At 35.0% G+C, this 72,089-nt stretch overlaps 2 protein-coding genes across 4 annotated transcripts; both read left to right on the top strand.

The window, feature by feature from the left end:
* The first annotated feature begins 10,914 nt into the window (after nt 1-10,914).
* Nucleotides 10,915-13,875, top strand: LOC127097101 (probable protein phosphatase 2C 38). Of its 3 annotated transcripts, none has more exons than XM_051035612.1 (5): nt 10,915-11,076; nt 11,555-11,919; nt 12,416-12,783; nt 12,874-13,110; nt 13,347-13,875. In XM_051035612.1, the coding sequence occupies exons 2-5, from the start codon at nt 11,616-11,618 to the stop codon at nt 13,563-13,565; spliced, it is 1,128 nt and encodes a 375-aa protein (XP_050891569.1). In that variant the 5' UTR covers nt 10,915-11,076; nt 11,555-11,615; the 3' UTR covers nt 13,566-13,875. The 3 variants fall into 3 exon arrangements, with proteins under 3 accessions (XP_050891569.1, XP_050891570.1, XP_050891568.1); XM_051035613.1 differs by lacking the exon at nt 10,915-11,076 and adding an exon at nt 11,142-11,157; XM_051035611.1 differs by lacking the exon at nt 10,915-11,076 and adding an exon at nt 11,190-11,462.
* Nucleotides 13,876-22,646: 8,771 nt separating this feature from the next.
* Nucleotides 22,647-27,029, top strand: LOC127092474 (thylakoid membrane protein TERC, chloroplastic). The gene is made up of 14 exons (XM_051031353.1): nt 22,647-22,932; nt 23,016-23,096; nt 23,181-23,269; nt 23,359-23,435; nt 24,308-24,395; nt 24,543-24,623; nt 24,742-24,798; nt 25,252-25,333; nt 25,445-25,494; nt 25,686-25,742; nt 25,825-25,903; nt 26,333-26,391; nt 26,608-26,665; nt 26,750-27,029. Exons 1-14 carry the CDS (start codon nt 22,821-22,823, stop codon nt 26,839-26,841), a joined length of 1,062 nt encoding a protein of 353 aa, XP_050887310.1. The 5' UTR covers nt 22,647-22,820; the 3' UTR covers nt 26,842-27,029.
* Nucleotides 27,030-72,089: the final 45,060 nt, after the last annotated feature.

The raw sequence follows: 72,089 nt of genomic DNA on the forward strand, positions 1-72,089 counted from the left end.
GATTCAGAAAGGTGGAACCCTCTCCACTGGCTGACCGGACAAAAGATCTTGGGCTTTTGTTCTGAAGCATCGACACATAGTGTGAGCATAAAGAACGACACACTGAATAACGGGGGATTGACTACTAATCCCTTTTATCCGTCAATTGCCTCTTCGTGGAGGTCTTTAGCACTGGTGCCTCTTCTTGGAGGTCTTTGGGCACAAAAGTAAATACACAAAAAACATCGCCTCCTATCGAGGTCTTCCAGCTAAGAAAGCGGTAAAATGCGGGAAAGATAAAGGGATCAAGAGATCTACCACACGGATAAAAATCCAAAGTAATAACAACTAAAGAAGCAAGAAACCCGGTGATCTCTCAAGCTAGCACCATCAAAGAAAGCAAGTCAGCAAAGTAATCGGAATAAATCTCCAAATGGTATCCCACAAATAAAATGGAATATCAAGCAAGCTATCTCTTCAAGAGGCATGTGAGCCCTCACAAAAACTCAACAAACAAGTTAGAATAACAAGATGGGGTGCAATCAAGAGTTGCACCAAACAGAAGGACCATAACCACAACAGCGTCAGGTAAATAGTGCACGGATGCAATAGAAACAGAAAAACCAACAAACACAAGACGGATTAGAGAGCAAACAAAAAAAGCAGCTACTGTCGTGATCGCTACTGTTTCGCTTAGCGAAGGCTTAGCGAAGCTTCGCTGCAGGCTCGCTTAACGATGGGCTAGGGAATGCCTACGGGTTATGGGTTCTTCATTGATAACAGTACGATTTCAGAAACCCCAAATCCGATGGTGCTCATTTCGGAAACTGAATGATCAAACATTCAAGGTATTGTTCTACACATTCATGCACATCTAAACCCACATGCAAAACCTAACGATACCCACTCTCCAAATTCAACCATAATACCTCATACATTCATAAATTTCAAATTGAAAGCATAAAGTAATGGAAATAGGGAAAACCTGATAGGAGAGATCGATTGAAATTGAATTGCACGGTTCGGTTTGCAGAGCAATCTCAGGGTTTATACGAGATGGAATTGATAGAGGTGATCCTGTGCAAAGGAGTTTTTTTTCTTCAGTGTCTATGGAGGCTGCTCTGAATTCTGTTAGCTCTTCTAGGGTTTTTCCACTGAATTTTTAGAATTTATAACCTGATTTTCGTGGCTTGGTGGGCTCAAATGAGAGAGGTCCAAGTCCAAGATTTTTCTGTTATATATTTTTTATTTTTAAAACGCGTGCGCTTCACCTAGCGAAGAATTTGCTCGCCTAGCAAGCATGACAGTTCAGGAACAGATTTTGCTCCTTCAAGATTAGCGTTTTGAATGATGAATAGACCCCATTTGAACATGTTGGAAGTAACTCAAGTCATTCCCTTGTGTTGACTGATCACCCAGATAGAACCCACAAAGTGTCTTGGATGATATTCAAGCTTCTTGGATCTAATTCTGATTGACATGATGAAATGCAATATGAAATGTTAAATTACCTAAAAATGAATGCATGAATGAGGGGGCAAATTTGAGGTGCTACACCATGTATCAGACTTTTTATTTTATCATTTACTAACCAAAATACCAAAATTATGTCTTTGCATTTGTCTATTTCTTTTGTAGGTAAGGCACATGATCACCTTTGATCCATCAAGTTTACATCTAGGGTTTAAGACCCTCATTGCTAAGAGCTCAACCAAGGAATGCTCCACAATGGCTCTAGGCATCATATATGAGTCCCCATGATCTTTACATGTTATTTTGATCAAGATTTCTTCAAGAGTTTGGAATTGGTTTGCCTTGGAAACCCTAGTTCATCTAGGTATCTTGTGTAACTTCTTCAATAAGCTTCTTCACCAATTGATCAAATATTTCAAGGGGCATCTCACATTTCATCATCCTACGCATATATGCCCTCCCAAGAGTCCCAAAAGTCAAGAGAATTGCAAGCTAGCAAGTTGGTTGATGGTGGTTTACCAGAGCAAGTCAATTGGTCAAAACTGGGGTTCCCTAGACCCTATCTCCTACAATTTTCATCATATGAAAATGATTCCAAGAGAAAAGCTACTATAAATGGCATTCCAAACAACTTTCATATCGAGTTCTAGAGCTAGTTTTGCTTTTAAAGTCATTTTTTATGTTGAAAGATTATAGGTCATTTTGTCTAAACCCTAATTTGAAAGTCAACTTCTCAATGCCATAACTTGCTCAATTTTTATGAGATGAAATATTTCCAAGTTGCACAATCAAATTCAAGGTGTCGACTTCAACTTTGATGTTTGGAGGAAGATCTAATTCAACTTTTATGAGCATGTGATATGAGGATACATTATAGGTCATTTTGAACCAATACCATTGAACAAGTGATTTTCCTCAACTTCAAAAATGCATAACTCATTCATACCAAATCCAAATAAGGTCAAATTTGTGACCATTTTGAAGGATTTTGAAAGAGCTGCAACTTTGATGAAGACACCTTTCTCATTTGAAGCTCACATAAAAATTTAGCCAAGGTGGAATAATTGAACATATGGCTTGACACTTAGAAAAATTCTTAACATATTGAAATTTCCAAACTTCCACCTCAAAATTCATCATGATACAAGCTCCAAATAGAAAAGTGTTCAACATAAGAGTTGTTCCTCTTAATCTAACCTTTCCAAAGAGTCTAAATTCATTCATTTTGGATAATGTTTGAGGGGTTTGCGTATGGTCTGGACATGGTTGCATCAATTGGAAAGGATCAATCTTCAAACATCAATACACTTTTGCCTTGCATCACAATCCACATTCAGACTCAACCTCACTTGCATTTGGACTTAATTGAGTTACTTCATGGTCATGTACACGCCCATGCAAGCATGCACTTCACTTTGCCAAATTTGGAAGTATTTTGAGAGGTGCAAATATCACTTGCATTTGCACTTTAATTATATGTCCCATTAACCATCATATCATTTCATACTTTATTCATCTTGCTATATTCATCTGTTGCTCTTATCTTGTTTGATTGCTTGCTTATTAATCTTAATGAATCAAAACATGATAAAGTAACTTATACCTAATCTTAATCATATGATTGATCTGGAGTATTAAAGACCCCTTGGACTATATACTTTGACTTAGGTTTATGCCCTTTTCTTGACTCGGAGTGATCTTGGACCCTATGGACCTTATGGGCACTTGAAATTGATTTGCTCCTGTTGAAATTTCGAGGGTGTTCTTGTTCATATATGCCTCTTACTTATTGCATTCATCTTCTTATGTTTAGCACACTCTTACACACACATGGCTTTCTCGTGGGCTACCTAACAATGAGACCTTAGGCTAGTGTTGTATGTTCATGCATCTTTTTTTGTTCATCAATACCTTTCCTTTGATTAGGCTTGATCAAATTCCATTTGATCAACTAGATCCTTTCATCTGTTACATTTCCTCTTTGTCTTTGTTAAGATACCATAAGTCCCGTGGTCACTTTATAAGTGTCACTTTGGAGCTTCAACCTCCCAGCAAGTTCAAGACCCTCAGTGGACTACATCTTTCCTCAACAATCAGTCATCTGACTCAACCCCGCAAGCATCTTTGGGAACCTGCTTCAACAATTTGTCAGTTATTGACTAGGCTTGCATGCCATGAGCCTTAAGCAATAGAGAACGATGAAAGGGGATTTTCCATACACTTTTCTAGAATATATTTGATTACGGGGCGAATAACCTAGTTTCTCATAGTATTTTTCTATATTCATGAACTTTAGTGCAAATTCTAGTCAATTCACTGTCAAGTCTCCCCCTAGCCTCTGTGGCTCCTCTCTTCATATCCTTTTGGTTTAAACATTGTTGCAATTTCCTATTAGGGTTGACACCTTCATGGTTATTCCCTGGGTTGACACCTTCATGGTTATTATCTCCTTTTGGTTTAAACAACATTGCAATTTCCTTTTAGGTTTGCCACCTTCATGGTTATTCTTTGGGTTGACACCTTCATGGTTATCCCTTACTTTTGGTTTAAACACCATTTCAATTTCCTTTTAGGGTTGACACCTTCATGGTTATTCCCTCCTTTTGTTTAAACACCATTGCAATTTCCTTTCAGGGTTGACACCTTCATGGTTATTCCCTGAGTTGACACCTTCATGGTTATTCCCCTTTCCTAGTTTTAACACATTGACCTTACCATGTTAGACTCAATGCTTTAGTAAGACCCTTGTCATGTGAGTCATCGGCTTTGACAAGTTCCTATTTTTCTTCCTTACTATGTTAGACCCAGTGCTTTGGTAAGACCTTTGTCCTGTGAGTCTCCGACTTTGACAAGTTCCTACTTTTCTTCCTTACCATGTTAGACCCAGTGCTTTGGTAAGACCCTTATCATGTGAGTCTTCGGCTTTGACAAGTTCCTAATTTTCTTCCTTACCATGTTAGACCTAGTGCTTTCGTAAGACCCTTGTCATGTGAGTCTCTAGATTTGATAAGTTTCCTTTATGTTGGTTTAAACACCATTGCAATTCCTTTTATTTTGGGACACACCTTTACGGTTAACCCCCATATCCTTTCTTGGTTTAAACACCACCCTCAATCATTATCTTTTTCTCAATCTTTGTCCTCCAAATGACGAGACTCTGTCTCTCTCATTGCACTATGAGGATACATAGGCACGAGGATGCGAATCCTTGGCGAGCACATTTCTCCACCCTTCTTTCCTCTCCCCCGTTTTTTCGGTCTTTGTTCTCTGAACTACGAGGCTCTAACTTTATCATTGCACCATGAGAATATCTAGGCATGAGGGCCCCAATCCTCCTCGAGCATTCTTTTCTAACCCTTTTTCTATTTTGCAAGTACATGAAGATAGTAACACTCATCCAACCAAGATCATTTAAGATGGTTCCCATGGAGTACCATGGATGTGAGGGATGCTAATACCTTCCCCTCGCATAACCGATTCCCTTACCCATTTCTCTATTTCTTTTCCCTTGGGTTTTCTCGATGTTTTCCCTTCCCTCTTTTGGGATAAATAAAGTTCGATGGTGACTCGGTTGTACCTTCGAGTGTATGATGCGTTCGGTGGCGACTCTGTTGTACCTTCGATCGTGCAATGCGTTTGTGGGTATATTTCAGCTAGCTTCAAAAGGTGTATGATTGGATCCATTAACAATTCTAACATGACCTTGAAACAACTTATTTAAAAATATTGATTATCAGTTCTTAAGGATGTTTACTCTTAAGTCCTTAGTGAGTAAACCTTTAAACATTCAAATTAATGTCTATGTTCATAGTGAATTATAGATGAATTTAAGAATTTATGTATCAATAACAATCCGGTTTCCATAGGGTATCCCTAGTCCTAGGTGATATCTACTACATAATACTTTTAATTAAGCGTTAACAATGACAGTCCTGCCTAAATATTAACCGTAAATAAAATCTCAATTTTTCTGAAAGAGAAAGAATTAAGCACAAATCCTAAGTGAATAAAATATAATAGAAATTGGTTTTATCACAAGGCTCAAGTAGAAATCATCAACAAATTCAAACTAGGGACACCCCCTAGCATTAGGGGGTTTAGCTACTCATAGAATTAAAGAAAAAAAATCATAGAAGTTGTAGACATTACAGATTGATAGATGAAAATAGGTCTTCAATCACTTAGGGTTCATGAAAATCTTGATCCACCTTGAAAATATGAGTTTTCCAGCCTTCAGAACGTGTTTATGCAGTCAAAAACCGTCCAACCCTTGAAAATTTGTGTTCTCTAGCTAAATAGGTTAATTCTGGGATTTTTGCAGATTTGGGTCGTTCCATATGTGTATGGTCTTCTCTCATACGCGTATGGGTTGTTTTTCTTTTTCACCATACGCATATGGTCCAAGGTGAAGCGTATGGCCTGCCTAGTCCCATACGCGTAAGGGACAAACCTAGTCGCTGGTGACTGAAGTTGTGGCCTCATACATGTATGTGCTACCTCATACGCATATAGGCAGAGACCTTATTTTTCTGCCCCCTCTGTTGTTACGCGTATCATGTAAGGTTAGGATGAATGGCCATACACATATGGGCTACCTCATACGTGTATGGGCAGTAAGTATTCAATTTTCTCTTTTTTCCTTTTGTTCATGCATTCTGGCCCGGATTTCGCTCTGATAATTTTTTCTTTGTCTCTTCATACCTGTAAACATATAAACAATACCCCAAGCGCGTAAAATAACCTAGAAACAATCAAAACACGACAAATAAAGACATGATTGAAATTAACTAAAAATAGACCTAAACTACCACACAACTAACAACAATTCACATGTTTTTGACATCTAAGTGATGATAATTCTAACACAAATGGTGATTGATCACCATTGCTCCCCTTTCAACCACCGAGACCAATGTCGCTACCCTCGGGGACGAATAACTCGTCAATATTGCGGTCATGTTGAGTGTGGAGGATACACCCTCATCCACAATATCAATAAAGAGGGGTTGATATGTAGAACAACACTCCTCCCTAGAATAGGGTTATCCCAGACGGACCTGTATATCCGTGAATGATGATATATGGACAATGACCGCCTCCCTACGGATGCCAAACATTTTTTTCTTCCCGGCTTGCTCGCACTGGTGAGGAGGTTATTGTTATTGTATCAACGAATGACATATCCTTCGTCCAAAACCTCTCTATGGGAAACGATGGATCTCACTTATGAGACCACCCACAACATGTATCAGGCCTCTTATATATTTTCTCTAGTCTCTTTTGGCAGAGGATATGTCTTGGTTGCTAATAATCGCTCTAAGTAAATGGACACTTGGAAGGTGAAATGCAAAACTATTGAGCAAAGGTGCTTTGATTTTTAGAAGGAGTTTGCTGAGTTGCGGGAAAAGGTCAAACTTGCTGGCTCTTTACAAGAGGAGGCGAAGACCCACGACACTCCTTCTACTATGGTTAAACAGGTAACTGAGTTGGAGAATACTCTTGAGGCGGAGTGGAAGCAGCGGCAAAAGGCCTCTGATTCTGCCATTGAGATGATCTGTCGGGCGGAGGAGAAATAGGAAACACTTCAATGGGAGGCCGAGGCTCATGTCAAGGCTCTGAAGGCTCTTGAGGACGAGGTATTCGGTGTAAGGGTAACGTTCCACAAATTCCCTTTCGTAAACCATGCAAGTCGTGCACGAGGTTCATGAACAAGTTGTTGAACACACGAGGAAGTTTTGTCCTACTGCTCGAATTCTTGTTGAAGAATTAAATCCCTTCCAAACTACTCCTGAGGGGACTCTAGAGGGTGACCAGGATACTTCGGTTTTGGACACCGTAACTTTGTCGTTCCTCTTCTTCTTTTTGTTGTTTTCGTTTTTCCTATAACATTTCCCAGAGTTTGTACCTTGGGCGTAATGACAATTAATATATAATTTTTTTTTACCACAGTGAGTTGCACATTATTGAATATTGAATCATGTATTTGGCTCCCTTTATTTGTTGTTATATTGCACTTTTGATCGTTTGCGAAGTGAAATAGCATTTGAAAGTTAAGTTATAAACTAATAAAATAAGTTATAAACTCAAGATGAAAAGACCGTTATCAAACAAATATTTTCTTGTCATATGAGTTAATATGAGTTTATAAACTATAATCTATAAGTTTAAAAATATTCATATGAAATAGAGTATTAATATGCTTTATTAATTTAAAAGAAAATCAATTTTTTAATAAAGTATTATACTTTGTTAATTGTGTTTAAAAAACATAGCATGTTTCTTATGAATTATATATATAGAAGAAGAAAAATTGATCATGTAGTTCATTGAGAATTCACCCTTTAAAGATGAACAAATAGGATGTATTGTTAGTTGTTCTTTAGAGAAAATAAATAAATCTTTGAAATATGTTTAATAGCTAAAAAATATCTAATTTTTTGATCAATTAGTATAATTAATTATATTTTTTAATATATATATATATATATATATATATATATATATATATATATATATATATATATATATATATATATATATATATATATATATATATATATATATATATATATATATATATATATATATATAATCAACTTCCTTCAAAAACAAGTGTTTTTAGTTTACTACAAATCATCGCATTTAAATTTAATTTAATTTAATAGTTAATTAAATAAAAATACTAATTAACCATTAGATTATATTCAATTTAAAAGTTATAATTTGAAGTAAGATAAAAAAATTTACTTTTGAAATAAGTTGATCACCACTCTCACACATTAATTAATATTATTAAATGTTTTTTAGAGAAAATAATAAGGACAGTTTGATTTAACTTTTAAAAAAAAATCAAAAATTTAGAAAGCAAAAACATGTTTGGATTGCTTTAAAAAAAACTATTTTCAAAAACTATTTCTAATTTAATAATTTTAAAAATAGAAAAACAGAAACATGTTAAACATGTTTTTGGCTTTTTAATTTTTCTCTTGACACGGAAAACACCCTATTTTTATTAACGGAATTTCCGCAATTAATTTGTTACATTTATAAACTTTTATTTCACTTTTATTGTTGTGTGTTAAATGATGAACTTCAACGCCTATTTTTTTATATGTTAAATTTTATTATATTTTATTTATAGAAAATGAAATTTTATTTTATTTGATAATTATTTTATAAAAATCATTAGTAGTTTATCCTAAGTAAATTAATTTGTTTGAATAAAAATTTATTAATAAAATAATATTTAATCAAATAAATATAATATTTAGTTTATAGAATAATATTTAATGTAATTAAAAATATTCAATTAAATTGTTTATATTATATTTAAAAAAAAGGGGGGAAGTTATTATGAACTAAGTATCACTGATGATAATTTTATAACTGTTTTTAACAAGTTCAAAAAAAAAAAATATATATATATATATATATATATATATATATATATATATATATATATATATATATATATATATATATATATATATATATATATATATATATATATATATATATATATATATATATATATATATATATATATATATATATATATATATATATATATATATATATATATAATCTAAACTAACTTACTTAAAAAAAAAATTTATTTTTGATTTTTAAAATCATTTTCGAAAATAGAATTACCAAAATAATTTTATATTTTCTCTTTTCTAAAATCATTTTAAAAAATTAGATTATCTAACAAATTCTATTCTTAATAAGAGTCTTTAAAAATTAATTTGCAATAGAATTTTCAAAAACTAAAAAGCAAAACACAATCAAATAATTCCTAGATTTTTGAGTATGATTTATATATAGAAAGAAAATCAAAATTTTAATCAATTAATTTACTTACTTGTGTTTAAAAAATAGATTATTTCTTAAGATTTACATTTATCGATAAAATAATCAAATATTTAATCAATTAATTTATATATAAAAATATTTTTCCTTTTTCCAAATAGTTTGTTCCAATATGTTTTTCTTAACATTCGCACTTTTGTTATTTCACCACTCGATAAATTAAATGGTTAAAATGTAAAATTGAGGGAAATTGAAAAAATATAGATGGAGATGATCCAAATCCGAATATAACATTAGAGATTTTAAATATGTTAAAGTGTTTTTGATTTATTTCTTAGATGGAAAACCTCTAAACTATTGTTAAAGTTGAAATAATAATTTATTACATTGTGCAAAATATGTAAAAAAATATCTTTTATTTCTCTTTTAGACAATTACTAAATGACCATTGAAGCCGACACAAAAATTTGGTTGGTCACAAAATATGTAATTGTTTATTTTGTTCGTATGCTGAAAAATCACTAAACGATAGATGAATCTGACACAAGAAATTACTTCACCGCGTAGATTACGTAAGTGTGCTTTTGTTTTTCTATTGAATAAATATTAAAATAAACAATTGTTGAACCTGGATAATCGCTAAACGACGGTCAAAGCTGATATGAGAAATCCCTATTTGTAAATTATATAAGCATCTATTTTAAAAGAAAATTGAGCAATCGCTAAACGACAGTCAAAGCTTACATGAGAAACCCCTATTTACAAAATATATAAACCTCTATATTAAAAGAAAAAATTGATAATCGCTAAACCACAGTCAAAGCTGACATGAGAAATCCCTATTTACAAAATATATAAACATCTATTCAAAAGAAAAATTGAACAATCGCTAAACAACACATGAGAAATCTTAATTTGCAAAATATATAAACATCTATTTAAAATAAAAATTGGACAATCGCTAAACGACAGTCAAAGCTGACACAAGAAATCCTTACTTTGCGCAAAATATATAAACATCTAATTTTGAAAAAGATATTGAACAATCGCTAAACGACAGTCAAAGCTGACACAAGAAATCCTTACTTTGCGCAAAATATATAAACATCTAATTTTGAAAAAGAAATTGAACAATCGTTAAACGACAGTCAAAGCTGACACAAGAAATCCTTACTTTGCGCAAAATATATAAACATCTAATTTTGAAAAAGAAATTGATTAATCGTTAAACGACAGTCAAAGCTGACACAAAAAATCTCTATTTTACGCAAAAATATATAAGCATATCTTCTATTTCTTTTTTAACACACGCAAAACTAACATAAAAAGTTAATTTCATCAAACAAATACATACAAATGTATATTTATTTACCAAATTAGACCATCACTAAACGACTATTCAAATTTATTAAAAAAATAATTTTGGCGTCACAAAAAATAGATTTATACCATATTTTAAATTATACTAGTATGTACCAAACACACTAAATAATCACGACTAACATTAATATTAATATTAATATTGTTTAAGAAGAAATTAATTAAAGCATATTAAGAAAAAGTTACTATATACTAGTACTAGTTAGTTGTTTAGAAGGATTAGGTTAAGTTATGATATTAAATTCTCTATTAATATCATGATTAATTGTTTGGCTGATTTTAGATCCTCTTGTGTATCCCCTGACAAGTGGTTAGTTAGTCTTCAATCATCCTATGTGTGTCATAACAATCCACGCGGAAATCTCCTTACTTTATAGGACTCATCCCAACATCAAAGTTACCTAAAAACCTCAAGATTATTGCTTAAAAAAGGTGACATATTCAACACTCTTACAAACATACACACTCACATAACCAAAGTCATTAATTACAAGAGACAAGAAGAGAAACAATGTCAGATTATATTGTTGTTTTTTTTAAATTAAAATTAAAATTCTCTTCATTTTATTCATCATAGATCTACAAAATCCTTCTCTTATATCTCATTGTTTTTCTTTGGTCACTGAGATCACAGACCAAAACTGCCATATAGAAATTCTTATATGCTTTTCCAGCTATATTTGTTTGTCAAACATGACACAATCACTGAATTCCAAAACACATTAGGCTCATATTTAAGCTACATAGTGCCAACAAAATAGACACCATCATATTCTCTGAAACTTGCATGAAAAACAACTTTTTATTCACTTTCCAAGGTGCTTACATCTCTCTCAGTTAGTTTACCCCATACCCTTTTGGTTTTTACCTCAAAATTTTGTTCTTATCCAATTAATGTTTGCTTCTGCAGGGTCTATAAATATAGAGAAGTTGAGAAACTAAGGAAAATCATTCAAGGGGCTTGAGAGAATATGGTGAGATCTTGCTGGAAACCTGCTGTGGATGGTGATGATGGAGATGGGAGTGGAAGTGGGAGTGGTGGGAGAGTGGATGGATTGTTATGGTACAAAGATTTAGGGAACCATGTTTATGGTGAATTTTCAATGGCTGTGATTCAAGCTAATAGTTCTTTGGAGGATAGAAGTGTGTTTGAGTCTGGTCCTTTGAGTTTTAACCATTTTGGTCCTCAAGGAACTTTTGTTGGTGTTTATGATGGTCATGGTGGAGCTGAGGCTTCTCAGTTTGTCAGTGATAATCTTTTCTGCAATTTCAAAAGTATTTTCATTCTCTCTTCTTTTTCATATTCATATTAGTTTTCATATTCATTTTGAAATAATCATCTGGAGTCTCTTCGGTCAAACATCAGCCGTTGAATTAATCTAAAGACTGATGTTAGACTAAAGAGACCGCAGAGGATCAAAGTCACTAACCGCTCATCTTATTCCAACACCACCCTTAATGATTTTGAACATGAATCATCTACTCTTGGAAGTAGACCGTTACATTAAAAGATAAATTATTTATATGAACAGAGTCGTTCCAAATTTTTGTGGGACCTGTATAGGTTAGTCACAGTTTTGCTATGGCAAAATCAATACAGATCCTATTTTACTACAGTTTACCGGTGAGAAATATTTTATGAGGCCTTACTTAACCTCAGTTTAACTGTGATAAATTTTAAACTCTTTGCAGTAGTTCGTGTGACCCTCACGTGCACAAAGATACCCTTTATTTGGATTTTGTTACTCAGTCAATTTTCTTTGTGATCCAGGGCTTGCAGCTGAAAACCAAGGCTTATCAGAAAATGTTATCAAAAGAGCATTTTTAGCAACCGAAGAAAGTTTTCTATCACTTGTGAAGAAACAGTGGCTAAGCAAGCCACATATTGCATCAGCAGGAACATGTTGTTTGGTTGGGATAATTTGCAATGGAATGATATACATTGCAAATTCCGGTGACTCGAGGGTGGTGTTAGGAAGATTAGAGAGAGCAACAAGGGAAACATCAGCTATCCAATTATCTGCAGAACATAATGTCAATCTTGAAAGAGTGAGAGATGAACTTAGATCAGAGCATCCTTTTGATTCAGAGATTGTGGTTCTGAGACACAATGTTTGGCGCGTGAAAGGCCTTATTCAGGTAAAAATTTGGTTAAATATGTTTTTAGTCTTTGTATCTATCTATCCATCCACTGGTCTCTAAAAATTACCAAACTACATTCTTTTGCAGGTTTCGCGATCGATCGGTGATGCGTATTTGAAGAAAGCTGAATTCAATAGGGAGCCTCTACCATCTAAGTTTAGGCTAGCTGAAACATTTTTCAAGCCAATTATGAGTTGTGAGCCATCAATTTCATCTCACAAACTTCATCCTGATGATCAGTTTCTCATATTTGCTTCGGATGGATTATGGGAGCATCTTAGCAACCAAGAGGCTGTTCATATAGTCAGCAATAATGCACCTAATGTAAGGCTACATTCCATTTTGTCCATTCAAGGTTATTATTATCATCATTCACACACGAAATCAACATGTTGCGCTCTAGACAGTCAAATCTTGATCAGACTGTCCAAATGTTCAGATTGACTTATTTAAACATATCTACCGCGAATATCTAAGCTTATGAAAATAACTTATGGTATGTCTATAAACTCTTCAGAATAACTTAAAACAGCTTATCTTTATTTTATTTCATGTAATAGGGAATTGCAAGAAGACTTGTGAAAGCAGCATTAAGAGAAGCAGCTAAGAAGAGGGAAATGAGACTAGCAGACCTACAAAAGATTGAACAAGGAACAAGGAGACACTTTCATGATGATATAACAGTGATTGTTGTGTTTCTAAATCACAGAATGATTGATAATAGCTCTCTTTGGGGGTCTCCTCTATCAATCAAGGGAGGTGGATCTGCTAATCATTAAGCTTGATGATCATTCATCATCATCATACAAAGAGAACAACAGTTTATATTTGTATATTCAAATTAAGCTATTATTATTATTATTATTATTATTATTATTATTATTATTATTATTATTATTATTATTATTATTATTATTATTATAGCTAAGAAAATCTTAGACAATTGTCAGTGTCAGTCCTACCTTGTTCTGTCAAGTTTATGATCTGGTTATATAGCATGAACATGTAGTTTGTACAGATGCAATGTCTCTTGAAAATATTATATATATGAGTTTACTATGGAAAAATGAAATATCTCGTATTAGAAAATATCTGTTCATTTCAGCATTCTATTTTTATTATTTTATGAAAATTTAGAGATGAAAAATACTGTGTTGGTAATTACACACTATAAGTTTGTTCCAAATTCTATACAAAAAAAAAAGTCCCTTTCGTCATGTCGTGAAGTTAACTTCGAGACGCATCCTATGAACAATGGTTTATTTATTTGAAATGAGAAAAGGTGTGTGAAAATTATATGTCCCAGTGATATCTTTCATATATAAAGCTATAGTCTTAATATTACATCAGGAGTAATTTTTTTTCTCTACATAATTAGTTTTTTAAACATCATTAAATTACAGGCAAGATACATATGTATCTCTTTTCGTCGAATCACACTCTAATTTTTTTTATATAGTGATGAATTTGTCAAGATGATATCGTCTAGAACCTGTTAAACTTCATCCCTACATTAACTTTTGGACGTTTTCAATGATTGTAAGTATGGTGCTTTCTGATGCTGTAAACTCAATCAATGTATTAGAGAAAGGTGTGTCAGTAGTTCCCCAACTTTGTGTTGTACACGTTGATGTTGGAAAAGAATTTGAAACTAAACAAGAGTTTATCTTACGTAATCATATGTTTAAATAAGTTTGTGTGAAAGTTGTTAAATTAGGTCTTGGGATAACAATTACGAAGTTCAATTTCAATTCTAATTTGAAAGTAGCATTTACTACTATAATATGTGAAACAAGTGGTCACTATAAAGAACTTATCTATAATTTGAAATTTGATGTCACCGAAACAAGAAAATATGAATGTCCTTTTAAGTTACGCGAGTACCAAATAGTCAGAAATATTTAAACATTTAATATGTTGTGTAGTGTACATAACTATAAATTGGATCGCAAGTTAGTCGGTCATTCTATTGTCAAACATTTAGATTCTAAAGAGAAAAAAAAGTATTGATGAGATGATAATAAACACGGTTTAACCCAAAAACATACTAGCAACTTTAAAACAAAAAAGACTAGATAGTGTATCAAATATTAAGTTGGCAGTTTCTTTTTTTGTTAGGATGAATGAGTTTGACAAACTGAATGATATTGAAAAATAATCAAATAAGAAAATGTTAAATGTAGAAGCGCTCATAGATATAGATGTTGCCACATGTTTTGATGCGTTTTAGTTTGTATTGTCAATTGTATGTATAAAATATTGCATATAAGAAAAGTGATGGTATTGATCGTGGTCGTAATGAATTGCTAACTAACACGTTTTTGACTTGTTTAAAAGGAAAAGAAATGGAATTTTGCAAGAGTTACATATTTTGGATAGGAGTTTTGATGGCAAGGCAATTCTGGAGCTTAGAAAGTGAAGTTTTCATCCATTAAAGAGCTTATTCCTAATTGATTCTCATGTATTGTTCATCTAAACTCATGGTAATTATGCGTATCATTATGAGTAGCTAATTTACTCTTGATTAGGTTTTGTTAGACGAAGTTGATTTGATCTGTTGAACTATGTAGTTGCCTTTGTACTATTTTATTGATTTGATATTCTAGTTTTTATTCAGTTATTCTTGATTGTAATGTTTTTTATGTGTTGCCGAACATATGAATTGAACTTAGGATCATAGCTATTACCGACCCTAACGTTGTGAATCAGAAATAAGATAATTGTTCAAACATAGTAACTGATTTAGGATTAAATAATTATAAGTTTGTGATCAAGAAATTAACGAGCCCTCTTTTCTGTTTTTAATTTGATTTCGCCTAAGGAATTATGGAGTTGTCTTAAGAAGAACGAGTTATACACCAAGGAATTGGGTATAATGATCGTGTTAATTTATCGTAATTTTAGAAAATTACTTTGAGAAAATAGACACGGTTACCAACAATGATAATAAATGGACTCGAAAAGAAACCTGACCGCTTTCTAAATCTCGTATCTTCTATAAATTTTATTCGCGCAATTTACTTTTGCAAAATCAACTTGAGAATTTCCCATATTTATCGTTAAAAGCACACTAGTAACCTTGTTAAAATAATGCAATCCATGTGGAGACAATCTTAAATTTCTATTACTTTGACACAATTAATACACTTGATCATTTGTCATTACTAACATATACGAGTCACTTTGTTTAAACGCATAAAATAAGATATCATAAATAAAATCAATTATCATACATAAGTGAAATGTTGACAGTCCTAAGTCCAATGTCATAAATTACAACTCAAAAAGTTTACAAGAATGAAAATTGCCTATAAAAGAGTCTAATTATTGAGTTTGTCACACACCCATGTTCCTTTTATGTCGCCTATAATATGGAACACCTCGTGCCATTAATAATATCGCTTATATCAAGTTCTAGATATGAGTGTTTTCATATACCTCTCCTCTAGGTATGATATCCTTGAGTAGAGTGACGATACGACAACATCTAGGCAAGACATTTATAACATAGTCCTACATAGTCTATTTCTCCTCCAATATCTTCTAATGAGCTAACATCGGGGGATCTCCATCTACCACTAGAATCATATACAAATGGAAATTTCTATAATATCATTGGATGTAATCATATATCGTACGCTATGGAATAGTAGCTGACACATTTCCTACATCCTCTAGTACTAAATGATCATGGTACTTCGTAAATATCCCATCAACATATCAAAGGTACACTGAGAGGCATAACCAAAGTGGGATTCCTAAGGATATCCTGCACATACTTGAATTGCATGGACTCAATCAAGTAGATGTGGGTATGCTAGGCATCTAAAGTACTGGAAAATCACCTCTAAAGGTCATGTCTGACGGTGCTCGTCGTATGGGAGAAAACATGCATCTTTCGCCAGAATATGGTCAAGAGCGTGTTTGTATGGCTCATCGATGAATTCTCCCCATGTGAATTAAGCCCACAAGCAGAAGGCAACTCTTCGTCGTAGTCAACAATAATTTGCTACTTGGAAAGTTTAGAAAAAAAGCTAGAGGATCCAAGATTAAAAATAGTTCAGATAAAATTCATTACTATATACATACGAAAATTTCAAAAATATTATAAACTTAATAAGCTACATATATGTATGTATATTACTTGGAATAGACAATCATTTCTTGCCATTTGTTTTGTCTTTCAATGACTTGATTGTCTAGCTTGGAGTACAAGTAAAGCAAATATGATGCTCCTCAATTATACTCTGAATTCTCTCAAGATCTATGAAGTAATTAACATAGACAATATTTACATAGCTCACACATTTGTCCATAAATATGGTTGTGTCAACCAAATACAAAAAAACATCTTCAATGCACATTGTTTGTGATAAGTAACTTATGCATCGTCACCAACACGAGTAACAACGTCAGTCAAATGACCCTCGTAAGTATCTTTAAAAATAAAAATCGTGCATGTGCTCCTTTTGGTCCTCACCTGAATCAACTATTAATGTCTGACCATTAAGTCTAGTGCCTCAAATCACTAAATTGGAGAGTGATCCAACAATGTGTCTGTGATAGGAAGATGCAGGATGCACAATACATCGTCTAGAGCAATATTCATCTCACCAATGGGAAGATGAGATGACAATGTCTTTGAGTGTAATCTCTTAACAAAAGAAGACATAAGTTCATGGTCAATGAATTGAAAATCAGTCTTACAAACTTTCTTCACTTCAGATGCTACTAATACTTATTGAAAACCATGGCTCATATGGATGCTCCAAGTGTGTTATCTTCTTACCATGATTCATATGGAGAATTGCCATCCAAGGCGCAGCATAATTTAAAAATTTCTCCATTTAGTGATCCTTACGAATGGGCATGATCAGTGATAGAATCGTTACCTCTTGTGGCGATTCAAACCTTTGGTGCAAATCTCTGATAATGATCAAAACCTTTGATACAGATCCACGGGGCGATCACGAACGTTGAACGATGACAACGTCTCTACTCAGTCCACACGAACGGATTCCTTCAATCGCAGTGCTAGCTGTTATGAATGAAGGCTTTGAGTGAGAGAAAGAGGGAAACAAAATTCCAAGTCTCTACTTGAATTTCTGTCTGAGTGGATTGGAGTGACAATGCTTCTACCCAAGGGGTTCTATTTATAGAACCACTTGTGTGAGCTTCAAGCTAAAAAGCCCACTTAAGTGTATTTTGGCTCATATCTTATAATATGCCCAAAATCACTTAAGTATTTGGTACCTTACCATATTTCGTCTCCCACTTAAGTGCACCGTACCTTACGGTGTTCCTTAGTTACTCTATCTCTCATCAATCCCTCCTTTGTGTGTGACCCTATAGGTTTTCGCGGCGTTGGCAATTATATCAAATCACGCATTTAACATAATAAACAGTGAGCGGTATCTAGCAACACATCACTGCTACCCAAGTCACGAAAATGTCATGTGATCTGACAAAACCTCCTGTGATAATAATTATGTGTATAATTACACCTTTGCCCTTATGTCTATATTGAACACAAGGTATAGACCGTGTCACCCTTGTCCAGTTCAATATTGGGCCCATAGACATTTATCCTGTTACGCAGGATTGGCAAATTCCATATAGGACACTCATGTCCCTCAGCATGCTTCGTGGAGTACCCATCAACTGTCTTTATGGTTATCCAGTTACGGACAATGTTGGATCAACAATAAAGCACTCGACTCTACATCTAGGATCCATAGTGGTTTCAGGTCGAAGAGTGGTATACACTATTATCACCATGAGAATAACTTATGACACTTTGCATAACTTTCTATATAGTATTCTCATAGCGGGTCAATCCGGTATAAATATTACTCATAATATTCATACCTATGTTTAAGACTTGATAACTCTTTATCCATGATCCATGAGATGTGATCATCAGTCTACAAACATAATAGTCTTAATTCTTTAATGTTATCCCACTTCACATTAAAGCTCGACTACGGATACTTTAAGAACAGTGCCCTTATGTTTAATGTGTTCTCATGATTAAGTCACACTTAATACATTAAACGGACTATCTATTCTAGGGACTTTATTAATCAACCATAATAAAGAAAATGCCTTTTATTATTAATAAATAATTCGATACAAGTACCAAAAGTATTGGCCTCTAGGGCTTACACCAACACAATACATCGTCTAGAGCAATATTCATCTCACCAATGGGAAGATGAGATGACAATGTCTTTGAGTGTAATCTCTTAACAAAAGAAGACATAAGTTCATGGTCAATGAATTGAAAATCAGTCTTACAAACTTTCTTCAGTTCAGATGCTAATAATACTTATTGAAAACCATGGCTCATATGGATGCTCCAAGTGTGTTATCTTCTTACCATGATTAATACACTTTAGTTTTTCACAGGTGAAGATACAAAAATGCCCCTAGAATTCGGAGATGCATCTCCAGGCACATCCCAAGTCAATAGAAGTTTGACTTAATGTAAAAAAACTATGTAGATGAATCTTCGTAAATATTACAGAGAGGCATATTTGGACGCTGCTTATACATAACGCGCTAAAATCCTTCTTCTTCTTCACTTGTTAAAAAAACATAATTTTCTCTCAAAATCACATTGTCTCAAAATCAATCAATCAACATCAAAGTTTTTTCAATCATCACCAGACGACATCAAAGAGCTCATTCAACTACATCAACTTCAAAGATTCCTCACTTCTTGTAAGTTTTTTATTATTGTAAACTTTTTTGAGTTTTTGTATAAATTTTTAGAAATTGATTATTAGGTATTTAAATACATAATTTATGCATGTTTGATAGTTGATAAATTATGAGAAATGTGTTTCATAGTTAAAAGTAATGATCAATGCATTATTTTTGGGGTCTTGGTAGTCTGCATTAGCTCCATTGATGAAAATGAAAGTTGCGTGAAAATCCGAAGATGCATCTCCGTAGTTTTTTAACGTTTTGATTCCCATGAATCGGAGATGCATCTCCGTATTTTATTAGTCTATATTTTTTCTTTTCTTGCTTGTAGTAATTGTGTGACACTTGTATGATTTACTTACATGCATTATGACTGATAGAGATGACATATTGAGGCATGTCAGAATCGCACAACATGAATTTGTTCAGAGGAAAAATTGTCAGGTTTCGAAGGATCATGTTCCTTCTAGTCCGATTGATGTGAAGACGTCGACTTCTGGGGATCATATATCTTCATCTCCTTCTTCCCGTAGGAGAAGGGTGTCACTTAGTGACGCATCACTGCCTCCATTTTCCCGTAGACGACAAGTTTCACCTACTTCGGCGACAAAGGTACCCGAATCACCGTAGGTACCTCAATCACTAAAGGCACCAGTACCACCCTAGGCACCTGAGGGACCTCAAGTTGATGAGGCAATAGAGGTATTCGGAGGATGCCCGCTAGAATTGTCATTGTTGCCTCTTTACCTAGACCATACTACCAGACATATCTGGAATGAAGAGATAAAATTAGTTAGTTTCATTCTTTTTAAATTACATTTATTATTATACCACAAGTTTCTGACGATGATTTACTTTTTTACAGGACCGTGATCTGCTAAAATTCATTAACCATGGGCGAAAGATTTCTGGCTTGCATCAGCCTATTGACAAGTGGTTTTAGGCTACTTTACAACTATTTGGGATAAAAGAATTATGCAAGACTGATTATGTTACGGTGGACCACATGATGCTTAATGTATTTGTAGAGAGATGGCATACTGAAACCTCATCATTTCATCTACCACTTAAGAGTAACTGAAGCTATATAGACGAGTACATCATGTGGTTTTTCAGGGTGTCACATCCATATATGGTGCAGACTTCTCCAAGTAGAGTCATCAAAATGGGCAAGCCCAGTAAATCATAGGGTTTGAGCCTTTAAGTTAAAACCCATATTTTTCAGAGCTTTTATAGCCCAGCCCTAAAAAGCCTGCTACCCATTAGGACTACCTTGTATGGACCGCGGGTAGTCTGCTAGACCTGCATAACTATAAATTTAAAAAATTAGATTAATATTTATATTATCTCACTCCAAAACAATACATTGACTTTCTTCACTCTCCAAATTTTTATCTATAATTGATTCAATATTTCTCTTTTAAATATTCTACATTAATATAATCAAATTAATGTTTTTTTTTGTTTTACTTCACAATTTTCACATATTCTATTTATTTATTTTATATTAAATATTTGAGTATGATTTCATATAATTTAGACATGTATTGTATCCAAAAACATGTTATAGTATTTATAAAAAATAATATAATAATTAAAAATTATGACATATATTTAAATATTTGAGTATTATTTCATACAATTTACACATATATATTTTATTGTATTTATAATAAATATTAGGAGTTTTTATTTTAAGTTTTGTATAAAAAATAATTTAAAAAATAGCTTGGTTATAGTCGGGTAGCCCGAATCCCGTACATGACCGAACTCGGGTAGTAAATTTTGTGCCCATATTACAACAATAATTTTTTGGCTCAGCTCTAAAAAGATCAGGCCCATTAAGACCGACCCATTTAGGATCAGATAGCACGTTTTGACAACTCTAGTTCCAGGAGATCCATCGAGATCAGCTCATTAAGAGATACTAGAGAAGGATCAAGTTATGTTAGATCATGCTCATGATGTGTTGTCTAGATGTCGGTGTATTGTGGAGATTGCGTAGACATGCATTGACAAAGGTGAGAGAGGTCCTAGATGTCATCATGATCATGAGAGACACTAATGTACCAAAGACAGCGTCGGAGCACGAGGGACAAGGAATCCAAGGAGTCTGAGGAGTTCAAGTCTGGCATACACATTAGTTGATAGTATTTAAAGTTTGAATTTATATTCTGTTGTATTTTATTTTTATTATTTCGACTTTATTGTATATTTCGACTTTATTGTATATGTCATGATGATTTATTTTAACTCCAGATATATATGTTACTTTTTACATATTAGTTGTATGGTTTAATGCTTATAATATAACAGAGACCTTAACAATTATAAATCGTCATTTTCATATCAGTAATCATAAAACTAACTTAACTTGCACTATTGTAATTAATTACAAAGATACATCTTAGTAAACCCAAAATTGAGATACATCTCCATATCAACAAATATTTAAAATGGACATTTTAGAGAATGATGTATATAATGTGTTTTAAAATATTTCGGAGATTCATATCGGATATGTATTTATATATATTGATGTGACTTAATGAAATACATGATGTGTATTTTTAAATATTTCAAAAATATATCTTTAGATCAATTATAATATTGCGTCGGAAGAAACAAAATGGGATAAAAAAACCTTTTTTTTAACGTAAATAGATTACATGTTATATTAAGAGTGTTTCGGAACGTTATTATCGTGATGGTAGGTATGGATTTTAATATTTAAACTTATTTGCTCGCTACATGAACAATATTTTATAAGATGCGTTCAAAATTAACTTTGTGGACGTGATATTTTTGAGCATTTTAGTTACAATTCGAAACTAATATATGACTATTAGTTTTAGGTTATATTTTATGTTTTCTGTATTGCTTACATCAGTGTACCCACGTAAGGAAAATAATATCTTAAAAAATATCTTATTGGTGCTCCCAACCAGATTTGTACCTACACCCCTAGTTTCAAATTGGTCACACGCACCCATGAGTGTTGTTTGTGGGGATACTTTGTAGACCCCTACAATGCTAAGTAAGATGAATTTCTATTAAAAAAAATGAAATTATTAATTTAATTTTTTTTATAAAAATATACATTTGGATTATTTATAACAACCTAAATAAATAAATTTCCATTCACTAGAATAAAATATGTAAATAATATTCCGAGTGTGCTTGTGACCACACTCCTTAACCCAAAACCCAAAAACAACAACAACTTATCTTCTGTACTTGTAGCGCAAACAAACAAACTGTCTGAGAAGGAGAAAAGAAGAGGTTGATTCATTCGGTTTTAATTCTTCTTTCTGAACTCAAGAATTATGGGTTTGGCTTCTGTGGTTCAAATTCCATTGAATCACAATGGCGTTCTCAGAATCAGGGTTTCATCTTCCCTCAACTTCCTTCACCATCCTATCTCTTCTTTATCCTCAGGTTTTTTCTCTCTCTCCTCCTAATTCACCTTAATTACTTATTTACCCCTTATCACTTCTTTTTGTGTGCGCGTGTGGTGACAGTTGATCATTTTCATCGTCCTCTACGCCTTCAAGTTTCATGCCCCAAACCAATTCGTCAGGTTCATCCGTTTCATGCTTCAGGTCACTCTATTTCCAAAGAATTTACCTTAATATGTTTTTAAGCCATAATTAGTTTGTGTATTAATCTTATGAGTGATGTTGTAGAAGTGAAGAGAATTACTGCTCAACCAAAGGATGAGATATCTTCTACTGAGGAATCACAGAGCTCTGCTGTTAGAACTGTAGCCTTATGGGTGGGAGAATCGATGATAACTATGCTTTTACTGATTTTCTTTGTCTCCTTCGATTTCATTTACGTTAATCTAGTTATGGTTTCTTTCAGGTTTTCGCAGCAGTAGCGTTTGGTGTTGGCTTGGGTTTTAAAGAAGGCTATGAAAAGGCGTCTGAATTTTTTGCTGGGTATGCGCAACATAGTTTAGTTTTACTACAATGTGTGACCTCTTGGGAAGTTCTCGTGTTGTTTCTTTGGTATTGTTTGATCTATTGAACCGATTTTACCGAGGAGGAAAAAAGCTACAATAAGGGGTACCTTGCCTGCGTGAAGAATGCAATAGGACTTTTGATATTTTGAATATCTGAATAGTCTATGATCTCATTCCCTACTGTTTGGCTATGGCGTGGAAATAGGAAAACTTCTTCTTCCCCGAGAATAGGAAGAATGGTTTCTTCCTTGGAGAGGTGGCAATAACCGGTGCTTTGCGCGGTTGCCACTTAATGGATTTGGGTTTGGGTCGGGCGACCCATGATCTGCCATGCCACGATCGCCTGATTCATCCTGGGGCCCTTTATGATGTTTTTGGGCTGATTGAGTTATGGGTCGTCATCTTCTAGGGCCCGGCCCGTCATCCCAGTCCAATTTTACACTTCGAGAATATAGAACAACCAATTGTTTCGGATGAGCCAAAGCACAAACACATAACTTAAAGGACAACAAATGCAATTTTTGCATTTTTTGCGAAGTTTTAAGCTTTTCAATCATTTCGAGTATTTCAGATTCCTTCATATCTGTTTTGAAAACCTACGCCTCACTTTGTTTATTTTACTTCTGCATCCAGTCGAGATACGGCCTTAGGTTAGTATATCACAAAGAGATTGGTCAAACACTAGTATTTGAAGTTATAGTACATATTGGATGTTTATTTTCTAGTTCATGAGTCATGAACTTAAGTGGTTTGGATATTTGAAGTATTTTGGATGTTTATATCTTTTTCCCTTTTGCAAACTTTGTACTCAATACTCAATGGGGTTGTGGCCTTTGTGCACTTTTATAGATACATATTGGAGCAAAGTCTCTCCGTGGATAATCTCTTTGTCTTTGTTCTAATATTCAAATACTTCAAAGTGCCAGCTTTGTATCAGGTGATGTATAAACCTTCTTGTCAATGGTAAACTTTGAGCAACTTAAACTTTAAGTTTTTTAAACAAGCTATTATTGGTACTGCGTATTAGAATAGATCGAAAGCAAATAATTGATCAGATTGCTTCCACTTCTTATTGAACTTACAGAATCGTGTACTTTCCTATGGTATTGCCGGTGCAGTTGTTTTTCGCCTGACAATAATACTTCTTGGAACAGCCACCATTCAGGTGTGTTTTCAACATGGATATATTTCTCATAATGTTTTTCATATTATTTTTCTTTTTTCGATAAAGTATGTATACTTTTTATTGATCATTTTGTCTTGATTAATACTATGATATTTAGAGGTTTGAGGCAGTAAACCTTCTATTGGCGGCAATATTACTCTTCTCATCATTTAAGGTGACTATTCTCATTATCTAATATTTAGTACTCCTTACTTGCTTGGTATAAGGCTTCTACATTCATATTTGTCAAGAAAACTTTTATCCTTAAAGCTTAAGATATTAGAACATGGATCCTTTTATATAGCTCATTATCCCCTTCATGCTATCGTTTCTGAGCTCAGATCTTCTATTAATAATAAATATTGTCATTTTATCTTGTGCTCAAGTATAGTTAAGTTACGAAAGAACGAGAGTCGCGAGGATCAATCTTTTGGCTACCTGGCGAAAGGGACTTTTATATGATATCAAGGACCAAGCATCCTCTAAACCTTAAACATATTTGATGAAGAATTCAAATCAAATGATTTATTTCCTAAGCGTTATGCTAGAAACTTCAAACTTCTTGTTGTGGTATTCACAATTCTATGTACTGGCTTTAATCGCAGCTTGTTTCTTGTTTTCTGAATAGCTATTTGCTAGTGAAGACGAAGAGTCAGACTTATCTGATAACTTTTTGGTGAAGACATGCCAGAAACTTATCCCTGTAACAAGTAATGTTCTCTAATCATGTTTATGTATCATATGGTCATTTTGTTTGAGTATGTATATCTCTGCTGAGTAATATCGCCAATCCAAAATCTTACTCTGAAAAATTACTGCAGCAAATTATGATGGAAACAAGTTCATAACAAAGCAGGATGGAATATGGATGGTAAGATCTCGCAAACTGAAAATACTTCTTTATTCTCTTGAGTTAAGCAACTGTTATCTTTTCTCACAATTTCGTTGAAGTTTTTGGGCGATTTGCATTTGTTGCTTTCTTGTCAATAAGTAAAAATGTTTTCTTAATGAATTAAATTAATTTCAACTTGATTTCTAACAGGGATCAAACATTTTGGGCAGGCCACACCTTTGCTTCTTACAGTAGCAGTTATTGAACTCAGTGACATTGCATTTGCTGTAAGATTATCGATTCCCCGACCCTTCTATTTAATGTGCAATTTTGTGGTATAAATATTGACATATTTGTTCTTTCTAATAGGTGGACTCAATACCTGCAGTTTTTGGTGTAACACGGGATCCATTTATAGTGTTTTCTTCTAATCTTTTTGCCATTCTGGGTAAGTTCTCTTGCTTCTGTTCCCCTTGTGATGTAATGCGAGCACATTTGAATTAAATTTTAGAAATGTGTTCCTTAAAGTTTGATACCTTGAAAGCTTGCAAGTAAAACTTCAGTTTTGAGGTAGTTCGTTCAGTTGCTTGCTGAACACGTGCTAATAAATAATTTTATAACAAAATTTGTTGCAAATAAGTGGTTCTTTTGTAACTTTTATATGTCTGGTTCTCCATTAAGTCATTAAAACGTGGAGCCGGAGGAACAGGATGAGTTCATTCTTTGTTATTATCTGAGATCAGATGTTTTTTTTCCTAACAATTGTCGATACTTTTTCTCAAATTTATCTGCATTTGAAAAGGCTTTTGTTTACACTGGTGAACTTTCACAGTTTGACATCAGCTATAAATAAACAACTTATATTTGTTAAATGTAGGCTTGAGGTCACTTTACTTGATAATTTCGGAGGGTATGTCAGAATTGAAGTACTTACAGGTAACCATTGACTTGGTTTGTTGATATACATGATTTTGTTCTGTTCATGTGTGTATTTAAAAATTAAAAAAAAAAACATGTGTATTACATTCGGGACTTGAAGTCGGAACCATGTTTCTGTTATCACTTCATAACTTCTGTATTCCTCTGTTTCCTGCTCATAGAAATTTGCAACTTCATCCTTATCATTGATATCCCATATTTTGTTCTTGTTAGCCATCCATTGCTGTTGTTCTTGGATTTATCGGGTGTAAGATGATCTTGGACTATTTTGGTGAGTATGCACTTCTCATTCAATTTACCGATTATCATATATTCCAATGTACTAGGAACTTTTCACATATTTTCACTCTTACAGGAATCCATGTCTCAACAGAAGCATCGCTCGGTTTCGTAGCCTCTAGTCTTTCCATTGGAGTGATATTAAGTCTGGCTAACAAATCCGACTAAGCTTATAGACCAACTCAGAATGAGTTGAGCTCTGCATGATTGCTTCTATTTTACAGCAATCCAATTCTCCCCCACCCCAAATAAAAGAAAAATCCATATATTCTTCCTTTATCATCTTGTATACTTGGTAAGAAATATTTATTTATTTGTAGCCTCTGATATGGCTCTAGTTCATGTTCAAAGTTAAATCTTAATAGCAAATTGTCTATCAAAACATCTTTTAGCAAAAACTAGCTTTGTTAAAAATCAAAGATACTCACTCAAGTCACTCGAGTTACAAATCATAGAGAGACACCTAAAAAATGTAGCTAGATTGTCTTTTATTTTCTAATTATAAATAATTAATGAAAGTTTGACAGTGTTTACATATTATTTAGAAAAAGTCTCACATTTGAATCATGTGAGATATGATGTGATTTATTTTATTTTGATGGGAAAATGTGCATTGTAAAGACTATTTTGGAATTAGGCTAGATGTATAGGGGCAATCATTTGGCAACACATCCAAATTTACTCTTGTCTCTGTATATCATTTCTATACAAAACTATATTTCTTTTTCAAGTTTTTATTAAATAAATATTCAAGACACATTGCTAATAAAATGTATTATTCTGTTAGCAAAGTGATTCGGAAAACTTAGGTGGCAATTTAATCCACTTGCTTATTATTCCTCCATAAGTAATCTATCTTTTCCATCGACTATAAGTTAAGTTAATGGATTGAATCATAGTTTCATGATGTAATACTATCATATTGGCTGAAGGATGTTGCGAGGTATGGATACAGAGACAACCTATATAAGTCACATTCTGCTTTTAACATTTGTTGAGATACGACATTCTGTGAGACATTGTTCTTTCATCTTCTCATTGGTGAGATAAGTCTTACTTGTCTACTCCATCTTTCTATCAAAGATTGAATAATGGATCATTCTATAATTCGAAATGTTTAAAACATTGTACATGATGGGTGAACACTTAGGAGTTCACGTTGTGGAGGCCCGGTTTGAGATTACTCAGATGCAAAGATGTCTTGCACATTTTAAATAGCCTTAGAAGGTGTACGTGGACCATTTGGATGAGGCTATTGGTCACTAAAATGACGATGCATTTGGGGAGAGTATTTAACTTGACACCCCCTTAATTAAACTTAGCACCCCTATACTTTTATATTAACAAATTTGTCATTGATTGAAAATTGAATGAAATTTACGTTTGAAATTTCTGGTAGGTAAAAATGAAATTTCTGGTACGAATAAAATTTATGTTATACTGAAAATTTTAAAATTTTCGGTATGTTCTAAATAATTTCGGAAATTTGAAATTTACTAGTTGATACTGGAAATTTCAACCAAAATGAAATTTTTGGTAGTGTTATTTGTTTGAGATTTTAAACGCTCAGGATTTTGCCGACAGTTTTGGATGTATGTAATTGCACCGACAGTTGTGTGGTCCAGAGTAAAAATAAAGTTGTATAAATATGGAGGATCACTTGTTATTTGATAAAAACATCTCAAAAAATGTATCTTCCTCAATTTTTTATTAAGGTTGAAGTGTATTTTAGTGGAGCTTCACCTCCCGTAGAGTTCTGACTTCCAGATGACACCACATCTCTCGCCGGTCTGACGTCCAACTTGAATGAATTGTTATCTGATACCGAAAGCAGAAAGGTGAGAAAGATCGAGTTTTGTGAAGATTGGTTTGATACTGACGGAAGGGTGAAATACAATCTTATTTAGTTGAAGACGTAGGATAAGTGAAGATCATTTCGCCGTAGGACAACAAAGGGGCTGATCGAGTTAGGTGATAAGATTTCAAGGTTTGTCAACGACATAATGAAAATGATGAAACATCAAAAATCATCTGGTAATGTCTAGATTTTCTTATTTATCACCGTTTTTCAAAGTTATGTTTAAGTTATGTAATCATTTATCAAATGTTAGTTTATGTTGATGTTGCATGAATGAAAGATCAAAAATGTTATCTAATAAAACGTTTCTGATGAAGATGTCTGAGTAATATACAAATAATATATAATATATAAAAGATGTCTAAATATGCCCCCCACGGGCTCTGTGTGCAGCCCAAACTAATCCAATATAAGCCTCTCCATATGGGTTCACCAAACCCATGGGGTTATCCATAATAACTGCAATCATCTGGAGGCGATGCTAGTCATCAACATCAGTTGTAGGAGGTGGCGACATAATGTTATCAACAGGTACCCCAACATCAAAAGGCCTAACATTACTTGTATTCTCAACCAATGGAATGATGTGAGGGTGTGATACAGTGAGGTACCACTATAAGTAACCATCCTCACAATGTGAGGGGTACTGAACCCTAACTGCTCGATCTCTAATGGCACGATCAGAGCTGATGAAGTTACTCTGAAACCACCAATCAATGCTCGCAAATGATATATCTGGAACTGGTCATAGGATACTCTGAACATAACCATGCTGTCGCAGACACCTCTCAGACAAATGTCTAGCAACCATGGCCTCCACCGCATATAAGCTGAATATAATGAATACTCCTCGAACTCACGGTGGGCTCTATGATCAATGTATGGTGTCTAGATGATATCATCTACAGTCAGCGCATCAAGCCTCCTCTGGTACTTAGCAACAACACTCGGATGTGACTGCCTCCCCTTCCATCTTCTCGCTCGTGGGGCACCCACTAAGGGATGATGCACCCTCCTGTCATAGATGGTGGAGAAATGCTCGTATATCCAACACTGATATCAAAACACAGGCATAAGAAATAATAAATAAGAAATGTGATTTGTAACAATTAAATAAGAAATCAACAACAAATAATAATTTCAAGCATACTTGTAACCGAATCAAATAACCAACAAGATGTCTGGTCTCAAATATTCTCGCCACTCCAAGTGATGTATACAAGATGGTCAATGCAGCGCAACCCCAAGCCCAATTGGTAACGTTGAGGCTACTGAACAAGCACACGTATCGGGCGTCGATATAAACACCAGACTTGTCCGCAAAGAGAGTACATGCTACTAGATGTAACATGCACACCCTAGCGACAAACTCATAACTCTCAGTCGCTGCAAGCTCGTCGTACGTCTTCCAAAGCCAAGACATACGAAGGTGAACGCCCTTGTTGAAGGCAAACTCCTTCTGCACGTCCGCCTCAGGAACTCCTAAAACTCCTTGGTGAGATAAGTCTTACCCTAAACGACGTTTCTTGTCTATTCCATTTTTCTACCAGAGACTGAATAATGGATCATTATATAATTCAAAAGTTTAAAACAATGAGCATTTAACTTGCCACCTCCCAACTTATATTTGACACCACCATAATTTTAAAATTTCAAAAATGTCCTAATTACTATTTACCAACTAAGTTTTACTTTTATTTTAAAATTTTCACTCTTACTTGTAAAGGCAAAGAGTCAGACAACATACGATCGCAAGTTTCGATGATGACAAATGACCACCATGCACGTCTACAAACAAATGCAACACATTACCTATCATATCCTTTCCTATGCTTATCTAAATCTGTTATAAATCTTAAAAACATATGTGGACAAAGTGTGATCATGACGAAATACATGAAAATCACAAAACACAAATTTTTGCAGATTTGAAGACTTTGAGTCGACCATAAGGGTCGGCGCATAGCTCACGGGTCAGCGCATAACTCAGACAAATTGGAGATTGGTCAGCGCATGCGTGCTTGAGTCGACCATAAGGGTCGGCGCATAGCTCACGGGTCAGCGCATAAAACCCTTGAGTCGACCACAGGTCGGCGCATGGCATAGTGATGCTATCCACAGGACAGCGCATGAAACCTTTGAGTCGACCATAGGGGTCGGCGCATTTCCCACGGGTCAGCGCACGCCGACCTATGGTCGACCGCTCGTGCGTAAACTCAGTTTTCTGAGTACTTTCCACTGTTTGAAAAGCTGTTATTTTTGGTTGGTTTGCTAGTTACTATAAATAGAAGTCAAAACACTTTTATCAACCAACATTTGTCAATTTGAGTTCAAGTGTTCAAGGAAACAAGAAAGAGTGAAAAAGGTGTCCAAGATTCATCATCTTCATCTTCAACATTTCACAACACATCAACTACACACAATCATTTTTGATGTGGTTCGTGATCGGTTAAAGGTGATAAGGTTCGAAGCTGTGATTGGAGAATCCGGTTCGGGTTGAAGCTTGTGGCAGGTTCTTTCTTGAATAAAACCGTTAGGGTTTTGTCCTCCAAGACCGGTTTGTGTTTGGGGTTTTTTGGACGAATTGCTTCATCAATATTCAGCTGAGCGAAGGTGATTGAGAAGAGGAAGTCTTCTTCAGTCTAGTAGCGGATTCGGTGATATTGAAGTGAAGGATTCAGGTTCGATTCGTTGTGTTTGAGATCAGCCGGGCCGAGGGTTTGAAGAACGGAAGATTCTTCAACAAAGGGGCTGGAATCGGAGGTCTAGCAACAACGATCGAAGGTCTTGATTCATCTTGAATCAAGGAGCAAGGATAGGAAGCATCATACATCACATTGAGAGTTCGGTTGTTTACTTGCTTTGCAATTCTTGTATAAACGGTTAAATTTCACAGGTGATATCTAATTAAATCATCTCAATTCTAAGTTTAGAATTGAGGGCAGACGTACCCCGAAGCGAGGACGGCGGGGGAACTGCCTCATCAAATTTCTGTCTTCTTTAATTTTCTGCATAATCGTTTTTCAGCTTAAAAATTAAGTGATTTTAGTTTAAGCTATTTTACCAAACGTTGATATAAGTTGAGTAAGAAATTAAAACTGCTGTTTGAATCCAAAGTACAATAGTATATTGTACTAGATAAATTTGAATTACTTACTCAACACAAATATCACTTGGAGTGTCTATGCACATCAAGTGTTTGAGAAATTGCCTAAACCAAAGTTGTCTTAAGTTTGTAACTAGTTTGATTTGGTATTCTGGATCATTGGAACTAGGATTCCTAGTAAGTGAAACATATCATTGATTGTGCAATTAGTGTAGTGATTTGTATTTCACTTTATCTCTAATCCATTAGCTTAACGCATATCCGATTTTCCAATAACGGTTTGTTATAGACTAAAATTTTCCTCGGCCGCTTCCGCACTTAAAACAATTTTTCAAAACCAATTTTAAATTGGTAGCGCCGACTCAAGTTTTTAACTGGGATCTATTCAACCCCCCTTCTAGATCCGTGCCATAGTCTAACATTACTAACTTACCATAAATGAAATTTTCGGTAGTACAATCGAAATTTCGGATACACATTTTTTTCGCATTTTTGAAAATTCTCACATTTATATCAGAAATTTTAAAATTTATGGTAAAAAACCCGAAAATTTCAAAATTTCTAGTAAAAAATACTGGAAATTTCAAAAATTCCGGTAAATAACAAAAACTTCCACAAATTTATAAATTTATGATTATTTTACTGTAAATTTCCAAAGTTTTTGTTACAGGCTGAAAATTTCCGATAAAAATCTGTAAGTTTTTAAAATTTTTGGAATTTATCCAAAGATATAACGGTAAAATTGCTTTTAATAGTGGGTATCAAATATAAATGGGGGTGTCAGATTAAATGCTCTAAAACATATACATAATGCTTGAACACTTAAGAGTTCATGTTGTGGAGGCCCAATTCGAGACTAATCAGATGCAAGGATGTCTTGCACATTTTAAATATCCTTAGAAGGTGTACGTGGACCATTTGGATGAGGCTATTGGTCATTAAAATGATGATGGACTCTGGGAGTATCATAAAATTTGGAATTTTTTACCCAAATAATCCAATATTTCAAAAAAAAATCTGAAAATAACCCATATTTAAGATAATTTCTCAAACTACCCCATATTGAAGCACTTGTACCAGTTCAATGGTGACTGCCCTTTAGTTTAAAGAGGAGGTGCCATTTGAATTGACTTCTGCACCTAGTGTTGTCAATCCAATTGACGCCTATGTGTTAGGTTTAAGAGGTGGCGCCAATTGGTTTGGTACCTATATGTGTTGCGTATTTTTTTTTTGAAAAGTAATGGACATTTTATATAAAAGTCAAAATTGGCCCAATAGGTATTAATATTAATATGCGTTTACATACGAATACCAAAAATACTAATGTCGTTGATTGTGATGACCCAATTGACCTCCGGTTCCACATCCCCTAGCTACTCGAATGCGTGACCCTAACGCACGTTGATGATTCACCCCAGGTGTTTGAGGACCCACGAACATCACCACCACCTGCGGGAGATTCCCTAAGATATTCAGACAAATCCATGAAGTCTTGTGTATGCAATGAAGCGCTACCGCCATAGCTGAGTTCATGCCCCATGCCGAAGTAGTTGGGGTATGTTTGGATTATTGGAGGGCGACCGAGACGATTGAAGGGTGACATTGGTGTGAATGATGCATCAAGAAAAGGTTGAAATGGTTATTATGGTGTTTGGTAGCCATATGGTTGTTGCACGTTTTGGTTTTGTGATGTTCGTGCTTCTTGACTATAGTAGGAGGGACAATTGGTGTTAAATGATCGCTGAGTATTTTGGCTAAGGCGGTTATGGTAGGTTGATGTGTTAGGTGCATAACGATGTTGGGTATCTTGATGATGATCTTTTTGTTGGTGGTGGTACGGGGTATGCTCTTGGTATTGTGGTTGGGTGTTTGGCATGTTAAGGTTGTATGTTTGTTTGTTTGCGGGCCGATAATTTTGATGGGTAGGGGGTTGTGAGTAACCGGTCTGGTAATGATGTGGGGGGTTATACGTTGAACCTTCTTGTGTGTAAGTGACCTGTCGTGGGTCGTATAGGTACATATCATCGGCAAGGAACTCGAATCTAACCGATCTATACCAATCCATATAACTACTAGCTGGTTTTTCTTCGATTGGCATCACAATGTCACTTAAGACATGGTCTTGTCGGTGCTTCCATTTTCGACACTCAAATATAACGAAGCCTTGCCAAGGATTAAAGTTCTATTGGTCGTTAACTATTCATATATGCCATTGTCCAAGTTTTTTCGTGGGATCTGGGATGTTTTGAAGCATACCGAACTACAATTTAACACGATCACTATGGTGCATCTCCACAGTGGTGAAGCTGATGATCGGTGTGCATGCATTCCAAGCGGATGCATCTTGTTTGTTGATATCATGTTCATGATTCAAGTTTAGATATGGACGCAAAATAAACTGAAATAGGAAAATATATTAGATTATAAAATGGATGATATTAGAAACAAATTATTACGAATTAATTCGTTTAATGGAAATACATGTGTTGGTCGAAGGTGATCCAAAAGATTATAATATTGGGTAATATAGTGTCTAGAACCTCTGTTGTAACTCATACCACGAGCCGATCATCTGCACCAAAAAAGTAAATATGTAATTTAGAGATGATAATCGGTAAAGTAAGTAAATATAGTTAATGTTAGGAACTTACTTTTGTGCGTGCAGGAATGTGAACGGGTTGTGGTTGACGAGCGCTAGGGACGGTAGTCTGGACCAACCCCATGCTTGAAGCAAAACAACGCATCCAGAAAATGTAGATGTGTCTTTATGTGCATTTTTACACAAAGAGCTATACAGATAAGCCAAACAAGCGGACCTCCAATTGTAACTTCTTATTTTATATACATGCCTTAATAATGGTAAATACATAACATGCATACTAGAACCACTACCTTCGAAAAATAAAAATAAATCAATTAAAAGCATAATATAACACCTAGTTTTTATTATTTGAGCTTCTTCGGTAGAATTTTCATCTAATTGTAAACTGTTGTAATATACCTTAAGGCGTGAAAGGAGTATACATTGACCTCTCGAGTTATCATCTAACAAGTCGGCACCCAAGAGTTCCATGCAAATTGAATTTGCAGAGTTGGTTTTTCTATTTACCGCCTTACCCTCGATAGGTAGCCCCAATAACATGTACACATCTTCTAACGTTACAGTATATTCACCGGTTGGAAACTAGAATGTGTGTGTCCTGGGACGTCATCTTTCACATAAATATAGAATAAACTTATTATCAACCGACCAAGACATGATTTTACTAACATGTCCAAAACCGGCGAGGTCGACATAAGGTTGAATTAACTCGTCGTTGGGCAAAAAATTCGTGGACACGAGTACGAAACCTATAAACATCCTAAAAAATAAATAACAAAATAAGTTTTTTTCATAAAAATATGCGTTAGAAAAATGTAAGAAAATATGTTTTTCCATAAACACTTACATAAGTCACTATGTTGGCGACAATTCCTCTGTGCGATTCATCCATAGTCAGTAGAGACATTTTTTCATAGTGTTATAGATGAAGAAGTGTTGGTTACTGAAGAAAATATGAGATATAAATGTGAAAAATGGTTGGTTGTTGATGAAGAAAGTTTGGTTCCTATGTCTATTTATAATGAAAAGCAGGTACTAGTGCCCATGCTAGACATAAATGTGTTTCCATCTTAATTGGAGACTACATATAACATTTACATGCTAGCGCCATCTCAATTGGCGACTTCCTAGGTGTCTAGCTGCATGACTATGTCGTGGCAGGTCTTCCATGCATGGTTTTGTCAGTAGGCTGCATGGCTATGGCGTGCAACATAAAATCTCGAGGGCATGCACATAAGGCGCCAAACTGACTGATGACCATGTACAAATTTACAAAGCAGTCACCAATTGAATTGGCGAGTGTTCTTCCATGCATGGTTTTGTAACATTCTATTAATGCTCTCACTCTTACTTAAACCAACACAAGTTCATACTCTTACTCAAACCAACACAACTTCATTGTCCAACCAACACAACTTCATTATCATACTATGTCATATGCACCTATGCACCCAAATATATTATCAATACTCATTACAACTTTGATACATATGACTCTGATGTATACAGGTTTAGTTTTCAAAACACCGAAACTGTCTGATTTACAATTAAGAGAAATTCAAATTTCTTGCATTTGAAAAAAAAAGAATAGAAACCTATCTAGGATCTTGTCCTGTGTTACAAACCACATGCCAGAGTCCAATTTATTTTGAAAATAATCAATGCAAATTTTACCTGCTAAAGGTGCTAGACGATGAAGATGTTGAATATATGTTTGTTAGTCACGAACATTTTCGTTTCAACTCTATTGAGTTATATATTAACCTCCAACAAACCATACCATCTAAATAATCTCAGATAATTGATAAAGCTGAATCTGATGAATTTGAACCAGAAGACTCAAATGAATCCGACGCTGAAGTGGAAGTCGACGTCGTTGACGACGACGAAGAAGAAAGTGAGAGGCAAGTCAATCATGTCTTGAACAATACCATTAAAGATGACAATCATCGAGCGCCATTACCTCCAAGTCATGTATATTGTCCGCCTCAACATATGACAAACATGGACTTGCATGACAATGACACATCCGACGATATTTTTTACAACCCGTATATGCGGTCAGATGGTTAGTTAAAAGTGGGAGACATGTTCCACACTAAAGAAGAATGTGTGTGAGCTATCAAAAAATTCCACATGGATACCTATGCTGATTTCAATGTGAGACACACTGATTCGAGAAGGTATGTCATTGAATATCATAACGTTCTTTGCAAGTTTCGGCTGACTGTGTCTCCCAGAAAGAGAAATGATTCTTGCCATATAGCTTCTATAGACCCACCTCACAGTTTCACTGCCACTAATATTGTACAAGATCACCGAAAATTAAACGCTAAATTGATATGTCAAGATATTTTGCCGCTTGTTAAGAAGGACCCATCAGTGAAGGTGAGTATAATAATATCTCATATCATCACACAATATAATTATACTCTCTCGTACAAGAAAGCGTGGATTGCAAGGACAAAGGTTGTTGAACAGGTATTCGAAAACTGGGAGGATTCATACAAAGAATGACCATGATTTTTATGGGCGCTTAAGACATACACACCAGGGACTATTACAATTATGGAGACATTACCAACATTTACGCTAGACGGAACTTGTGTTGGTGGAAATAGAATATTTCACCGACTCTTTTGGACGTTTCAACCATGCATTAAAGAAGAATGTATATCATTTAATCCAAACATCATTTTCCTCGCATCCTTATCATTTTTAACTCGCACCCACTCATGCATGGCATCATGTCTCTCAATACTTCTAATTTTTTCGCCTTCAGGTATGTCTTCGTCTAACCAACGAATCAACTCCCTATGTAGTTGCTCAAAACTACAAATGTTTCAGAAGAGCATCTCCATCAAAGGCTTGTCTCTAGAATAAATCACTTTCTCATTGCGGCGACAAAGACGCATCATGTTTGCAATATAATGAGAAGAGATGTGGAAAAATAAATCACACCACACCTCTATTTATACTAAAAATTACACAACAAACATAGGTGTCAGGCCAATTGACGACACCTCTTAAATCTAACACATAGGCGTCAATTGAATTGGCAACACTAGGTGCAGAAACCAATTCAATTGGCGTCTCCTCTTTAAATTAAAAGGGTAGTCGCCAATTGGTCTGAAACCAATGCTTTGACTTTTTTTTTCAAGTGAGATAGTTTGAGAAATAATCTGAAATATGGATTATTTTGGGATTTCTTATTTGAAAAACTGGATTATTTGGGTAAAAAATTCTAAAATTTGTGTCATCAATTTTTTTCCTACTTGGTTGTTGGCACAATTTTTTTTATGAATAATAGTGTAACGTATGTTGATCTTATATATCTGAACTACATAGATATACAAAATATTTCAAGAGTACAATTGGGGAGGGACTATGGATGTTAATGAGCTGAGTTTGGGTATAGTATTATAATATATGTCTTCATACCTTCATACCTGCAATTTAAAAAAATCTTCTTACCCGAACTCCCACCGTGTGAGCATTAATGTTTGTACTTGTACCCTTATCTTATAGGTGCCTAAGTACCCATACTCATACCTGTTTAATCACATTACTAATAAAAAATAATATATAATTTATAATTTATCATGTCATTTTAAATTTTTAACAACATTAAAAGAAATTCAAGGATGATATTATTGAGTTAAGAAATAAATAAACTTAAAATGTGCATACAAGTTTAATAGTGATACATTTAATAAAATTGATAAATTAACATGTATACATAATAAAAAAAAGATATATATTGTGCGGGTATGAGGTTGGGTGAATACTAAGGTAGTACTATCCGCGCTCATATCCACTTATTTTTATGGGTAATTATTCGTACTCATGCCCGTATCCATTTTACGATTTTTTATCCTATCTATTATGGATAAATAGTTGTATCAGCCTTAATAAATAGATTATTAAACGTTATTTGTTTACATTTTATTAAACATTTTCAATTAGACATTTAATGACTATTATATTTCTAATTTATGTTATAAGATAAAAATAATTTCTATTAATTGTTGTTTTATATGTTATAACAGACTTGTTTTATATGTTATAACATAGCTACATTGCATGATATAATATAACTAATTTTAGTTATAAAAAGAATTACACTCAAGGGTGTGTTCAGAAGGATATTTCTGGTATATGATGTTCTATAAAAATCCATCAAGAACTATGTTTTTTTTGTTTCGTTAGTTGTCCTCGAGATTAATCTATCCGAAACACCCCATTTCATAAACATCCTTTTAGACACACCACAAATTATATATATTTTTTATACAATAACCAATCGAATTTAGCAATGCAGAATAGTAAAATATTTATAATATTGATCTAATACATATAAATTTAAAATGCACATATACCAGTGATATAAACATAGCTACTTAAATTTATTGGACATTCTGCAATAGACTTTTTCTATTGTATTCCTTTTTGAGATCATTCAATTTGTTAAGTGCATTCATTCTATCTAAAAAAAGGGAATTTCCAATCAACATCATTTTCCTTGTGATGTGTTTTCCATTCTACATGTATTTATGTATTTATGATATATGACATTGTGATTTCAAGTATAGTTGTACAAAATTCATCTTAGTTGCATGCCATCAAATACAAATATCTCATCTTTATTACTTGGAAGGAAATTTTGTAGAGGGAAAACATTTTACGAAAAGTCATATATTGTCTACTCAATTAAAACTTTGTTATATACACTTGCTATAAGATAACTCATTTTAAAAAAGCATACTCATTCTTTCTCCGGTACAAGGAGATAAATTCGACTAGCATGCACCCATGTATTAGTCCGAAAAAGTTGCATGTAATCATTCTTTTGATAAGTTAACTCTATAATAAGGCGTGGTAGACAAGAGTCCAATTGTTAGAAGATACATTGGATTGTGATTAAAATTATGAAAGCAAAGAATCTGGATGAATGGAGTTAATTTCTCATAGAATTATGGTGGCTACTTGGTTAAACTATCATTACAAGTGGATTAAACCTTCATTTGAGCCCCAATTTAGTTTTTATAGATTTTGTAGGTGGTGTCATATCGGTGTTTTTTGGATAAGTTATCTGATACATCTTCTCTTTGATGTGCATCTTCATATTATAATTTGTTTTCTCATTTTTTTTTTCTAAATCACTTTTCATTCTTCCATGATAGATATATTTGATTTATCATCTTTGATCATACCATCGTTATTAAAGCGAAACCTTCTGCAATATTTGTTTATCTCATTCATGGATATGAGTGTTTTGAGACGAATCTTCTTGGTAATGATACAAGCAAATGGAAGTTTGTATGCTCTTTAAATTGTACAACCATACTTTGGTCTATTCAAACCGGGTTTCTTTGCTCGCACAACTTCATAAGAGAAATATTACCAACCAAAAGAGTACATAGACTTATTCTTGAACTTATGTTCTAATACATTGATGGTTTTTTCAAAGGAAATTTGTATCTCATTAAGACGCAATACAATCGTATTGTTAGTTTCTTCTCCACCCTTATAAAAGTCACTCTTACTATCTAAAAAGAAAATCATTTCCATTTACCATCAGTAAAATTTAACTATGTTCTTGGTAGTTTTGAAAACGTGTCTAACCCAATCAATCTAAGCCATGTCTATTTTATCCTTCACTTAATCTAATATTATAATTTTATATTTCAGAAATGTTGACAATTTTGTGCACATGCGCACTTCTAAATTGTATGACATAATCAATATAAGACTTCCTCTATAGAATAATTTATTATAGTACCTGAAACTTCCATTATGAGATCCCATGCTTGTTTAGATTTGACTATTTTTTCACTCTTATCTTTAGCCTTGAGATTTGTTGTTTTGTTTTCCTAACAACTTACATCTAGCTCTCACTTTTTTAGTTATGTAATATTAGCATAGTAAAAAAGATGTAGTAGAAAAAAATATGCAACATAATTCATCAATGAAGTATCACGAACAATGACAATCACACATGACATGTTATTTAGATCCTTCAACAAATTATAACATATTTCAAGAACCCGAATATTTAAAGAGTGTGTCTTTAGAGACAAAACAAATATTAATTAAAAAATATTTGACACCTTAAACAAATGAGAGTGAATGTTATAGTTAAGGAGATAGAAATAGAATCTAGTATAAAAAATTAAAATTCATATAAATATGGATTTTGTGTAAATAATATGTATACTTGTTAAAAAGTATAAAGATAGACAATGAAGAGGACATGAATAACCAAAACTTAAATGAAGTAATTCAAAGCTTGGGAGGTCCTATGATAAAGACACATGCTAATAGAGTTAATGGTGCCCTAATACAATCTATGATCAAATCAATTGGAGGAAGAGACCAATTGAGAGAACATGAAGAACTAAAACTTAAGTGAAATAATCCAAAGCATGGCAGGTCCTATGACAAGGACACATATTAATAGAGTCAATGGTTCCCTAACACATTTTATGACCAAACCAGGAGCAAGGGTCCAATTGAGGGGAAATAGGACAAGACTTGTCATTTTGATATAAACTCATGAAGAGGGCATGTCATGTGAGCTTGCTATTCCATTTTGAAGTTTCGTTTAATTAATTATGTTGTAATAAAATGTGTTAGGATCCAACATGTCTAATTTTAGCCCAAAACACTTGTTCTTTTTGTGTGCTTTAAATCATTTTACAAATTTTAGAGCTTTAAAATTTTTGTGGCTTTATCTTTTAAAGTCAGTAATGGACGGACGAAATTAATAGGCAAGGCTTTGAAGGAGGAAGAAAGAGAAAGGTAGTACCGCATTGACCAAAGTGGCTAACAATTGATATTAGTCATCAAGGCAATAAATATTCACTTTCTCTATCACCTTTTAGTGTACTACCTTTCATTTCAAGCCATTGTTGATAAAATAATGGGTTGAGTTTGTAGCATTTCATGAGTTACTATTGTAAATTCAACAAGCTACCATATACCTATAAATAGGGAGCTAATCATGAATAAAGAATCAAGTTGAATTTTATTAAACAAATACATTGTGTGAATTTGAGAGCTTCATCCATTTGGTTATGGATTAGACCAAGCTTTTGATCTTATAAAAAACTAAGTTTCTTGTGGTGATCTTCACTTAGACTTATCATTCTTTCTAAATCATAGAAAAAGTGTGGCACCCCATTTCTATCATTTCCATCAATTTCTTTATATATTTTTAATTGCTTTAATTCTTCCTCAACTCAAATAATATATAAAATTGTGTTCCCCCTGTCGCGGTGCAAAAAATGACCACGGGCATTTGCATGCACGCTCGAGATGATAGCAAAGTCGCCACCGAACTTTGTTTTTTTTCCAAAAGAAAAGGGAAAAATTGATAAAACCATTAAAAGAAAAAGAAAATGGTCTTCGCAATCAAATTCAGATTCGGAAGTCGATTATGCGAGGGGAAGGTATTATCACCCCTCACATCTGTTATACTCAATGAGAACCATTTAGTTAGATTTGAGAATAAAATATTAGCTTTCGTTTTTCTTCTAGTTATTAAAAGGTTTGAAAAAACAGAAATGGCTAAAACTAAGTTTTTTATTAGGGTGTTTGACAAGATTGTGAGTCTTGCTCCTACGTATCCTCAGGTGCGATGAGGAATTCAAAGTTATGTAGTTCTGGGTAGAAAACCACATATTAATTGGTTGATTTTAGTGAATGAATGTCTAGGTCGCATTCTAGCGGTTAAAAGTTGCTTGTGTGCTCGCGCGTGGGAGGCTTAAGCATTTGTTTGTATTGTGATAGAACAGATAAAACATTGTTTGTGAAAAGGTTTTCGACCGCGCTGCGAAGGGAAATGATAAGTTTGATTGGTTGAGTATGTTTTGAGTGAATAATGAGTACTTGAACGATGGGCTAAGAACGACCATCATCCAAATGCTCAGACTATGGAGGATAGTTACGTCCATCTAATCTTTTTCATCCAAATTATTTATGAAATTTGTGAGGTGAATTAAGTCACGTTTCTGCAATGGATGACAAGTATTTGCACGGGAGGCTAAGTACGACCATTATATGAATACTCGAAACTAAGTAGGAAAATTACATCCAACTAATCTTTTTTCGTCTACAAAAAAATTAACTAGATTATGTTATTTAATGTGTTTTGAAACAGAAGAAGAGTACTCAAATGATAGGCTAAGTATGACCATCGTTCAAATACTCAAGGACTAGGTAGGATAGTTACATCTATCCAATCCTTTTTCAACCGATTGTTTATTGTGAAAAAGTTTTTCAAAATGATTAAATTTGAAAATAACTTGAATAGATCAAGTATTTAATTTGTGTTTAAGAAAAAAGTTTGATTTTGGTAAAACCTAACTTTGAAGAACTTGATATTAATCAAGAGTTTTTATTTTTTTGACAATGTTTGATTTTATTTATTAATAAAATTTATAATTAATAAAATAAAAATAACAACATGAAATAAAATAAAGAGGGGAATGGGGTGCATGTCGATGGCAAGGGTGATGATAATGTAAAAATAAAGGTGGTCTAAAGACCCAACAAGCAGAAAATAAGAGAAAAGGATAAAGAGAATATGCAACAAAAGGAAAGTTGGAGGAGGGCGCAGAAAGCAAGCCCACGACACAACATGCCCAAAAGGTGCTACCCCAGCTCAAGAGGGGCCAAAAGATTCAACAAGGTTGAATCAATTTTGTGCATTGATTCAGCTTACTAGAGGATCAAACATGATCCAATGGTGCACACAAAAGGGCATATGATCTTGTGGTGGGGGTCCCACATGGGACCCCAAGTCAAATGTCATAATATTCAAATCCCATGGCTGACAGTGCATCACATGTTGTAGTGAATGGAGATGAAAGACGGAATAAAAATGAAGTATAATATATCATATACCCTCATTCATCTTCTCTCTCTCTCTCTCTCTCTCTCCTCAAACATGTTTCACACAAGTTTTCAATCTTTTTCAGATCAAACCCTAAAAAAAATGAAGAACAACTATGAACATGAAGACCATTCCTCCTCATTTTTTCCATATTTCAAAAATCTCATCCAAATAAAAAAGAGATTAATTACTATGCACTGTCAGTGTAAAAAGATTTACACTGGCGATTCATCACCATCATCCGTTTGTATTACTTTATAGGTTTTTAAAATAAAAGTCAAACTTATTTCAATATCCAACGCATAGGATTAACTGACGGTGTAAAATCCTTTTACACTGCCAATGTATTTCAATTAAATCCAATAAAAAAAACATGAAAACTAACACTCACCTATTTTCTCTTATGAGCACAAATTTACAGTCTAACTAACCAAAGCAAACACCAAAAATACATATCGGACTTTCCCCCAAATAAACCCTAACCAAATTTTTTTTCAATAATTCATCTGGTTACAAGGTTTATACATCAATTGGAAGTAGGAAAGAGATAAATATACAAGGAAAAATATACATTAGCATGGAAATTTAAAGGAAGATGAAGAAAACAAGCTCGTCGGAACCTGGAATTTTCAAGTTTTCGGCGAGAACTCCGACGAGGGTTATAACCTTCAAGTAAGTCTTCTGTTCACCCTTCTTCTTATTTTCCTTGTCTGCCACTATTCCTTCTTCTGAAAATTCTTCTTTCCTTCTTCTGTTGGACTGGCGCAAGAGGTGTTAATCTCAACCTTGGGAGCTTCAAGGTGAAGCTCTTAATGCTTGCTGAAGATGAGCTTTAAAGTGATGGTTTGAGAGTGTTTCTGCAGAGTTTCTTTAGGGATTTTCAGATGTGTTTAGAGAGTGAATTAAGGGTAGCTTTATAGGTGAATATTGGGACTTGCGTGAGGAATTTTAGGGGAGAATGTAAGTGTGTGATGAAATTTTGGAGGGAATTTGAGTGAGGTGGAGAACTTGTGAGCCGAAGATGAAAAACGCGACTCTGGTTGTGCAAAAAGTGTGACTTTGCTATGTATAGGATGCATGGATGTAAGGTCATGGGGATGTAGATGTAGTAGTGTAATTTGCAGTTGTATGTAACTCATTATGTAATGTGAACTCACGTATTTTGTAACTCATGTGAACCTCATGTATTCAACAAAACAATTTTTTTTTCAATTGAATTTCATTTTGTTCTTCTTTTTCACTTTTGCTTGGTGTAATGAAATGGATGATGATAATGGATGGTAATGTAGGGAATGTGATGTTGTTGATGATGTAACATGCATGTTTCAAATGTAATAAAAACAACCTCTTTTTTGTTTGAATTTTATCTCATTTCACTTTAAATTCAACTCATAGTTTCAAAAGTATGATGGGATGATGATGAATGTTACAACCTTGTCAATTTATTTTTTATGCTTTCCTTTCAAATTAAAATTTGGTTTTGGTTTCTCATTTGAATAAATGGTAGGAAATGAAAATTGGGCATGATGATGATGGTAAAACTATGATAAATGAGACGATAAAGGTGATGTAATAATGTGGTTGTGAATGGGATTTAAACTTATTTTTGTTTATTTTAAAATTGGAATGGTGATAATATGATGAAATGCAATGTCATGAACATGGCTATTTGACTTTGGTTTTATATGATGAATGAATTGCGGGGCATTACTCAAAATGACTTATTAATATGGTCTTTCATGGTGTAAGAAAATGCATTTAAATAATGGTATATAAAATGAACACTTAAATGATAATCAAACTAACAATACAATATGAATGAAGAGATGGATTGTAAATGCATAAAATATATCTTTTACTCAAAATGCATAAGTCCTCCTTATTGACTTTTACATTGACCTGATGAACCATGCTTGAAAAATAAAATGTAGGCAATGCAAATGAATAAAAAAATTTAGTAGGACAAAATTAGGGTATGATAGTTGCCCCTATTTAATTTCCTTGAACCCGAGAAAACGAATAACAACAGTTTTCATACCTCTAGGACGAAAGATAATTAAATACGAAAAAACACAAATTTTTCCTTCTGAAATACGGAGATGAAATGCAGTGAGGTTGGGAAAATAAATGAACTAGGATAGGATGTAAGATCGTCATCAACTCGGGGGTTGATTCTTAGATCAAAAGAACCATGATCTGAAACAACTCGGGGGTTGATGCTTAGATAACAATATAAAGACAAAAATGACATCAACTCGGGGGTTGATGCTTAGATCAAAAGAACAATGATCATCATCAACTCGATAGTTGATGTTTAAATCAAAAGATAAAGACAAGATCATCGTCAACTCGAGAATTGATGCTTAGATCAAAAGATAAAGGCAAGATGTTGTTAACTCTAGAGTTGATGCTTAGATCAAAAGATAAAGACAAGATTGTCTTCAACTCGAGAGTTTATTCTTGGATCAAAAGATAAAGACAAGATTGTCGTCAACTCGAGAGTTGATGCTTAGTTAAAAATATAAAGACTAGATTATTGTCAACTCGAGAGTTGATGCTTGGATAAAAATATAAAGACATGATCATTGTCAACTCGAGAGTTGATACTTGGATCAAAAGATAAAGACAATATTTTCGTCAACTCGAGAGTTGATGCTTAGATAAAAATATAAATACAAGATCGTCGTAAACTTGAGAGTTGATGCTTATATCAAAAGATAAAGACAAGATCATCGTCAACTCAAGAGTTTATGCTTAGATTAGAAGATAAACACAAGATCATTTTCAACTTAAGAGTTGATGTTGGGATCAAAATATAAAGAATAAATTGTCGTCAACTCGAGATTTGATGCTTAGATAAAAAGATAAAGACAAGATCGTCGTCAACTTGAGACTTTATGCTTGGATCAAAAGATAAAGGCAAGATCGTCCTCAACTCGGGAGTTGATGCTGGGATCAAAAGATAAAGACAAGATCATTGTCAACATGAGAGTTGATGCTTAAATCAAAACATAAAGGAAAGATCATCGTTATCTCGAGAGTTGATGCGTAAATCAAAAAGTAAAGACAAGATCATCGTCAACTCGATAGTTGATGCTTAGATCAAAATATAAAGACAAGATCGTCATCAACGCGAGAATTAATGCTTAGATCAAAAGATAAAGACAAGATCATCATTAACTTGAGAGTTGATGCTTAGATTAAAAGATAAAGACAAGATTGTTGTCAACTCGAACTTTGATGCTTAGATGAAACTAGAAAAGACAAGATCGTCGTTAACTCGAGAGTTGATGCTTAGATCAAACTGGAAAAGAAAAGATCTTTGTCAACTCAAGAATTAATGCTTAGATCAAAAGATAAAGACAAGATGGTCGTCAACTCGAAAGTTGATGCTTAGATAAAAAGATAAAGACAAGATCGTCGTCAACTCGAGATTTGATGCTTATATCAAAAGATAAAGACAAAATCATCATCAACTCGAGAGTTGATGCTTAGATAAAAAATATGAAGACAATATCATTGTCAACTCAAAGGTTGATGCTTATATCAAATTGAAAAAGATATTCATTAACCTGAAGGTTGATGCTTAGGTCAAATTGGAAAAGATCTCCTTCAACCCAAGGTTGATGCTTAGATCAAATTGGAAAAGATCGTTGTAAACTGGAGGGTTGATGCTCAGATAAAGCTGAAAAAGATCGTCATCAACCTGAAGGTTGACTCTTAGATCAAATTGGAAAAGATCTTCCTCAACCCGAAGGTTGATGCTTAGATCAAACTGGAAAAAATCGTCGTCAAACCGAAGGTTTATGCTTAGATCAAGAGACACATTGGATGATAAAATTCAAGGAGGCTCACTAGGGATAACCATTAAGAAGAACTGCGGGGTAAGAACTCAATCGGGGAGATACCATTGGCTTAGCTAAGGATTGACCTGGAATTTCATGAAAGGCCTCGGATCCTGTCTCATGATATGTGTGCATGTTTTGATTGTATAACGTAATGCTCCACCTCAATGGATGTGTTATGCATGAAGTGATGCATGAAATGTTATGATCAATGCATGTAAGTGTGTCAATGGATGATTGGACTTTTGCAAGGATAGATTTTTTCTTTTATCAGAAAAGGTTAAGAAAAGATAGGTTTTGGTATACCAATGTCAATTGGTTTTTGATGTGCTAATGATATTTGGACTTTTGAGTACCAATGGCTATTGGATTTTGGTTTGTTGAATGTAAATTGTGTCGAGTTACTGATGAACACCAGATTTTGAAGGTGGTGCAAATGAAGATTGAACTTTAGTTTTGAAGATGCCAATGAAGATTGGACTTTGTTTTTGTTGGTTCTAAGTGTTGGCAGCAATTTTGGTAAAACAAAGAGTGTTCACAAGATGTTGTGTGTGATGTCTTAACATGAGATATCCTATGTACCTGCTGGAGCTTAAGAAATATAATCATGCAGGATTGTTTCAGAATGTCATAATGACATGGCATCTGATGATGTGTACCTGCTGGAGTTCAAATGGAAAACATGATCATGCAGGATTGGTTCAAGATGTCATACACAATGTCATGGCATCTGATATGTTTGTACCTGCTGGAAATTATAAAAGGAATTATGGAATTATGAAAGATTGTTCCAGGATGTCAGACCCGATGTCATGACATCCTGTACACAGAACATTCAGTATGAATGTCTAGTGTTTTGTTATTGCACAATTAATGGCAATCTTTGTATGATTGAAGATCTGATTTGCAGACGCATTCAATCATTGATTACAACCTGATTTACTTATTTTCCAAGGAGATCTAACCAGCTGTCATGAGAAGATTTGATTGGAAAATAGATTTAGGGTTTTCAAGATGTCCAAGCCCAGCTGAAAGCTTCTATAAAAAGGGACATGGAAAACCTGATTGAATACACAACCAATATTGAGCGAAATATTGAGAGAGAGCTAGGGTTGGTGTCTTGTTTAATCGTGAGACTTGTAAGCCACTCAAGTCATCTTTAGGTGATTGAATTGGTCTGATTTATGGTTGTAACTTGTCACTCTAAAGCTGTTAAGCAAGAGTGTGTGTCTACTTGATCAAAGTTGTGAAGCAAGATCAAGTGTGTGTCTACTTGATCAAAGCTGTTAAGCAAGATCAAGTGTGTGTCTACTTGATTGAAACTGTGAAGTAAAATCAAGTGTGTGTTATTGAAAAGTGTTTTCTTTTCTCAAGGGATTGTTGTTTAAAATCACAGGTGTGATTGTAGGGAAGTGAATGGGTTCTCATATCTAAGAGTGCTTAGGTAGAAATTGCACGGGTAGAGATTAGGTGAGAAAGACTGTAACTTGTTGAAGTGTACGGAGAGTCTTTGAACTGATTCTATTTTAGTGGATTTCCTTCCTGGCTTGGTAGCCCCCAGATGTAGGTGAGTTGGACCGAACTGGGTTAACAATTGCTTGTGTCTCTTGCATTACTATTCTCTATCTTTATCCTGTTTGCATTACTCAGATATTAGTGTCGTGACATTACCTTCGACATCTCATATATGATACCAGAATTTCAATTGGTATCAGAGCAGGCATCCTGCTCTGGTTCTGGGTGAGATCTAGGGACAATACTTTCTGGTACAATGGAGAGAGATGGAGGATCTTTTCACAGGCCACCAATTTTGGATGGATCTAACTATGAGTATTGGAAACCTCGAATGGTAGCTTTCCTAAAATCTCTTGATAACAAGGCTTGGAAGGTTGTGTTAACAGGCTGGGTACATCCTGTAATTACTAAAGAAGGAGAGGTCACAACTAATAAGAAACCTGAAGAACAATGGTCCAAGGAGGAGGATGATCTAGCCCTTGGAAATTCTAAAGCATTGAATGCAATATTCAATGGAGTAGACAAGAATATTTTCAGGTTGGTAAACAATTGTGAAGTGGCTAAAGATGCTTGGGACATCCTCAAGACCACTCATGAAGGCACCTCTAGAGTAAAGATGTCTAGACTACGGCTGCTCACCTCCAAGTTTGAAAATTTAAGGATGAAAGAAGATGAAAATATTCATGAATTTCATATGAGTATCCTTGAAATTGCCAATGCCTCAGGAGCCCTGGGAGAGAAGATGTATGATGAAAAACTGGTAAGAAAAATACTCAGGTCACTCTCTAAGAGATTTTCTATGAAGGTGACTACCATAGAAGGGTCTCAAGACATCTCCAACATGAGGGTTGATGAGCTAATTGGTTCCCTCCAAACATTTGAGATGGGATTGAATGATGGTTCTGAAAAGAAAACCAAAAGCATGGCCTTCATGTCAAACACAGAAGAGGAAAATGATCAGGATGGTGATGAAGATTTGGCCAATGAAGTGGCAATGCTGGGAAGACAATTCAACAGACTGTTGAAAAAGATGGATGTAAGATCCAAGGCTAATGTCAAGAACATCTCATCTGACATCAGTAAATCCAACAATGCTGGAAGAAGAGCAAGGTCAGATGATAAGCCCAAAGAAGGAAAAGAAGTATAGTGCTATGAATGTGATGGGTATGGACACATTAGAACTGAATGTGGAAACTGCCTCAAAAAGCAGAAGATGAGTCTTGCTGCCACTTGGTCTGATGAAAGTGAAACAGAGGAAGCTGCAAATCTTGTGACTGCATCGACATGAAGATGGGGTTCTGATGAAGACTCAAGTGATGATGAAGTAACCTTTGAAGAGTTGGCCTCTACCTACAGAAAGTTGTGTCACAAAAGTGTAGAGTTGTGTAAACAGGTTGAAAGCTAGAAGAAGGAGATAACTCAACTTGAGAATGAGAAGGTAGAACACTTGGAAACCATCTCCAAATTAAAAACAGAAGCAGTGGTTCTGAATGCCAAGCTAGATGAGAGTCAACAAGTTGAAAGCCAGAAGATAGTACAACTGGAGAAGGAGAAGGCAGATCATGTGGAAACCATCTCCAAGTTAAAAACTGAAGCTATGTTCTTAAATTCAAAACTAGAAGAGATGACCAAGTATGTAAGGATGTTAAACAATGGATCTGACTCCTTAGATAAGATTCTCCAAACTGGACTAATGACAGGAGACAAATCTGGCATTGGGTATAATAAATCTAAGCCTGAGAGTAGTTACACTGGTTGCAAACCTCAAGCCAAACCTAAGTGCAGCCATAGTAAAAGCAAACCTGTGATGTCACATCATATGTCACAACATCAGAGGAGAAGACAACAGAAAGGGAAACACCAAAGATGGAGATGCCATTACTGTGGGAAATTTGGTCACCTGAAGCCCTTCTGCTATAAGTTGTATGGTTATCCTAGCCCTATTCATCATCAGACTCACTATCAATCCAGACCCAAATAACACAGGCCTATCAACAAGAAGCAATGGGTTCCTAAGACTAATATTACAAGTCTAATAGCTCACATTCCCCTCAGAGTCTTAGCCAAAGAAGAGTGGTATTTTGATAGTGGATGTTCCAGACACATGACTGGAAACATAGACCTGATAACTGATCTTCATCCTCATGCCATAAGCTATGTAACCTTTGGTGATGGAGCAAAGGGTGAAATCAAGGGGATATGCAAGCTTGATTGTCCTGGAGTGCCTAAACTTGACAATATCCTACTGGTTAAGGGTTTGACTGCAAATCTAATAAGCATCAGTCAACTATGTGATCAAGGTCTGAATGTTAACTTCACCAAAACTGAATGTCTGATTACTAACAAAGACAGTGAAGTGATCATGAAAGGAATTAGGACCAAAGACAACGGTTACATGTGGAACTCTCAAATTGGTTATTCCTCAAAGTGCACCTATGTCAAAGGAATGAAGGTGAGTATATCTGCTAGAGGGACTCTCAAGAGTGATGAAAGACAAGCCTGTGGGAAATGTCAGACAAGGATGTCACACTAGGAGCTCAGACTTAACATCACTTTCAAAGAAGAAAAGCTCATGATGGCTCAAATAGATAGGAGGTTGGATCAGATGGGTAAACATGTTACTAGTCATATGCAGTCTGAAGTTGGAAAGAGCTTTGTTGGACTTGGGCTACAAGTCAAGCAAATGGAAAGGCCTATGTATCTATCTCAAAGCAAAAGTGCCAATAGCAATGTTGAGAAGATTGAGATGGAGAGTGAAAGGACACCTGCTCCTACACATTTGAGAGATGAAAATGGTGTTTATGCTGAAGATATAGCAAATGGTAGCAGTTGTTCTCAACAGGGTTGGTTGAAACTACTGATGATTGCATACAATGTCACACAGGATGTCATGCCATTGTATTATGACAATATGAATGCTACAACTATATCCAAAAATTCTATTCAACATAGTTGGACCAAGCACATTATTTGCTGCCATCACTCCATTAGAAAATTTGTGGAAGACAAATTCATAGCTCTAAAGCATGAAATGCAATCAGCTGACAAGCTTGCAAGGGATTTGAGTGATAATCAGTTTGAATATGTAAGAGGGAAATTAGGGATTTGGATTCTTGAGAAATTATGGCAATTAATGTGGAGCGGAAAAGGTAACAAAAATATTGTCTGCCCAATTAAAAGAAAGAGCCACATTAATGATGAATCATTCCCTAGCATTGGAAATAGTATCTATGTCATTTGCACACGCTACCTGAACACAACTCTTTCCATCTTCATCAAACTTCTCAGAGAACCTCTGCTAGGGCAACAAAATTTCTTTCAAAAGTTCAACAACATGTCTCAACATCCATCATCCTCAGGATTAAAACCCACTCATCATGCAAGGACTCCCTCCATGGAGTTTCTAGATGAAGACGTGTTGGATGTTACTCCTCTCTGTGTGATACCAGATGACGCCCCAGGCCCCTCTTCCATGGCTGGAAGTAAGCAAGGTAATATCCCTGATAAATCTCCTCATCCAAATGACATGCATTATGCTGATCGTGCCATTAGGAACCTAGTTACTAGGATTCTAAGTGAAGGGCATGCAGTCAAGGGTGTCTCTACCCCTCTGTCCAGAAGGGACCCCTCTCCTGAGGAGGAACCCCAAGCTGAGAAAGATGATGACTCATCTAGATCAGAAAAGGAAGTGGCTGCTGAGGGGTTATGTTCTTTAGGTAAAAACTTACCTAGCAAGAAACCAGCAAGTATGTCTCATGAAACTGTTGAGGATATTGTTAATCTGGAGGAAAAGAGTTCAGAGGAAGAGGATGACACTTTGGTTCACCATGTAAAACCAAGTGCTGCTAGGAAATTGAATACTAGAAAAGGGAAAACTGTGGCTGAAATGATGACAGCCAGGACTAGGAAGAAGACTGCTGGTGTAGGACCCTCCAAATCATGGAGCAAGGTTGAGGTTAAGAAGAGGAAAGAAAGAGAGAGTTCTGACTCTGATGAGGATGTCGAAGACGATGTCCCGGACATCTCCCCTGCAAAAAGGCAGGCTGTTAAGAAGTCTCCAGGAAAAGCTGCAGTTGTGCACTTAGATAACATCTCTTTTCACTTAGAAGATGGTGCTGCAAAATGGAAGTTTGTCATTCAGAGGAGAGTAACGGTTGAAAGAGAGCTGGGAAAAGAGGCTGTTGAGGTGAAGGAAGTCATGGATTTGAACAAGAATGCTGGATTGATGAAGACTGTGGTTTCTCTGCCCCAATGTTATGAGGGGTTGGTAAAAGAATTTGTTGTGAATATCCCTGAGGATATTTCTGAAAGGAGCAGCAGAGAATTCTGTAAGGTGTTTGTAAGAGGTAGATGTGTGAGATTCTCCCCTACCATAATCAACAAGTTCCTAGGGAGAGGAACTGGTGAAGGAGTGGATTTAGAGACTACAGACAATGAGGTCTGTAGGACTATTACAGCTGGCCAAGTTAAGGAATGCCCTAGTAGGAATCACCTATCAGCTGGCAAGCTAACTGTCAAGTATGCCATCTTACACAAGATTGGTTCAGCCAACTGGGTGCCTACTAATCATATCTCTACCATCTTCATTGGTCTTGGAAGAATTATCCATGCTATTGGAACCAGGATAGACTTTGACTTTGGAAAGTTTATGTTTGATCAAACTATCAGACATGCTTCCACAAATGCAGTGAAGCTGCCCATTGCCTTCCCATCCATCATTTGTGGTATTATCTTGAGCCAACAACCAGGCATTCTAACACAAGTAACATTCCAAGCAGAAGAAAGCCCCCACTATCAATTCACTACAAGCTTTTTGAGGGAAGTCGTGTCAATGATGTTGTCATGACATCTGCCAGAAAGGAGCCTGCATCTCAAGGGAGCTTAATTGATCAGTTAAAGGAAACCTGCAAGGAACTGGATAATGGTATAAGGGTGGCCAAGGCAAGAAAAGAGGCTTTGGAGGTTCTTATTAGTAGCCTAGAAAAGGAAGAAATGGAAAAGGTTGGTGAGACCAAAGACTCAGATGCCAATACCTCAAATGAGAGGTCCAATGCTCAATCTAGTTGCAGCTTTGAAGGCTCTGAAGGTGAAGATGATACTTCTTCCTCTGATTAATGGTTCCCCCCTTTGTGTTAAAGACTAGTATGAAAACTGTGTGAGGTATGCTGTAGTGAAGACTGTGATGTGTGTGTTGTTCTGTTGTGGCTGATGTTATGGAAGTTGTTCCCCTAGATGTTTGGATGCTGAAGTTTTTATTGTTTTTTTTGAAAAATGTGTAATTTGTGGCAGTCCTTATTGATGCCTTTATGTAATATTTGGGGCTCTTAATGAGTTCCATGGATTTGTCATCATCTCAGCTGTCACAACTGTGTATAATGTTGGTATGTATCTCCTGAACAATTATGTTTTAACATGTTATATGTTATGACATCTGTGGTGAAATTCTCTGCTAGGCTAATTGACATTTATTTTGTCTAATTGGTCACCTTTGGTCAAAATTTTGACTAAAAAGGGGGAGAAGTGATGTAGGAGATGTGGAGATGTATGTGCAGATGCAGTTGAACAGATGAACAACTATTATTGAGGGAGATGTGTTTGTTGTAAGACAAAATGTTGTTCTGTTTACAGATGTCAAAGGGGATGTCTGATGTGGTGCACAGGCTGATGTGGTGCACAGGTGATGTTGAAGCAGATGTCAGAATAATATTCTGATTGTTACAGGTGATGTGGTTACAGGTGATGTGGTTATAGGTGCTGTTATTATCAAAGGAGTTGTATGTGGTGCACAGATTTAGGGGGAGAAGTAGTACCCTTGTGCATTTGTGTGTCTTACTAGTTGCATCCATAACTAGTAATTCTGTTTGTGTTGCACAGATTTAGGGGGAGGAGAAGTACCCTTGTGCATGTGTGTATTACTAGTAGCTTAGCTAGTAGTTGTGTTTGCTTCTGTTGCTGTTTAAACTGCTGTTATGCTGTTTAACTACTGATAGTTTCTCTTGTGAACAAAAAGGACAGATATATGTTTTAGCCAAAATTTGCCAAAGGGGGAGTTTGTTGGTTCTAAGTGTTGGCAGCAATTTTGGTAAAACAAAGAGTGTTCACAAGATGTTGTGTGTGATGTCTTAACATGAGATATCCTATGTACCTGCTGGAGCTTAAGAAACATAATCATGCAGGATTGTTTCAGAATGTCATAATGACATTGCATCTGATGATATGTACCTGCTGGAGTTCAAATGGAAAACATGATCATGCAGGATTGGTTCAAGATGTCATACACAATGTCATGGCATCTGATATGTTTGTACCTGCTGGAAATTATAAAAGGAATTATGGAATTATGCAGGATTGTTCCAGGATGTCAGACCCGATGTCATGACATCCTGTACACAGAACATTCAGTATGAATATCTGGTGTTTTATGATTGCACAATTAATGGCAATCTTTGTATGATTGAAGATCTGATTTGCAGGCGCATTCAATCATTGATTAACCTGATTTACTTATTTTCCAAGGAGATCTAACCAGCTGTCATGAGAAGATTTGATTGGAAAATAGATTTAGGGTTTTCAAGATGTCCAAGCCCAGCTGAAAGCTTCTATAAAAAGGGACTTGGAAAACCTGATTGAATACACAACCAATACTGAGTGAAATATTGAGAGAGAGCAAGGGTTGGTGTCTTGTTTAGTCGTGAGACTTGTAAGCCATTCAAGTCATCTTTAGATGATTGAAATGGTCTAATTTGTGGTTGTAATTTGTCACTCTAAAGCTGTTAAGCAAGAGTGTGTGTCTACTTGATCAAAGTTGTGAAGCAAGATCAAGTGTGTGTCTACTTAATCAAAGCTGTTAAGCAAGATCAAGTGTGTGTCTACTTGATTGAAACTGTGAAGTAAAATCAAGTGTGTGTTATTGAAAAGTGTTTTCTTTTCTCAAGGGATTGTTGTTTAAAATCACAGGTGTGATTGTAGGGAAGTGAATGGGTTCTCATATCTAAGAGTGCTTAGGTAGAAATTGCACGGGTAGAGATTAGGTGAGAAAGACTGTAACTTGTTGAAGTGTACGGAGAGTCTTTGAACTGATTCTATTTTAGTGGATTTCCTTCCTGGCTTGGTAGCCCCCAGATGTAGGTGAGTTGGACCGAACTGGGTTAACAATTGCTTGTGTCTCTTGCATTACTATTCTCTATCTTTATCCTGTTTGCATTACTCAGATATTAGTGTCGTGACATTACCTTCGACATCTCATATCTGATACCAGAATTTCAGTTTTTTTGTTGCCAATGAAGATTGGACTTTGGTCTTTCTCTGGTTACCAATTAAAATTGGAATTTCGGTAAGTGGAAAGGGCTTGACTTCCCTACACTTTGAATTTTGACGATGATGTGACTGTAAAGCAGATACGGATTCTCTTGGTGCCCCAAGTTTGACCTGCTGCTGGGAAGCTGCGTGTTCTCTCTACAAGGCTTCATATTATGGGAATATGCCAGATGAATGTGATGATATGCTGGAGCAAAGTGACATGATTAATGCATGACGATGATTTATATGGTGGGTTGAATGTTTCAACAAGTTCCTCTATAATGGGTAATGTATGGTTAAGATTGAGAAGTGTTTTTGTTCTATCATGAGGCTTCTCATCAAAAGGTGATAGGATGTTATGCTAGCATGATTTCTTGACACTTATTTTGAACTCAACGATTGCTGGTGTATGGTAGGGTCAGCTTGAGCAACTTGAAAGTATGTGGAGGACTTGTCCCTCTGGAGCATGTACTACCCCAGTCAGCTGGGTCTTTGATGCATTTACCTTGAAGGAAATTTGGGAACAACTATGCCATAACATGACTTGAGATGGTTTGCCCTAATGTTTGAATCTTCAAGTGTTTTGCCCTTGATTAACCAATTCTTTGAATGGTTTACTTCGGATTGATCGACCTTTAGAGAGTGGGCTTCATTGTTCTCTTGAGGTAGCTTGCCCTAGTATGAGCTTTTAAAAGGATTTTTCCTTGACTAACCGACTCTTGGAGGGATTTGCTTTTGATCAATACAACCTCTAGGTGATTTGCTCCTGGTTGATAGAGTCTTGAGGTGGTTTTTCTCTGACGCGACTGCTTCTTGAGGAGATTTTCCCCCTGATAGGACTTCAAAATGACTTGCCCCAATAGGACATTGAGGTAGTTTTCCCTTGATCAACTGATTCTTGAAACGATTTTCCCCTTAATCAATTGATATTTGGAGACTTGTTTTAAATTGACAAATTCTTGGAGTGACCTTCCCCTGATCAACAAAATCTCTAAGCAACTTGCCCCTAATTCATAGTGTTAGTACCTTAAGATTGGCATTAATTTTGTAAAACAAATAATGTAATCACCTCTGTTGTTTTAATATGTTGGGTTGAAGAAGTTCAACATCTGGACCAACATGTCATGTAAGATGTCACGACATCGGGACTGTGACATCTCACATGTGTATAAAACTGAATCAGTTAATGCTGGTTTGTGTTAAATGATTAATTAGGATATCTGGTGAATATCCTAACTCCTATGTGGAGATCTTGAAGATTCAATCAGAAGATTTGGTGAATATATTTGGTGAATATACAGTTTCCAAATATGGAGATCTTTTAGGAAATAAAAGATTGAAGACCTTGATTGTAGCAGAAGATTTCTGCCAGCTCTGTGACAGCAAAAGAAAAGCTTTGCTGCGATTTCTGAAGGCCCAAATCCATTTGGGTGGTTAGGTTATAAATAGCAGATTGTAACCTAGGTTTTGTAAGCCTCAAACAATGTAAAAATTAGGGGTGTGTGTGAGGTAAACCTCCCAACCTGTGGGAAGGTTACCAGGTGTTTCTCAGTGCTTGAAAGCATGAGATTATTTGTAACTCAAAGCCTGTAGGCAAGAGTTATTATGTTCTTGAACGAAGCTGTGAAGCATGTTCAAGTTGTCTAAGCATTACATGGTAATTGTAGTGATAGGAATGGAAACTGGAGGTTTCTATCTAGGAGTTCCTATGCATATATTGCATTGGATAGGGATTAAGTGAAGAGTTGTAAACGGGGGAGTTTAACTCTGAATTAATACTGCTAATAGTGGATCTTCTTCCTGGCTTGGTATGCCCCCAGAGTAGGTAATGTTGTACCGAACTGGGTTAACAATTACTGGTGTTTTTACCTTCTGCACACTATATTTTGTATGTTATAACTCAGTCTGTTTATAGTCTGTTTATGAAGGAAATAACAGACCTGACACACAGCCTGCAGTCTGAATGCAAAACAGAATGTTATGACATTCATTATTGACTGCTAATACTGATGTATAGATTGGTTGGTCTGTTACAGTTCACCCATCTGTAATGTTGAGACAGGTGATGTTCAAATCAATGTTGAGACATCATGCTGTTAACTGGGCAGGATCAATAAACATAAGGGCTAGGCTTGATCTCTACTGTGTCTGTGCACTAGATGGACAAAACTGGATGTTCTTCTTTCCATGGTGGTATATTAGCAGATGTCTTGACATCTGTGACTGAGTGCATATGAGTACTGGGTTTTAATTTGTATAACTGTCTTGCTGTATTTAGTAACATTGTTGGATCAGATGTCATGACTTCGTGTAGAACATCTGAACTCCGACTATACCAGAATTTCAATTGGTATCAGAGCAGGCATCCTGTTCTGTTTCTGGATGAGATCCATGGGTGATACTTTCTGGTATCTTGCAAGGAGTTATGTTAGTACTGATGCTGGAACCTGTGGAAGGTTCTGTGATTTCCCTGAATAGTCCCTTGAAGTAGGTGGATGGACTATTCATGACAGGAACTAAGTGTACCTATCTCTGGAGGTTAACAAATGGCCTTTGTGTGGGACAGCTCTGCTAGTATTGAATCATATTCAATCTTGGTATGGTCTTGGAGGCTGATCTGGAGAAGTGTGTGTTCATAGGTTGAGTTGTATTATGATTTCCGCTGCATAATACCTGGCAAAACTCAAACTCTGATGTAGTTTCCCCTCATGTGGATGAAAGGCTGCTGTATTCAAGATTGCATCATAATCTACTGAAGATGTCAAAGATACTTGAGTCTCCTCAAGTCCACTCATCATGACGTTCTCACTTCAGGATTGTAAGAATCACCTAATCACTGATTCTTTTACTCTCTTGGGTAGTGTATATGAAGACCTTGAAGACTTTCAAGGAGGATTTTGTTCCAAGAAAGTGGAACTAATGTTCAATGTGATGTTAGAACATGTTGTTCTACAAGTATGCAGCTACTGGTTGAAGAGCAGATGTGTTTAGGTGTCAAACAAAGGGATACGTTTGTTTGGAACCTACTCCTGACCTGGAAGAGGAGACATCTGTATGTGCTAAGTTGACAAGGGTAGGGTCAACTGTATGTATGCTCAAGAAGGTCACCTTTAGACGTCTGATATCTAGAAGTGAAGCTGGTTGAGATGTGACATGGTGCAATTTCCTGCTGTCTGTCTTATTCCTATAGATTGATCAGGATTGGATAGTTGTTCCCTGAAGTACTATGTTGTGTTGAAAGACAAGTCCCCTGGATGATAGAAGTCAATACTGGGGTAACCTGATTGATAAGTCATTTGAGAGGATTGGGACCATGAATCTAGTCATTCAAACACCATGCTCAGAAGTGACAATTCTTTCAAGGAGTGAGAATATGAAGATTCAGAGATTGGTTGAGGTAGTATGCTCTGGCAATGCATAGCTACTATTGATGGGTGTTTTTTTCTTTCACTAGTACTTATGGTCAGCTAGAGTCTGATGAGTGTGATTGGAGTATGTATAGGTATAACTCATAGAGTTAATTGCCACCGATAGGGGTGATGTATGTCATGTTGAGACATTTGTGTACAATGCATGGATATTGGTGTGAAGTTTCCATGATTGTTAACTTAAGGGGGAGTTTTGGTTAACCTCCTCACGTTTGGTTAGCCTAGGGTCTGGTTGGCTGTTGACCTGTGTCACATGGGTTCTGGTTGTTGTGTGACACATTTGCAAGGTAGGATTCATCCCTCTCATTCCTAAGGGTGAATCTAATCTGGGAAGATTCTCAAAACTGTTGAGGTGCTTGCAAGCAGAATATGTTGACACAAGAAGAGTATTCTCAAAGTATTCTTATGGTGGAAGTATCTGAAAGGAAAATTGGGAAAGGATTTAAGATCAATGTCTACTTGTGCCAAGTACAAGTACTTAATTGATTATCCTTGGAGCTCAAGATAACTGATGTTTTTAAAAGATGTTGGAACATCTCGTCTTCTAGACCCTGTGCAGAATCACAGGAAGGTTAGTACATTGGTTTATGATCTATCACTTTGGTGGCAGCAAAAGCATATGATCTCTGAAAAGGTTTCCTGGCAAGAAACATGTTCAGCCTTGGTGTGTACGAAAAGAAGAAAACATCATAGTCTTGATGGTGGTTACTTGGATCAGTTTACTTCTGATCTAGGTAAGGAAGTGCATTGGCTAATGCACACTGTGGAGTTAAGAATAAGTGGCAACATTCTTAACATCATGGAAACAACCTTATCTTAAGAAGTGGAATCCTTGGTATAGCTGTAGGGAGAGTTTCTAACTGGTCCTTCTGAAGACTCATGCATTAGAGTGTCTGATGTCTTTGGAGAAGAAGCAGGGATTCATCAAGGTGTGAGCTTGGATGACTTAACTGCAAACCTGCAGGATGGAGGTTGTTTACTCAAACTTGGTTCCACAATCAAGTCTATGAGAACATTGAACTCTTGTTCTGTGAAGGGAGGAAGTTCTTTCAAGTGGCAGAAGAAGGATCTGAATTCAACAGCTAGATGTCAAAACACAATGTTGTGACATTTGGTTCAACATCAGATTCTTAGTTGGTGAAGTGGCACATCAACTTGAGATAGAAGGGTCTACAGGGTTGTAGATTGGATACTTCAAAAAGATCGTTCTCGTTGCAGTTCTTTGGAGTTGCTGGATGGAGAGGATGTTACATGTTCATAGAAAATCTAAGTTTTGTTCAACATGTAGCTTGAAGTTCAAGTATCACTTGGAAGGTCAGAATATCTTTGGGAGAAGTCTGATAAACGTGGAGAGGTCAAAAGAATGGCATGTGACTTTTTCATATGAGGATTCATGAACGAGGTAATCAACCAGTGGCATTTGGTCTATCTCAGAAGTGAGTTCGAAGGATCAAGACAATCAACTTATGGCAGCTGATTACTCTTGAGGAAGGTCTGAGACAACTTACTTTGAGCAGAAAAGTAGTAAGTTGAAGACAAAAGGAGGTGTTGTCTATTCATCTCTTGGAGCTTGTGGAAGGTGTGTTGAGCTATATATGGAAAACTATCTCTTGTAATGGGATGAGAATGTATATGTCCCAATTTGTGTCTGATTTCTTGTGGGTCAAGCTAATGACTCAGTGATAGCTGAATATTATCAGATGGTGTTATGTTGTGAAGGATGTCCTAACTCAAGTTAGAGCATGGTGTGAAGTAGTTTTCTGTTCTGGTTAGAAGAGAGATTAACACAGAGTATGGATGTGTTCAACCAATAGGGTTGAACAGAGGGTGTACTCTTGAAGACATGAAGATGCGTCTTATGTTTTCCATTCATCAAGTGGTATGGGTTCTCTTTGAATCAAGAAGTTAGTGAAGGTCCAACCTTGGGGTGTTGGATATGTTCATGTGTGATCTCCATGAGAGTTGGTTGTTCATGACAGGGGGAGTTCTGTCTTTGCACTGCAAGTAATCATCAAGCTTGTGGTCTATGTGTTCTCAGATAATAAGGTATGGAACCTTGTTAGTTAGTGGGATGTTGTGGTGTGTGTCAAGGCTGAGTGAGCAGAAGAATGCCTGACCAGATGTCATGACATTCCCTTGGACAATATTGTTATTTCCTTCTGAAACTTACAGTCATAAGGAAATATGGATGGGGTGTGTCTCATTATGTTATATTAGAATGAGCTTGTGTATTACAGTTGTGTGGAACAAGTGCTGGAGTTTCTGTTATTTAATGTATGCACAGATTTAGGGGGAGAAGGAATACCCTGGTGCATTTGTGTGTCTTACTAGTTGCATCCATAACTAGTAATTCTGTTGATTATTGCACAGATTTAGGGGGAGGAGAAGTACCCTTGTGCATGTGTGTATTACTAGTAGCCATAGCTAGTAATTGTTTTGCTTCTGCTGCTGATTAAACTACTGTCAAGTTGTTTAACTGCTGGTAGTTGTCCTTGTGAACAAAAAGGACAGAGTGTTCACGAGATGTCATAAGTGATGTCTTAACATAAGATATCCTTTGTTCCTGCTGGAAGTTGTATAAGGATATGTGAATGTGTGGTGCCAGATGTCAAGCCACCACTGGAGGTGAGAAAATGGTTTAGGAAATGGTGATAGGGAGAATACATGAAGAATGCAGACAAAAGTAGTATCAAATGTTAAGACATAACTTGCAACGTGTCTGACAACATTTATGGAATAGTCTTGGAACTGTTGCTTCTGGAAAGAAACAGTCAAGAGCTATAAAAGGTATTCAAAGATAGTCTAGGATATTGGTGGTGATTCTCTAACTGATTCTCAGCAAATATTTATGGATCTTGACCAAGCATTTACTCCTACCGTTAATTCCTAAGCATGGTTTGGCCTATTTAAAGGATGTATCAGCACTCCTCTTCTCACAAGAGCGACAATTCATTCCCTCTAAACCATGGGGTTTGTTAAGATCTGGGCATACTGCTCCTGGATCGGGTTTTGTGAAGGTGTCATTTATAAATGTTTAGCTAAAAGGGGGAGAGAAACATTGTCCTGAGGATGCACCAGAAGCAAGCAATATCTGGTAGCAAGGAGAAGATGGGTTCAGGCACAAAAGTCACTAACTGGGTATATCAATTGTGTCTTGTGATCTGAGTTAAGAAGACAGTTGTGTCTTGTGATTTGAGTTACATTATCTATGTACTCAGCATTACATATTCTTCAGGAAGCCCTCCTGTTGAGGGGAAGGGTTGTGATGCAGTTGTGTCTTGTACAACTTCTTCCTCATGTACACCAACAGTGGTGGTGGCAATGGGGCTGTCAATGACAAAAGAGGAAGTGCAGACCCATATTGGGTTATTTGTTTTAGCTAAAATTTGCCAAAGGGGGAGATTGTTAGTACCTTAAGATTGACATTAATTTTGTAAAACAAATAATGTAATCACCTCTGTTGTTTTAATATGTTGGGTTGAAGAAGTTCAACATCTGGACCAACATGTCATGTGAGATGTCACGACATCGGGACTGTGACATCTCACATGTGTATAAAACTGAATCAGTTAATTCTGGTTTGTGTTAAATGATTAATTAGGATATCTGGTGAATATCCTAACTCCTATGTGGAGATCTTGAAGATTCAATCAGAAGATTTGGTGAATATATTTGGTGAATATACAGTTTCCAAATATGGAGATCTTTTAGGAAATAAAAGATTGAAGACCTTGATTGTAGCAGAGGATTTCTGCCAGCTCTGTGACAGCAAAAGAAAAGCTTTGCTGCGATTTCTGAAGGCCCAAATCCAGTTGGGTGGTTAGGTTATAAATAGCAGATTGTAACCTAGGTTTTGTAAGCCTCAAACAATGTAAAAATTAGGGGTGTGTGTGAGGTAAACCTCCCAACCTGTGGGAAGGTTACCAGGTGTTTCTCAGTGCTTGAAAGCATGAGATTATTTATAACTCAAAGCCTGGCAAGAGTTGTTATGTTCTTGAACGAAGCTGTGAAGCATGTTCAAGTTGTCTAAGCATTACATGGTAATTGTAGTGATAGGAATGGAAAATGGATGTTTCTATCTAGGAGTGCCTAGGTATAGATTGCATTGGGTAGGGATTAAGTGAAGAGTTGTAAACGGGGGAGTTTAACTCTGAATTAATACTGCTAATAGTGGATCTTCTTCCTGGCTTGGTATGCCCCCAGAGTAGGTAATGTTGTACCGAACTGGGTTAACAATTACTGGTGTTTTTACCTTCTGCACACTATATTTTGTATGTTATAACTCAGTCTGTTTATAGTCTGTTTATGAAGGAAATAACAGACCTGACACACAGCCTGCAGTCTGAATGCAAAACAGAATGTTATGACATTCATTATTGACTGCTAATACTGATGTATAGATTGGTTGGTCTGTTACAGTTCACCCATCTGTAATGTTGAGACAGGTGATGTTCAAATCAATGTTGAGACATCATGCTGTTAACTGGGCAGGATCAATAAACATAAGGGATATGCTTGATCTCTACTGTGTCTGTGCACTAGATGGACAAAACTGGATGTTCTTCTTTCCATGGTGGTATATTAGCAGATGTCTTGACATCTGTGACTGAGTGCATATGAGTACTGGGTTTTAATTTGTATAACTGTCTTGCTGTAATTAGTAACATTGTTGGATCAGATGTCATGACTTCGTGTAGAACATCTGAACTCCGACTATACCAGAATTTCACATAGGGTTATGAGGTGGTCTTAACTTTGGTCAGTATCAAAGAATGATCAAGTTCCTCTCTGATTGCTCCTTGTTGGAATTTCCTTGATGTCAAGTATTTACTTGCAGTTAAAATTGTTCAAAAATGGTAATTTTAATGCGATGCTAATGCAGGTTTTGAAAAAATCATTATTAAAATTATGTGGTGGTGTATAACAAGTGGACCATTAGTCCAAATGTGGTGTTAATTTAGCTATTTAAAGTGGGAAAGATGAGGCGAGAATATAATACCAATACAAATGATAAGCAAATCTCTAGAGGTCAATTTAATGCAACCCCGTTCTAGTATGCTTTCAAAATAAACCCTGCTTCAATTAGGTCATTTTATGGTTGTAACGTGGTCTGGTTCACAATTTTTGAACAAAAGGATATAAGGCTCAAAATTTTAATTTTAAGCCACCAATTTTCCTTGATGGTGTCTAGTTCTATGTTCAGTTAATTCAACACACACATTCAACTTCCAAAAGGAATTTTAAAAATGGGGATGTGATGGTTCAAGAACCAATGAGATCATTTTTGCTTTGAGGGGGTAGTCACTTAATTTTTCATGGTAGTTACAAAATTTTGATGTTGTCAAAAATTTTGGTGACCCTTTGATTCCTGATACGGTGATCACCTAATCTTGTTTTTCTTTGTTTTTGTTGAGGATTTAAATGACCTCTTTTGATTGATTTTCTTCTTCTTTTTATTCCTAATTTTTTCCAAGACCGCTTCTTTGAAGCTTTCAGTCCACCGGAATGCCCTGTTTTTTTTTTGCCTAAGTAACCTTTTCTGGTGTTCGAGTTAGTAGGTTTTTCTTTTCTTTTCTTTTCTTTTCTTTTTTGATTTTGAAATATTATAACTACCTTGTTATTGGTTGGTTAAGGAACAACCACTATAAACTTTAGAGTTTTCATGACTTCTTCGATACTTCATGATGTGTTCAAGGAAGAAGGTGTGGTTGATCCCCGGATGGGATGTTTCCTCTTGAAATTTGAATGCATAGTCAAATTAGCCAAAAAGTACATGTCCTTGGTTAAGATTACAAGTTTTTTCATACAGAAAGAAACACCAACTTCTAGGCTCATAGGGGTTGACTAGGGATTAACTCCTCAAACCCTTAGTGTTTTGGTAATGAAACAATGCCTTACATCATTAACAAATTTTTCTTCGAAAGCATACCATGAGCAATTTTTGGTATTTCATTTTTCGTCATTCTCCCTTAAATCTTTGCTTAAACAAAACTTTGATAAAGAAAACGAGGTGGAGAAATATTGGTGTTGTTTTTGTGCAGTAAAAAGAAAATGAATGAATATAAAAGGATTAATTTGCATGCTCATTTCATTAATATTACCATTGAAATAACAAGTTCAAAGGAGAATATTACTTGACAAACAAGAAAGATCACAAAAATGCAAAATAATGAAATGGCCTAATGATTTCCAGCATTGAGGAAATTCTCTCGTTCTTGATGCACTGCTTAGCTGTCCCTTTTTCTATCCAGAAATTGATGTCGTCATGCTCATCGAGACCGGTATGATAATCTCATAAGTCTTCTCCATACCCACGTCAATATCTATTCTCAACAACTTCTTCCACAACATTGACTGACGGACCAACATGACCAGGTAAATGATTGTTTTTTACATTGGGGCCTTGGTCCTTAAAGGTTATAACCTTATTGTCGATCAGTTCTTACACTTTTACCTTGAATGCTTTGCAATCTTCCATGGTGTGCCCAGGCGATCCATCTTGAAATTCACACCTTGCATTTTGGTTATACCCATGTGGATATGGATACACCATTGGTTTGAGCTTCTTGGAAAATACGAACCACTTCTAGATTAGATGAGGAAGTAGTTCACTATATGTCATTGGCAACAGATCGAATCTGGGCTTCCGGGCCCAACTTGATTGCGATTATAATTATGACCTTGAGCTTGTTGGTGCTGATGTTGCTATGGAATCTATTGTTGATGCTAAGGGGGACCTCGATTTGTAGGAGGATATTGACCCCGAGGAGGAAATGACATTTGATATGGAGGCCCAGAAGGTTGTTGATATTGAACAACTGATACGTACGGGTATTGATAGTAGGATAATGGAACAGGAGCCCATGCTGTTTGATATGGTCTCCTTTCCCTGTATGTTGTAACAATGTTGGTTTCTCCTTCCTTCTTATTGTGGAAGTTGGAGGAAGGTTTCTTTATCTTGCTTATAGTGCCAACAACACTCTGTAGCTTCCCATTCTTCAGATTGTTTTCAATCCGCTCATCGATGATGATGAGGTCGGAGAATACTGATAAAACGCTTCCAATCATCTTATCCAGGTACGAGCTTTGCAGGATGCCCATAAAAATATCAACCAACTCTATATCAAGTATGGGTGGTTGAACCCTGGACACAAGTTCTCTCCATCTTTGCACATATTCTTTAAACGATTCCTTGCTTTTATGCGAAAGATTATTCAGCTAGGTACGGCCAGGAGCCATGTCCGTATTATATTGGTAATGTTTGAGGAAAGCTTTAGCTAGCTCTCCCCAAATCTGAACATGATTTTTCTCCAATTGCATGTACCACTCCAAGGATTCCCCACTAAGGCTATCCTGGAAATATTGGATAAGAAACTTGTCATTATCAGAATACACGACCATCTTCCTGCAGTATGCCCTCAGATGGGTCCTGGGACAACTGACTCCCTTGTACTTCTCGAAACTGGATACCTTGAATTTCTGAGGGATCACCAGGCTTGGCACTATGCACATATCAACGACATCAAGCCCATGAGTATCATGTACTTCCATGGCATTGAATTTCTCCCCAAGAGCACGAATTCTATCATCAACTGAATTAGTCAGTGGCATCACCTGAGGTGCACCCTGATTTGGCATGAAGAATGCGTACCGAGGATCTTCCTCATCATACTGGGAGCCATGTATTCTTGTAGCAACATAGACTCTTAAACAATAAAGTTATCCTTCAGAATTGTGACTTGTGGTGGAATAGCAACACCTTCAGGAGGGGTGTAGCCGTGTGGAAGCCCGAACTATAGATCAGTCACATCGGGTCTCTGGAGTGAAGTGGAGCCAAATAAAAAAGTAGTGTGTCCAACACCTACAACCACTTGAGGGTGGTCTTCTCTTCTTGCCGTGGCCAACATGACCTCCAAGATTTAATCAACTTTTCCTTTGACAACATCAATCTCTTCTTTTATCGCTGCAGTCAAAAGTGATTGTAGAGTTGTTAGCCATTAGATATTTTTTTAATAGCCCAAATTTACTCGAATGTGTGAAAATTCAAATGCAAGGGGCCTTGGTCTAGAAATTTCCAATTAAGTTTCACTCCACCGTTTGGTTCCTTTATTGAATTACATTAACATTAATTACATTTAAAAAAATTCAACTTTCAACTTTCAACTTTCAACTGAATCACACTCATCCCAATTGTTTCAATTTTCAACTTTCAATGAATCACACTCATCCCATATCCTACCACTATATAAATACATCTACACAGTATTTTCATTCTCCGTCGTTGCTTCATACTCTTTCACAATGTAAGTCTATAATTTACTTTACGTATTTCAATTTAAAAAGTCATTTTACTATAATGTATCTCACGTAATTACAATTTAAAAATTGAAAGGTTTTGGTATTGATAATTACTATTATTAGTGTAGCAATTAGTAGCTGCAAAGTTAATATTAGTAAATATAATGAAAATATAGTTTACTAAATGAGAATGACAAAACTATATTTTGATGTGTTTAATTTGTTAATGATGTGTTTTATTTAAATGAACTTTTTTATTAATAATGCAGGATTTATTTCTACATAGTTATAGATTCATCTTTGTTAAAATCAAATTCACATCTTTATGTTTTTTTCATATCTAATTTAATTTTCTATTACTTACATAATTCTATTTTTTGTTGGGTATACAAGAATCTATTGACGTATGCCCTCACTACAGGATTAAAATGTTCCTAAGTTATACTAGTTAGTTTCAATTTTTATTGTATTAACAACTTTTATTAATGAATTTGTTTTACGAACAAACAATTACAACTTCTAATTTATTTAATGGAAAATATTTTAATTCAAAAAATATTTTACTTATGGATTCGATTAAGAGGTTGAATTGAAGCAAAACGCGCATTCACGGATTCAAGTTTACCACACTGCCTGATCAAGATTAGACACCTCTAATTTAAAGTAAATAATTTTGAAATATTAAAATAGATTTATTCTGTTTGATCTACATTAAACCATCATTATTATCTTGAGTGTGATAATGTCGGTAAACATGGATAGGGATATACGTGGATTGGATTGCATCGGATTTGCGCTAATCCGTTATCCAATCCGCTCAAACTTCAATGAGTTGGATTCATCGTCCAATTTGTCATTTTATTGTCAAAACCGACCCGAACCGACTCGTTCATTGAGTTGAGTTGGATTGAATTCGCGGGTTGTGTTTCAAATAAAAAAATATAATTTTTATAACTCTTTTTGTTGGTTTTAAAAAATGTAATACAATTCAAGACGATCATACTAATTTATAACCTTTCACATAATATAATATCTAATAAAATTTATAAACAGAACCTAACACTTTATAATAGTATAAAATTCAACGAGACACGTTATTTCCATAAAATATATAAGTTGAAAATGTTACAAAAGAAAATAAGAAACAAAATTTAATCTTAGAATTAGGTAAATTCATTGGTATAGTAGTATTATTTGGGAAGAATAACTTTTTTTTGGAAAAATTATGGTTATTATTGATATATTAATTTTATATTTTTATTTAAAATAATAAGAAAAATAATAAAAAATTACTAAAGACACATCAATGAGTTGGATCCAATGGATCCCCAGATTGCAAAACTCAAATCCGATACCCGAACCAAAATTATACGGGTTGTTATGGATTGGATTGAATATCGTGGAACGACTCGCATCCATAAACACCCATAAACATGGGAATAAATTGAGTGACTTTACTATTTTGTCCGACGGTCATAAAAGGCCTATGTTATTAGTCTATAAAGGATACAAAAGTGGATTCGAAGGAATGGTGGATTCAAAGTGATTGTAACCAAAATTAATTGATTTTTTTATTGACATAATTGTTGTCATTATTATCCATTGAAAAAATCAATTGATTTTTTATTGGTGTCGGATCTTAATTTTCCTAATTTAAATTTTTATAAATTTGGAGTTTTTAATCTCACTTCCTTACTTTTAAAGGAGATTCAAAAAATTTGAGAAGTAATACTTGCAACTCATTTTTCCAACTCCTCAAGCAGCAGGTAAAAAAAGAGGGCTTAATTACCTTGAGTTTTGGTATAAAATATTATACGAACATGCATAGTGATATATCCATTATTTATGTGAATAGATTGAACCAATAATCCCGATCAACCTTGAGTTTTGGTATAAAATGTATTAAATGTGATTCATTAGATCTCAATCCAACGTCTATAAATCATTTGACTGCTTGATTGCAGAAAAAGTTTGAAGATGGGAATCCAATTTCGTTTTGTCAGTTAATGAAATGTGTGTATAGTGATCATGATCAAATGCAGTTAAAACTTTACTGTATTCACGCAGTCATGATGTATTGTCGTCTGATTTAAATCAGACGATTGTTATTTATGAAATTAAATAATAAAATTTAAATCTTATTTTTTTTATCCATTTGATCAAGATACAATGGATAGTGATGGCTTATTTACATGTACAATAGGATGTGGAACTGGGAGTGTTTCATTTTTGGTTGAGTGGTTCCAACTTTTTGTGACACTGCACTGAAGCTTGTTAAAACAATTTATAGTATTTTTCATATAAAAAATTGAGCTAATTTTTATAAGTTCTGAAAGGCAACTTATGAAAGTAATTTATAATATAAAAACAATTTAAATTTTTTTTTTTTAGAAAAATAGTTTATGCAAGAATTTTCATAAGTGTTTATTTTGATAAGCACTTGTTCTATAAGCTCCAAATAAATTATTTACCCAAATTAAATATAAAAAAATTGAAGTTAAATAAAACACATTATTAACAAATTAAGCACATCAAAATATAGTTTTGTCATCCTCACTTAGTAAACCGTATTTTCATCATGATTACTAATACTAACTTTGCAGCTACTAATTGCTACATCAGTAGTAGTAGTACCTAACAATACCAAAACCTTTCAAGTTCTCTCATTGGACAAAAGCTTCAACTTGCAGTAGGTTCTTCATTTTCACATCAAAATAACCTTGAGACATGAGAAGGGTCAACCAAACGCACATCCAAAAATATATTTAAGCTCCCTTAAAATAGTCCATGCATTAATCCAATTTGAACTTCCTGCATAAAAAATACACAAACTTGCGTTATAATATGAAGCGAAAATCTCAATCCATGGTAAATAGAAGCACCAAACGCATAAAGCATCACAATAATAATGAAACAGATAAGAAGTCAAGAACCACTCATTCAATACACATTAGTGAGCAATACTTATCTTTATGTGTGACGAAGAAGAGCTGGATAGATATTTATTTGTAATGCCCAAGATAAAACCTAATAATACGTTTATTTATCAGAGTTAGTTTGGTGATTTTATCAATTTTCTCTGTAATGATGAGGTTTTGGTTAAAACAACTTCAAATGTATATGGATATAGGAAAACACTGAAGTCCCTGATGCCAAGATGCCCTTTGGACCAGGAGGTTATTATTAATATGATAATGAATAAAATTGATCTCATTTATGTATAGTTCTGTTAATATCATTTTCATATGACTATACAAATTATTAATCTTGTTGTTGCAAGACAAAACTAGTTGATAGATTTTGTGAGGAAAATAAGTCTATTTGATATCTGCCTACTGAGTTTGCACTGATTACTATTACTAATACTTTTGTTACTTGTATATTCATTTAGTAATAATTATTGACTTAAAATACATTTATTCTTTTATTTTCATTACATCAATATATGCACCGGAAGGTCATAAAGATCCCGACTATGTGAGGAATATATACAAATCCCGCTTCATGACAACAAAAACTTTTGTTTTTAGGGTGAGTTGTGTGTTAGTAGTACTTTGTTACCAAATCAATTGGAACATTAAAAATTCCGTTACAACTTAATATTACATTTTTGCAGATTTTTATTCCAATGAACGACCAAGGAGTGCATTGGTATCTATTGTGTGTTGATTTTGTGGACATAAAATTATATTGGTTGGAATCTTTGGGTTGTCTTGAGAGACATCACTTCAAACGCTATGCAATCTTGAAATTGATATGCATATGTGTGTGAATTTGTTCTTTTACTTTCCAATCAATTGTTTGACTTTTTACAACTTTGGTTTGTACGATGTGGAAGACCATATTTCTTGAAGAAATTCTCATACATGAATCTTTTAGCATTATCAATCAATGTGGTTCGGGAAATATAATAACAACCTTCAGCCTAGTTGAACCAACGTGCCTTAAGTAACAACGACACATATTGTAAGTACTCTCTTATCTTCCTCTATTTTAATTGATTGACAATATTACCTATTACGTGTCACTAATACATTTACTAACCACATAAACGACTCTAGAGTTTGGGTCTGCAAATGGATGATTGAGTGTCCCTTCCAAAGTGATTTTGTTAATGTCATTGTAAGTTGGATTCATGTGAATATCATTAATTTAATCATTTCCATTGTAATAATAGTTATAATTGTCCTAAATATTCATAATTATATACAGGTTGTGACTTCGACAAAAATGAAACTTGTTTATTCTTGGTACATTCAAGTAATAATGTGTTATTAGACAAAGTGGTGTCAAAGTCTGCAGCTTTTTGAAAGAATCAAGAAAAGCTAAGGAAGACATTGGTAAAATATAGTTGAAGAAGTCTACTGTTTGTATGAATGTCAAAGGTTTGGGATTATTTTTGGATGCAACATTGGTTAATATCATTGGTTATGACTCTGTGTTATATTGTGTTGGGATAATTTATGTTCGTGATTTGAATTAATATGGTTTAAGTCTGTACATCGTTTTGACTCCACGAATTATCAAGTGTGATTATCTTATGTTATTGAGATGTTCATAGCTCTTAAA

The sequence above is a fragment of the Lathyrus oleraceus genome, chromosome 6, assembly GCF_024323335.1.
Source record: "Lathyrus oleraceus cultivar Zhongwan6 chromosome 6, CAAS_Psat_ZW6_1.0, whole genome shotgun sequence".
NCBI lineage: Eukaryota > Viridiplantae > Streptophyta > Magnoliopsida > Fabales > Fabaceae > Lathyrus > Lathyrus oleraceus.

Bases quoted from the DNA above. Each gene is read 5' to 3' on its own strand.
- LOC127092474 (XM_051031353.1), top strand. From the start codon at position 22,821: ATGGGTTTGGCTTCTGTGGTTCAAATTCCATTGAATCACAATGGCGTT. The intron at 23,270-23,358 runs GTGGGAGAATCG...GGTTTCTTTCAG, and splicing joins TTAGAACTGTAGCCTTATGG to GTTTTCGCAGCAGTAGCGTT. The intron at 26,392-26,607 runs GTAACCATTGAC...TGTTCTTGTTAG, and splicing joins CAGAATTGAAGTACTTACAG to CCATCCATTGCTGTTGTTCT.
- LOC127097101 (XM_051035612.1), top strand. From the start codon at position 11,616: ATGGTGAGATCTTGCTGGAAACCTGCTGTGGATGGTGATGATGGAGAT. The intron at 12,784-12,873 runs GTAAAAATTTGG...ATTCTTTTGCAG, and splicing joins GCGTGAAAGGCCTTATTCAG to GTTTCGCGATCGATCGGTGA. The intron at 13,111-13,346 runs GTAAGGCTACAT...TTCATGTAATAG, and splicing joins TCAGCAATAATGCACCTAAT to GGAATTGCAAGAAGACTTGT.